This window comes from Arachis hypogaea, chromosome 7 (genome assembly GCF_003086295.3).
Source record: "Arachis hypogaea cultivar Tifrunner chromosome 7, arahy.Tifrunner.gnm2.J5K5, whole genome shotgun sequence".
Lineage (NCBI taxonomy): Eukaryota > Viridiplantae > Streptophyta > Magnoliopsida > Fabales > Fabaceae > Arachis > Arachis hypogaea.
This window is the reverse complement of record NC_092042.1, coordinates 46,774,566-46,846,654: the sequence shown is the minus strand read 5'-3', so window position 1 is coordinate 46,846,654 and position 72,089 is coordinate 46,774,566. Positions and strand designations below refer to the sequence as shown.

At 37.1% G+C, this 72,089-nt stretch overlaps 1 long non-coding RNA gene and 2 other non-coding genes across 3 annotated transcripts in view; all 3 read right to left on the bottom strand.

Moving 5' to 3' along the window:
* LOC112704073 (uncharacterized) overlaps positions 1-981 on the bottom strand; it is a 1,185-nt gene extending 204 nt beyond the window's left edge. The window contains exons 1-2 of the long non-coding RNA XR_003154763.2: positions 399-981; positions 23-92 (exon numbers count right to left, since the gene is read on the bottom strand). This is a non-coding gene — a long non-coding RNA (uncharacterized lncRNA). The remainder of the gene's footprint in view (positions 1-22; positions 93-398) is intronic.
* A 16,749-nt stretch (positions 982-17,730) lies between these two features.
* LOC112704658 (small nucleolar RNA R71) lies at positions 17,731-17,838 on the bottom strand. The gene has a single exon (XR_003155272.1). It is a non-coding gene; the product is annotated as a small nucleolar RNA R71 (small nucleolar RNA).
* Positions 17,839-47,052: 29,214 nt separating this feature from the next.
* On the bottom strand, positions 47,053-47,156 carry LOC112704758 (small nucleolar RNA R71). The gene has a single exon (XR_003155366.1). It is a non-coding gene; the product is annotated as a small nucleolar RNA R71 (small nucleolar RNA).
* Between the last annotated feature and the right edge of the window lie 24,933 nt (positions 47,157-72,089).

The window sequence follows — 72,089 nt, the reverse complement described above, 5'->3', positions numbered from 1 at the left end:
AGGAAATATCAACATTAAGTACCTGTAAATCATCCAACTCTTCCCTCATTGAATTAGTGTCTTGCCACTGACCGCTGACTTGTGTGAAAGTTCTGAAAAGTAGAGAAGAAAAAATAAAAAGAACAAATGTAAAATTTCACCAAGTAGTTTTAAAATTTCTAAACTAATAAGAAAGGTGTTCGCATGATTATTACCCTAAAGATTACCATGTAGATCATATATAGTAGAAAGCTTGCCAATGTTTTGAGTGACTTTTATAGTTTCACAAATTACCAAAAGGTGAGTCCATATTTCTAAGATCAGATTCATTGAAAAACAGAGGCAAACTGAACTCAAAAGAAAATTTGAAGATCCTGAACTTGACGATAAAATGACACAGTCAGATATGAAATACTTACCTTTTATACCAAGAAAAGTCATTAGGTATGCTTGCCTTAGCATTTTTAAAATGATCAAGTTGCACCAAAACATCAAGTAACTTCAGCATAGACCTGTCAAGAATAAAAATATCATAAATATAACGACACAAATTGTGTGAAATGAAAGGAAGGAGTGGCCACAGCCCAGTGATATAATCCAATAGGATGTTGAAGATAAAAATGCCAATAAGGTTATCAATTAAAAGAAAATAAAATAAAAGGAAAAATAATAAATAAATAATAAATGATGAAGCACCATAACACACCACAAATGAGATATTGTAGGGCCATTAATGCGTCGCTCAGGCCTAAAAATGTTGTATATCAGCAGCTAACTGCATTCAAAATGGCATAGACAGATATACTAAACATGCTATGTTCTGTCAGTTTCTGAAAAGGAAAGAAACAATTAAAAAAAGGTCCATACAACAAGTGACCAACATCTCATACCTTTGATGAAGCTGATGCTTGCCATCGCTGAATTTCACGCAAACGACTCATTTCCAAGTCCAGAACTTGATATGTTTCCAAATATAAATCAGCTTGACTTTGCTTCATCAAATCAGGAAGCTGCCCCATTTGTGGCAAAATGTATAAATTATAAAAGACAGTATACATGTATGAAAATCAAAAACTTTAAAATGTACCTCCCCTCCAGAAGCTTAATAGTGTATGTTATCAATAAACAAAAAGTGATATAGAAAATAGATGTGTGTAAAACATCATGCTGCATTATGTAAAGCTATCAATTAAGTAGTGCGAATTTTTTTCACTTGCAAAATAACAACTAGATGTAACTAAAGAGAAAATTCACCTGCGGAAGGGCTTTGACACAACTGCGATATGTGTAAAGCACCGATGCCATTTCCTTCCCCTCTTGGGTAAGGATGTTCTACATTGTTTTCGTATTAGTAGTAAGAAATTTATAATTAAAAAGAAAATAAAAATCATCTAACAAACAGATCTAAGTGTTAGCCCAAAAGCAGAATACCAGCTGATTGAGAGCTTTCGTATCCTCTGATAGAGATAATCGGTATGCAGAAACATCGCTATACTCTACAAAAGGAGGCCAGTACATGATAATTACTAGGCAGCCATGCATTGCATATTTGTAATTCAAAAAAAGGCTGAAATGCATGAAGTGTTTAAGAACAATAACAACACAAGTTCATAACATATCCATAAAAGAACAATGGAAGCATAAACAACAGCACCTTATTGGACTATCTGTTGCACCTCTCTCAGTTGACACCCACACTCCAGGTCCTTGCACCTCTGGTTACTCGTCCTACAAAATTAGGGCGAAAAAAAGGGAGTCGAATATAATTAAACAAAAACCTCAAGTTCCTATAAATAGGTTACTTTGGAACTTCAACACCAAATTGCATTCCACGCAAATCTAATAGTCATGGATCAGTAGTTTGTTTCAGTCGTGATTTGACCATTAAACATTTCGGATAGGACGTCTAAAACAAGCTTGTGCAACTTATACAAATCAAATTGAAAGTTTCTACAATTAGAATCAGCTCGGATTAAGTAAATTACAGAAGAATCAGAGTATGAACAATGCAAAGAACTATCCATAAGCGAACTTCAAGTTAAGCAACAAAATTAAGTAGGAAAATGAGGCAGAAATAAAATTGAAAAGGAAGAGAAAAATGAAGTGTTGTTACATCAAGAGAGAATGTAATTCAAGTGGATCATTCTAAAGCTAAAATCCCCAATTCCTAGTGGCATATCCAGTAGCTAAAACCCCCAAATAAAAATCCTAAATCAAAACCCCAAACCTCTCAAATTCCATAGAACCAACTGTGAAAAAGTACCATTCCAATCTCCAAATCTCTAGTATTCAGCTTCGACAATTAATATAAAAAACACACATACAACAATAACCACCACCGCCATAAAATTCTAATTTCACTATGAAACCATAAGATACATCAAAATTGACATAAAGAATAGGGACGAAGGAAACTCACCCAAGACCGATGGTGAAGAAAGTTGACCAACTGAACTACTGGCCGAAGCAAGAAGACAAAGACCACCACTACCCGAGGTGAGCGCAGTGAGCGCAGTGAAGGCGGCGACTGAGTGCGTGATGGTGACGACACAAATGGCAACGATGAGCTTAAGTCTGAGACGTGAGTGCGAGACTGAGAGAGAAGTGAGCTAGAGATCGGAGATGAGAGGTGAGAGCGACGAGGCGAGGTGGGAAAGTGACGAGAGAATAGAAAAGAGAGTGATGAGATAGAACAGAGAAGAGAGACAAAGGGGGTTCATCAGATTAGGGGTTGGGGGATACGACGCCTTCTGAGATTTGGTGAAAGGGTGAAAAAAATTTCACTAAGTGTTTGTATTTAGTCTTAGATACATTAGGAGAAGTTTTTGAAGCGCACCCAAAACTTAACAAATGAGTTACTTTTTAAAAGCGCTTCCTTTGGTCAATAAAGTGTATCCATAGCATTTTAGATTTGGCTACGCTTTTTAAGTGATATTTAAAATATCTAAGGAGACGCTTTTGAAGGAATGCTTCAATAGTGTTTCCTTTTCTCTTATAAAAGGGTACCATGCAAAAAAGTATAGCCTATTCAAATGTAGCTTAAAAAAAGTGTAGCTGAATAGGTTACGCTTTTTAAATGTAGCTTAAAAAAAGTGTAGATGAATGTGTATTTTTCTTGTAGTGAATGTTGTCTTTAAGGTGATAATCTATAAAGAGACTTTCATTATAACATCCGAATGAAATTAAAAAATAAATTAAATTAAAAAATAATAATAGGAAGAAAGAGGAGGACAACATACCTAGAAGGAGAAAGAAGACAGCTTCGACGACATAGGGAGCAGTGCCCTACAGCGATCGCAGCAGTGGCGGGAGCGACAAAAACGTCGGCAATAGAGCCACCAACGCAACGTAAGGAGTCTACACAGTCTTTAAACGCTGTTGGTGGTGGCCGACGCTGGTGGAGGGGCTGCCGGATGTGGTTTGTGGGAGAGAGAAAAAAAAAGAAGGTTAGAGAGAGAGTAGTTCAAAAATGAGGCGGAAAAAGAGTTCGTGACTCGAATTTAGGGTAAGATTACCATCGGATTTATCGGCGATTAAATCCGACGATAATCCTTTGTTAATGATCAAAACATATCGTTGTACTAATCCATATTATTACTGACAAACAGTAAATCTGACAGTAATAATCGCACTAATTTTTTTCTCTCTAATTATTTCTGATAAATTTATGGTATGAAAACTAAATCTGACGATAATTTTTTTTATTTAACGAATTTATTATTAAATTGTCGATAAATCTATTAGTAAACTTAGCACTAGTATTCGATACTAAATCTTATAATAAATCTGACGATATTCAGCATTTTTCCTGTACCATGAAGTTTGACCTCTTTTGATTTCCTTCTAGTGTTTCCGTTAAATTGTTTCCCATATTATGGCTTTTAGCTGGTGTAGTGTAGCATTGAAACACTCGAATGTCAAGAAATCAAAATAATGGATTTCTAATAATTTGTTGAATATCTTTAGTCGTTTATTATTGAAGACGTCGTACTTAACCTAATTTAAACACGTAGTACTTTTGATATTAAATATTGTGTCATAATAAAAGTATACATTAGATCATGACATCGATATATATAGACGGTTATCATTTCTTGCTTCCGATGGTAAAATACCATATATTTTATGTACAAAGAAGTAATTAATATAAAAGTTATAAAATGCCAAAAAAGATTATTCCCTTATCCTTTCCAATTCTCTTATTTGTGTCACAAAAAATGGTTATTTATTGAATAAGAAAGAAACCTCAAGTGAATTTATTTAAAGGTAGAAGACAAGGACATCATTCTCTATGATTAAGCAAGACCCAACATATTATGAAAGTTCATAACTCATGCAAGGCATGCGTTCGTTTGCTCAAAAATATTAATAATGCTCATCCTATAGTTAGTGATTTAATCAGAGAAAATATGTGTGTGTATATGTTTTGGAGTAAAAATTATGACTACATATTATCATTTTTTAATTTAGCTTTTAATTAGTATAAATTATAATAAAAGTATTGTAATTGTTCTTGAAATATGGATTAAATGTACCTAACATACATGGAAGAATTTTTCGTTAAAGAATGAAAAATGGTGTTGACATGTACATAGATACATATATATAGAGAGAGACCCAGCACATCGCATGCAAAAGTAAAGCTTATGATTAAAATATGCAACCGACCACGGACCCATTCACATCTTCATTGGGAACTCTTGAGGCAGAAAGAAAAAGGAGGGAGATAAAATAATGAAGACGTGACCTAATCACGAAAATGGAAAGTTCAACAACCATTATTGTATGTCACCCAATGATTTGTGTTATGTTTGTGGCTTATTTCACTCATGATTTCACAACCCACTTTTTGAATATAAAGAATTATTTTTAGTCAAAATTTTATTTTCTCAATTTCTGATTACCTTGTGAGTTGTGACAGGAAAATCAATACCAATATTTAAATATAAAGATTGCATCCACTTTTGAAATTATATAAAGAAAACTCATCATAATTTTTGCCTGAATCACGCTCGTAGAACTCCATATGCAGCCAATTTAATTTATTAATACAGCAATCTATTTTGTAAAAAAAAAATTTATTTTAAAATAATAAAAATTAATTTTATGTTAAAAAAATACACGTTCTCCCGTTCTCTTTTACTTTTCTTTCTCTCTTTTTTTTTTTTCATCTTCTTCGAAGCAGCTTCTGCACTCTTTTTTTTTTTTTTTTTATCTCGTGTAGCTCTTTAAATTACCGCCTCTTTCACCTCTCTAAAGTCAAGAAGCGAAAGAATGCTAACAGAGACGTTGAAAAGCTCCGTCCTTCCTTTTGAATGCGGTATTTTTCTTAATAACTTTAGATATTTTTTCTTATTCAAATTTAAATAATTATTTTTAATAGTACTGAAATTTTCTTCTTTTTAGATTTTACATAATTATTTTTCTTAATAGTTTTGAATGTTTTTTTATGTTTTAGATGTATCTTTTTTTTATAGGCTTTTGATTTTTTTTATGTTTTAGATATTTTTTTTAAGGTTTTGATCTTTTTAATAGTTAATGTTTATTTTCTTAGTTTACAAATGTTTTTTTTTTTATGTTTTGAATATTTTTTTGTTATATTTTGGATATTCTTTTTTAGATTCACTAGTTTTGGATATTTTGTTTTGTTAGGTTTTGGATATTTTTAAAATAATTTTAAATATTTAGTTTTTGTTAGACTTTATTGGATATTTCTTTTTATTATGTTTCAGATGTTCGTTCTTCAATAATTTTAATTTTTTTTATTTTGTTTAGCTTTTGAATTTTTTAATATTTTAGATGTTTCTTTTTATTAAGTTTTAGAATTTTTTTGGATGTTTTTTTATTTTTAGGTTTTAAAGGATTCTTTTTAATAGTTTTAGATGTATCTTTTTCTTATGTTTTGGATATTTTCTTTTGTTATGTTTTGTCGATAACTTTTTATATCTCGATTTGTTAGGTTTTGGATGTTTTTAAAATGATATTGAATATTTTTTTTGTTAGGCTTTAAATATTTTTTTTTTGTTAAGTTTTGGCTGTTAATAATTTTAAATTTTTTTTGTTTGTCTTTGTTTTCTTTTTAATATTTTAGATAGTTCCTTTTATTATGCTTCAGATGTATATTTTTTTATTATATTTTAAATGTTCCTTCCTAATAATGAGAGAGGAAAGGAAAGAGAGGCTTTCAGCGTATTTTTCGCCGTGAGTAGAATGTCAAAAAGTGATTTTAGATGATGAATTTCAAATAATTTTTTAATTTTTAATCAATTTTTCTAAGCCCAAGTAATAGTTGACCGTAGTATGCTACCTTAATTGGTTACCTAGCCTAATTGTAAATTTTCTATGATGCAATATGCAATGCCTTCAACTGGACATAAGGCACATGCTCGGCCAAAAATTTACCCCTTAGGGCATTATTGGCCCACGAGATATTCAATCAAGATCTTCTCCTATTAAATTTAAAAAGAATTGGATACAAATTTTACCTATATTCATAGTTATTAGAATCGGACTAGATTGGTCGGTTCGACCGAATTAAAAAATAAGTGAATTGATGGTCTGGTCAGTTTAGTTAATAGATTGGATTGGACATGTATTTAAATCAGTTAACAGTGATTAAATCTGTTAAAATTAACTGGTTTGTGTTTCAATTGCAGGTCATAATGCATCTGTAGGCCGCCAAATCATCGTAGGAGCTGCTTCCACTACAACTCCAAAAATAAACACAGGACCGCGTGAATACACAGCCTTCCCTTGCCACTGTGCCAAACTTGTTCCTTACTAATGTAGATGACAAAAAATATATATATATAACAAACGTGAATGAATTTTTATTTTCTTTTATTCTTTTAAACTATGGATTCACATGAATATCAAGTAAATTGTCACATAGTATATAAATATATTGATATATTGATATTGATTTAGTTATCTTTTATTTTTTTTTCATTTAAATTGAAAAATATTTTGTTCTAGTGATTAATTTATTATCTTTTTTTGTAGTATAAATTATATCTAAGAATTAATGTTTAATTGTTATTAATATATTTTTAAAAATATGCATTTATATATAATTATATATTTTTAATGTTTAATTATATATTTTTATTTAATTATGACTGTGTCAACCGGGTAAATTAATGATTTACCGGTTAAATTAGTGACCCAATTGTATGACGGATCAATCACCGGTTCGATTTTGATAACTATGTCTATATCCACTGAAATACATGACGTATATATACAAGGCGGAATTGACAAGTAGAAAGTATAATATTTATCCTAATCCTAATGTCTCTTAGATAATAACTAATTTGATCCGCAGCGTTTCTTACAAGTGCCACCTCCATCCGATTCGAAGATTGTGATCGATTAAAATCAACCCAAGTAATTATTACTAGACATTGGTGCCTTTTGTATGGACTTCCACTTAATAAAATCTACAACCCAAATTATCTTATCTATATCGCCAAGTATGGTTGGTAACCCTTAGAATCAAGTATTGAATCTTTTAGAAGGCAAGGTAGAAAGCTTGCATCCTGTAGACAACACGTTGAGAAAATGGGTAGAAAAGAAAGAGAGAATTAGCAAGTTGGAATAGGTCCTTATAATTTTCTTTCAAAAATAGCAGTATAAATTTTAAATTCAATCAGAAGTCATTTTTAAGGTGGAGAAAAATATCTGAAAGCTAAAAAATTTAAAGGTTTAAACTAAATTAAAAGGTTCAGTAAATTGAAAGAAAAAGTTTAATTTTGTTTTGATTTACTAATGCATAGTGAAAAAATTGGATGTCAAGCAAAGGAGATGCTATATGCTAGTGCCAGATCACAGAGGAGCAGACAACATCGAAGGAAAAGCAAATAACATAGGAGTAAGAGTAGGCGACGTCAGATTGGAGAGTGATGTAACGATCTAACTTCTAGCACGTCATAATTGTACTAAAAGCAAGGTGCTACCGATTTACTTTCTTTAAACTGTAACTCTTATCTAATTTAACATATGAGCTTGATTCGTCGCTAGAGACTATCGCTTTTTCAGGTAAATTTTTTATTTTTTTTAAAACAACATATAGAACATAAATAGCCATACACAAAGAAAATCACGTAGCATGGAACATGAAAATAACCATAACACCAGGATAGTCAAACCTCACGTATAAGTCAAATGTGTACAGTCATCCACCACCTCAATATACAGACCTAAATTAGTACCTCTATCATAACTACAATACAGCTATTAACATATATGTACATACGACATTCCAGAGCTTGGCTAATGAAGAAAACCACTAAGCTAGCATCCAAACTCTAAGTGTTCAAACTCTGATTAAGATGGATGTCCATAAAATATAGGGTATTAACTTATAATAACCCTAGTTTTTAAAAATTAAATAATTAGTTATTTGTGATTTATTATATTTGTTGATAATTTTATTTTAAAAAAATTATTTTACTAAAAGTAATTAAATAGAGTTTTATCATAATTGAAGTTTAAATTAATTATAATTTTATTATAATATTTATTATAGTTGAATATTTTATATAATTTTATTAATTAAAAAAATAAGAAAAAATTGTATAATTTAATTTCAATAATTTCTATTATGAATAAATTATGATTTCTTTTATTAATTTGAACTTTTAGAGATTAATTTATTAAAAATGATTAGATTGATATTTATAAATACTTTAAGTTTAAGTCAATTAATATTTTTGTATAATTTTTATCATAATTAGTTATTTTATAAATTGAAATTAAAGTTCCGGTGATTGAAAAATAATGAACAGTTATAGTATTTAATTTGAATAATTAATATTTTAAGTTTAAACTATATTTTATAAAATGTTATTCATATGTTCATCTTATAATTTAAATTATAAATAATTAATTAACTTATTAATATGTTGATAAATAATGTTCCTAAATATTTTTAATAGAGTATATTTTGTTTTAAAATTATTCTACCCTCCAATTTTATCAAAATATCTATTCATATTTATCATTATTCCTTTATAAAATCTTTAATTTCTAACCTTAAATTCCAAAATTCTGAAATTGAAAATCAGAAACCTTAATTCCCAAATTAGAATCCTAACCCTAACTCCCTCACCATACTCAGCCGCACCTTCACCCCCTTTCCTTTCCTAAACGTAAAAATCATACACAGAACTGAGAAACGCAGAGAGAAAGGGAAAACAGAGAAGACGGAGTGGGCAAGAGAGGAGGGGCAACACCGGCTGGGGCCTCATCGCCGAAGGAGGAGGGGAGAGAGAGGAACGCCATCGCACATCAGAGGGTAGAAATGAGAGATAGAGATCGAGAGAGCTGAGAGGGGAAAGAGAGCATGCTGCGCCACTGCCATTGATGATTGGATTTTTGACGGTTTAGAATTTCTCAAATAAAATCTCGTCGAAGTATAGTTTCTAAACCAAGCAATAATCCTTTCATACAAAAAGTTGTTTGTCACTAAAACAAACCTCTAAATTTATAAACCGAAATATTCAAACCTCGGGTCGTTCTCCCTAGGAATTGTAATGAAGTGTTTTGTTATTGATTGAGTTATTTTTTGGGGTTTTGACAAGAGGCATGAAAGATAAATGGCAAGAAAGTAAACTAACAACTATAAAAGGCTCTTGGCAAGGTATGAAAATTAGAAGTCCTATCCTAGTTATCCTCCTCAATTGTGATGAGAATTGTTCATTGCTACCACTTAGTTAACCCTTACTAAATAAAGGAAAGTCAAGTGGATGAATTGACTTGAGCCACAAGTCCTAGCCAACTCCCAAGGAAAGACTAGCTTTAGTGCACTCCAAACCAATTAGCAATCTTTCCAATTATCAATCAACAAAGGAATTAGATAACTCAAGTGTCACTAATTACTCTACCTAGGCCAAGAGGAGCAAAATCTATACTATATCTAGAAGAGGCATTTCAACAAACACATAAAAGGCAATAAAAGTAAACAACATAAATTGCAAGAATTAAAGAGTGATCTAACTACAAAGGCAAGAGATCAACAATAGAAAAGCAAAGAAGAACAATTATTATGAATTACCTCTTATTGAATTGAAAGAATATAGAAGGAACAATACTAGATCTACAACAAAATATAAGAATAACATAAAAGAAATTACAATAAAAGAATAGAAGAAGATGAATGTAGTAACAAAGAATTGAAAAGTAAAAGTAGAAGAAAGCAAAGATTAAAACCTAGATCTAAGAACTAATCCTAATCCTAATCCTAATTCTAGAGAGAAGTGAGAGCTTCTCTCTCTAGAAACTACTTCTAAACTAATCCTAATGAGTGTGAAATGAACTAATCTCCTTTTGCTCTTCAATCCTTGGCTTTAAATAGCAGTTTAGGCGCCAAAGTTGGTTGGAATTGGGCCCCACAACCCTTGAGAATCCGCTGGTCACGTTTTCATTAAAAAATCATAAACCAGCACCGACGCGTACGCGCACAGCACGCGTACGCGTCCATGGGGTATTTCACAGGTGCGCGCAAGCGCCAGGTGCGCGCGCGCGTCCATGGGCGAGTTCAACTTCTTTGACTTTTCATGATTTCTCCACTTTGCATGCTTTCCCTCTTCACTCCTTTGATCCATTCCTAGCCTTTTCAATCTGAAATCACTAACAAACATATCAAGGCATCTAGTGGAATCAAAGGGAGATTAAAACCATCAAATTAAGGGTTGAAAAGCATGTTTTCACATCTAAGCACAAATAAGGAGACAATCACAAAACCATGCTATTTCATTGAATAAAGGTGGGTAAAAGGTGATAAAAGCTCTTAAAATCAATACAAGATAAACCGTCAAAACGGGGTTTATCAACCTCCCCACCGTCAAACCAAGCATGTCCTCATGCTTAAACCAAGAATGAAGTAAAGGGTATGGCATTTATTCAATGGAACTAACTAAATGCAATCTACCTATATGCAACTATCTAAATGAATGCAATTGCTTGGTCAAAATAAATCAATTCCCAAGAAACATATATGCACAAGGGCTAAGGACTAGCAAGTCTACTCCACAATTGAATTGAGCTATTAAATATTTTTGCAAACTTGCATGAGAAGATATGATCGTAGGTGGAAACATATAATTGAGCAATCGAACCCTCACCGGATGTGTTTGCACTCTATTCGCTCAAGTGTTTAGGGTTGATTTTCTCAATTCTCTCCTAATCACGCTTTCTAAGATTTGTTTTTTTCTTCTAACAATCAACAAATATTTCATGCATGCATATATGGTTAAGTGAACTCGAAATTTGAATCTTTGATAAGCTTAAACTTCCTACCTAACCTATGACATCCTATACAATTAAGTTCTAACCTAACTACCCATTTTTCACTTTTTCACATACTCATGTATTCCTTTTTCATTTCACAACACTTATGCATTGATCTTATTGAGCTTCACTTTGGGGCATTTTGTCCCCTTTTTATTTCTTTCTTTTTCTTCTTTTTTCTTTCTTTTTCTATTTTTTTCTTTTCCATATTATTTTTCTTTTCTTTTTCTTTTGTTTTTTCTCATTTTTCTTTCTATATACAAGAATCTCAATGAATAAGGTTTTACTTAATTATATTGATAGAATCTCAATGCATAAGGTTTTATGATAATGATAAGTGGTTTGATTATTTTACTTAATTCTAATTAGTTGGGCTAGCTGTGAATACGTGATGTTTATGCTTTGATTATATTAATGTATGAATTGAGGATTGCTTGGTGAACGTATGCTGGAGATTCTGATTTTGCTTGTTGGCAGTACATTGGATGTTGAATTGATTTTTGATAAGCTAGGTTTAAACTTGTGAATTGTAAAGAGATCATAAATCGATTGTTAAGTTAATTTCTTAACATCTAAATTGTAAACTAATGCAGTTATTTTAAAAGTATAAAGATAATTTGTAATAATTGGAAACTATATGAAGCTGAATTTTTGGGTGAACATAATAGTTGATTATAGGAGAACCATGATTTTGTGAATAATACATATTTTTGTGTGTTTTGGTGTCAATGTTGCTAAAATTCTAGTTAAGTTGGTGGTGGACGAAATTGTGATCATCAATAATGGCTCCAAAGGCTTGGTGCTCTCAAACATGAACACACTTTATCACAACTCCGCACAACTAACCAGCAAGTGTACTGGGTCGTCCAAGTAATACCTTACGTGAGTAAGGGTCGATCCCACAGAGATTGTTGGTATTGAAGCAAGCTATGGTCATCTTGTAAATTCCAGTCAGGCGAATTTAAATGGATTACGAGATTATTGGTTTAAATAATGATAATAAAATAAATAGAAAATAAAGATAAAGTTACTCATGTAATTCAATGGTGGAAATTTCAGATAGGTGTATGGAGGTGCTGTGTTCCTTCTGAATCTTTGCTTTTCTACTTTTTCCTTCCAATTTTTTATCACTCCTTTCTATGGCAAGCTGTATGTAGGGAATCACCATTGTCAATGGCTACATCCCATCCTCTCAGTAAAAATGGTCCAAATGCCTTGTCACAGCACGGCTAATCATCTGTCGGTTCTCAATCAAGTTGGAATAGAATCCCGTGATTCTTTTACGTCTATCACTAACGCCCAGCCTTCAGGTGTTTGAAGCTCGTCACAGTCATTCAATCCCGGAATCCTACTCGGAATACAACAGACAAGGTTAGACTTTCCGGATTCCCATGAATGCCGCCATCAATTCTAGCTTATACCACGAAGATTCTGATCAAGGAATCCAAGAGATATGCGCCCGGTCTAAGGTAGAACGGAAGTGGTTGTCAATCACGCGCGTTCATAGGTGAGAATGATGATGAGTATCACGGATCATCACATTCATCAAGTTGAAGTGCAACGAATATCTTAGAACAGGAATAAATCGAATTGGATAGAAAATAGTAGTAATTGCATTAAAACTTGAGGTACAGCAGAGCTCCACACCCTTAATCTATGGTGTGTAGAAACTCCACCGTTGAAAATACATAAGTGAAAGGTTCAGGCATGGCCGAATGGCCAGCCCCCAGATCTAAGAACTAAACGTCCAAAGATTTCTAATACACTAGTAAAAAGTTCTATTTATACTAAACTAGCTACTAGGGTTTACAAGAGTAAGTAATTGATGCATAAATCCACTTCCGGGGCCCACTTGGTGTACGTTTGGGCTGAGCTTAATCTATCCACGAGCTGAGGCTTATCTTGGAGTTGAACGCCAAGTTGTAACGTATTTTGGGCGGTCAACTCTGGTTCGTGACGTGTTTCTGGCGTTTGACTCTAGAATGCAGCATGGAACTGGCGTTGAACGCCTGTTTATGTCGTCAAATCTCGAACAAAGTATGAACTATTATATATTGCTGGAAAGCTCTGGATGTCTACTTTCCAAAGCCGTTGAGAGCACGCCATTTTGAGTTCTGTAGCTCCAGAAAATTCATTTCGTGTGTAGGGAGGTCAGAATCCAACAGCATCAGCAGTCCTTTGTCAGCCTTTAATCAGAGTTTTGCTCAGGTCCCTCAATTTCAGCCAAAAATTACCTGAAACCACAAAAAAACACACAAACTTATAGTAAAGTCCAGAAATATAAATTTAGCATAAAAACTAAAGAAGACATCCCTAAAAGTAGCTAGATCCTACTAAAAACTACCTAAAAATAATGCCAAGAAGCGTATAAATTATCTGCTCATCACAACACCAAACTTAAATTGTTGCTTGTCCCCAAGCAACTGAAAATCAAATAGGATAAAAAGAAGAGAACATACTATAAATTTCAGAATATCAATGAATATTAGTTCTAATTAGATGAGCGGGACTTGTAACTTTTTGCTTCTGAACAGTTTTGGCATCTCACTTTATCCTTTGAAGTTTAGAATGATTGGCTTCTATAGGAACTTAGAATTTTAGATAGTGTTATTGATTCTCCTAGTTAATTTTGTTGATTCTTGAACACAGCTACTTTTATGAGTCTTGGCCATGGCCCTAAGCACTTTGTTTTCTAGTATTACCACTAGATACATAAATGCCACAGACACATGACTGGGTGAACCTTTTCAGATTGTGACTCAGCTTTGCTAAAGTCCCTGATGATCGGTTAATTCATACGCTTTTGCATTTTTTTAGTATGTTTTTAGTATGTTTTAGTTAGTTTTTATTATATTTTTATTAGTTTTTACTTAAAATTCACTTTTCTGGACTTTACTATGAGTTTGTGTGTTTTTCTGTGATTTCAGGTACTTTCTGGCTGAAATTGAGGGACCTGAGCAAAAATCTGATTCAGAGGCTGAAAAGGACTGCAGATGTTGTTGGATTCTGACCTCCCTGCACTCGAAGTGGATTTTCTGGAGCTACAAAAGCCCAATTGGCGCGCCCTCAATTACGTTGGAAAGTAGACATTCTGGGCTTTCCAGCAATATATAATAGTCCATACTTTGCCCGAGATTTGATCATCAAACCGGCGTTCCAAATCAGCTCAAGACTGCCCGGCGTTTAACGCCGGAACTGGCACAGAAGTGGGAGTTAAACGCCCAAACTGGCACAAAAGCTGGCGTTTAACTCCAAGAAAAGTCTCTACACATAGAAGCTTCAATGCTCAGTCCAAGCACACACCAAGTGGGCCCGGAAGTGGATTTTTACGTCATTTACTCATATTTGTAAACCCTAAGCTACTAGTTCTCTATAAATAGGACCTTTTGCTATTGTATTTTCATCTTTGGATCAATTTAGATCTTAGGATCATCTTGGGACGTCTAGTTCTTAGATCATGGGGGCTGGCCTCTCGGCCGTGCTTAGACCTTGTTCTTATGTATTTTCAACGGTGGAGTTTCTACACACCATAGATTAAGGTGTGGAGCTCTGCTGTACCTCGAGTATTAATGCAATTACTATTGTTCTTCTATTCAATTCAGCTTATTCTTGTTTTAAGATATTTATTTGCACCCAAGAACATGATGAATGTGATGATTATGTGACGCTCATCATCATTCTCACTTATGAACGCGTGCCTGACAACCACTTCTGTTCTACATGCAAACAAGGCTTGAGTGGATATCTCTTGGATTCCTTAATCAGAATCTTCGCGGTATAAGCTAGAATTCATGGCGGCATTCTTGAGAATCCGGAAGGTATAAACTTTGTCTGTGGTATTCTGAGAAGGATTCAAGGATTGAATGACTGTGATGAGCTTCAAACTCGTGATTGTGGGGCGTTAGTGACAGACGCAAAAGAATCACTGGATTCTATTCCGACATGATCGAGAACCAACAGATGAATAGCCGTGCCGTGACAGAGCGCGTTGAACATTTTCACTGAGAGGACGGGACTGTAGCCATTGACAACGGTGATGCCCAACATACAGCTTGCCATGGAAAGGAGTAAGAAGGATTGGATGAAGACAGTAGGAAAGCAGAGAGACGGAAGGGACAAAGCATCTCCATACGCTTATCTGAAATTCTCACCAATGAATTACATAAGTATCTCTATCTTTATTTTATGTTTTATTCATCTTTTAATTATCTATCCTCCATAACCATTTGAATCCGCCTGACTGAGATTTACAAGATGACCATAGCTTGCTTCATACCAACAATCTCCGTGGGATCGACCCTTACTCGCGTAAGGTTTATTACTTGGACGACCCAGTGCACTTGCTGGTTAGTTGTGCGAAGTTGTGATAAAGAGTTGAGATTGCAATTGAGCGTACCATGTTGATGGCGCCATTGATGATCACAATTTCGTGCTCCAAGTTTTTGGCACCGTTGCCGGGGATTGTTTGGACAACTGACGGTTCATCTTGTTGCTTAGATTAGGTATTTTTCTTCAGAATTTTTAAGAATGAATTCTAGAGTTTTAAGGTGATGTTCTTATCATCACCAAAGCTGATTAATTTTCATCAATTTAGCTCTTGAATGTAATATCCTGCTGATGCTTGGCTAGCCATGTCTAATCTTTTTAGACTAAAGCTTTATACTAACATTGCATGATTCCTGGAATTTCTTATTAAAAATTTTGGATCTCTTTATTTTCTTTTCCATATAATTTTCGAAAAAGCACAAAAAAATTATAAAATATTAAAACCAAAAATAATTTTATGTTTCTTGTTTGAGTCTAGTGTCTAATTTTAAGTTTGGTGTCAATTGCATGTCTTTAGTCATCTAATTTTTAAAAATCACATGCATTATGTTCTTCATTGATCTTCAAGTTGTTCTTGATGATTTCCTTGCTCTGATCTTTAAATTCTCTTGTCTTGAGTGTTTTGTTGTTTCTCATATGCATTCTCAATTTGTTAGTGTCAATAGTATACAAACTTCTAAGTTTGGTGTCTTGCATGCATTGCTTGTTTGATTTTAGTTTTCCATGTTTAGTTGCATTTTGATTGTTCATTAAAAATCCAAAAAAAAATTTAAAGTGTGTCTTTCCAAGTCAATAATACAGAGAATTGAAGATTCAGAACATACAGCAGAGGAATTACACAGAAAAAGCTGGGCGTTCAAAACGCCCAGTAAAGAAGGAAAACTGGCGTTTAAACGCCAGCCAGGGTACCTGGCTGGGCGTTTAACGCCCAAAAGGGTAGCATTTTCGGCGTTAAACGCCAGAATGGATACCATTCTGGGCGTTTAACGCCAGGATGGCACAAGAGGGAAGATTTTGTTTTTAATTCAAATTTTTTTCAAGTTTCCATAATTTTTCAAAATCAAATCTTTTTCAAATCATATCTTTCAATCATATATTTTCAAAATCAATTTCTTTCATTTTTCAAAAATACTTGCTAACAATTAATGATTTGGTTCAACATTTCAAGTATGTTGCCTTTTCTGTTGAGAAAGGTTTAATGTCTGAATCATATCTTTTAAATTTCTTGTTAGCCAAGTCATTAATTTTAAAAATCAAATCTTTTTTTTTAAAATTGTTTTTCAATCATATCTTTTTAATCACATATTTTTCAAAATAGTTTTCAATCATATCTTTTTTATTTCTAATTTCAAAATCTTTTTCAAAATCACTTTATTTCTTTCCCAACTTTAATTTTCGAAAATCATCAATCAAATTTTCAAAATTTCTTTTAAAATCTTTTTAATTTATTTTCGAAAATTCTTCCCCTCTTCTCACATCCCTCTATTTAAGGACTAACACTTCTCCATTATCAACAATTCGAATTTTATCTCTCTTGATAAGTTCGAATTCTTCTCTTTCTACCCCATCCTTCTATTTTTCTTTTCCTCTGACACCTCAAGGAATCTCTATACTGTGACATAGAGGATTCCATATTTTCTTATTCTCTTCTCTTTCATATGAGCAGGAGCAAAGACAAAAGCATTCTTGTTGAGGCTGACCCTAAACCTAAAAGGACCTTAAAGCGAAAGCTAAGAGAAGCTAAAGCGCTACTCTCTGTAGAGGACCTAACAGAAATCTTCAAACTAGAAGAAGATATGGCAGCCGAAAATAACAACAATGCCAATAATGCAAGGAAGGTGCTGGGTGACTTTACTGCACCTACTTCCGACTTCTATGGGAGAAGCATCTCTATCCCCGCCATTGGAGCAAACAACTTTGAGTTTAAGCCTCAATTAGTTTCTCTAATGCAACAGAACTGCAAGTTTCATGACCAATGGGGTTGACCCTGAGGTCTACAGACTTATGCTATTCCCTTTTGCTGTAAGAGACAGAGCTAGGATATGGTTGGACTCACAACCTAAAGAAAGCCTGAACTCTTGGGAAAAGCTAGTCAATGCCTTCTTGGCAAAGTTCTTTCCACCTCAAAAATTGAGTAAGCTTAGAGTGGAAGTCCAAACCTTCAGACAGAAGGAAGGTGAATCCCTCTATGAAGCTTGGGAAAGATACAAACAATTAATCAGAAAGTGTCCTTCTGACATGCTTTCTGAATGGAGCATCATAAGTATCTTCTATGATGGTCTGTCTGAACTGTCCAAGATGTCATTGGATAGCTCTGTTGGAGGATCTCTTCATCTGAAGAAGACGCCTGCAGAAGCTCAAGAACTCATTGAAATGGTTGCAAATAACCAATTCATGTACACTTCTGAAAGGAATCCTGTGAACAATGGGACGAATCAAAAGAAAGGAGTTCTTGAGATTGATACTCTGAATGCCATATTGGCTCAGAACAAAATATTGACTCAGCAAGTCAATATGATTTCTCAAAGTCTGTCTGGAATGCAAGCTGCACCAGGCAGTACTAAGGACGCTTCATCTGAAGAAGAAGCTTATGATCCTGAGAACCCATCAATGGAAGAGGTGAATTACATGGGAGAACCCTATGGAAACACCTATAATCCTTCATGGAGAAATCATCCAAATCTCTCATGGAAGGATCAAGAGAGACCTCAACAAGGTTTCAACAACAATAATGGTGGAAGAAACAGGTTTAGCAATGGCAAGCCTTTTCCATCATCTTCTCAGAAATAGACAGAGAATTCTAAGCAGAGCCACTCTGACTTAGCAACCATTGTCTCTGATCTAATCAAAACCACTCAAAGTTTCATGACTGAAACAAGGTCCTCCATTAGAAACTTGGAGGCACAAGTGGGTCAGCTGAGTAAGAAAGTTACTGAACTCCCTCCTAGTACTCTTCCAAGCAATACAGAAGAGAATCCAAAAGGAGAGTGTAAGGCCATCAACATGGCCGAATTTGGAGAGGAGGAAGAGGCAGTGATCGCCACTGAGGAAGACCTCAATGGACGTCCACTGGCCTCCAATGAGTTCCCTAATGAGGAACCATGGGAATCCGAGGCTCACACTGAGACCATAGAGATTCCATTCGATTTACTTCTGCCATTCATGAGCTCTGATGAGTATTCTTCCTCTTAAGAGGATGAAGATGTCACTGAAGAGCAAGTTGCTAAGTACCTTGGAGTAATCATGAAGCTAAATGACAAGTTATTTGATAATGAGACTTGGGAGGACGAACCCCCTTTGCTCACCAAAAAACTGGATGACTTGACTAGGCAGAGATTACCTCAAAAGAGACAGGACCCTGGAAAGTTCTCAATACCTTGCATAGTAGGCACCATGACCTTCAAGAAGGCTCTGTGTGACCTAGGGTCAAGCATAAACCTCATGCCTCTCTCTGTAATGGAGAAGCTAGGATCTTTGAGGTACAAGCTGCAAGAATCTCACTAGAGATGGCAGGCAATTCAAGAAAACAAGCTTATGGACTTGTAGAGGATGTTCTGGTAAAGATTGAAGACCATTACATCCTTGCTAATTTCATAGTCCTAGAGACTGGGAAGTGCATGGATGAACCCATCATCCTTGGCAGACCCTTCCTAGGCACAGCAAAGGCTGTGATTGATGTTGACAGAGGAGAATTGATCATTCAAGTGAATGAAGAATTCTTTGTGTTTAAGGCTCAAGGATATCCCTCTATAACCATGGAGAGGAAGCATGAAGAGCTTCTCTCAAAACAAAGTCAAACAGAGCCCCCACAGTCAAACTCTAAGTTTGGTGTTGGGAGGCCACAACCAAATTCTAAGTTTGGTGTTGAACCTCCACATTCAAACTCTAAGTTTGGTGTTGGGAGGTTCCAACATTACTCTGAACATCTGTGAGGCTCCACGAGGGCCCACTGTCAAGCTACTGACATTAAAGAAGCGCTTGTTGGGAGGTAACCCAATGTTATATTTATCTATTTCCTTTTGTTATTTTATGTTTTCTGTAGGTTGATGATCATGTGAAGTCACAAAATCAATTGAAAAAGAAAAAATAGAATGAAAAACAGAAAAAAATAGCACACCCTGGAGGAAAACTTGCTGGCGTTTAAACGGCAGTGAAGACAGCAAAATGGGCGTTTAACGCCCAATCTGGTACCATTCTGGGCATTTAACGCCAGAAAGGGGCACCAGACTGGCGTTTAACACCAGGAATGGGCAAGAAGCTGGCGTTAAACGCTAGAAAGGGGTAGCGGCCCGGCGTTTAACGCCAGGATTGGCAGAAAGGGCGTTTCTACAAGCAACTTGGTGCAGGGATGAGCTATCCTTGACACCTTAGGATCTGTGGACCCTATAGGATCCCCACCTACCTCACCACTCTCTCTCTTCTTCACCTATTCACCAATCACCTCAATACCTCTTCCCCAAAAACCCCTCACCTATCAAATCCCACCATTCTCTTCACCACTCACATCCATCCTTCATAAAACCCCACCTATCTCACCATCCAAATTCAAACCACTTTTCCTCCCAAACCCACCCATAATGGCCGAACCCTACCCCCATCTCCACCCCTATATAAACCCTTCTTCACTCCTTCATTTTCACACAACCTAAACAATACTTCTCCCCCTTGGCCGAACCACAAAGCCCCCTCCATCTCCTCAATTTTCTTCTTCTTCTACTCCTTTCTTTCTTCTTTTGCTCGAGGACGAGCAAACCTTCTAAGTTTGGTGTGGTAAAAGCGTTGCTTTTTGTTAACCATTTATGGCACCTAAGGCCGGAGAAACCTCTAGAAAGAGGAAAAGGGAAGGAAAAAGCTTCCACCTCCGAGTCATGGGAGATGGAGAGATTCATCTCAAGGGTGTATCAAGGCCATTTCTATGACGTTGTGGCCATGAAGAAGGTGATCCCCGAGGTCCCTTTCAAACTCAAAAAGAGTGAATATCCGGAGATCCGACATGAGATCCAAAGAAGAGGTTGGGAAGTTCTTACCAACCCCATTCAACAAGTCAGAATCTTAATGGTTCAAGAGTTCTATGCCAATGCATGGATCACCAAGAACCATGATCAAAGTGTGAACCCGGACCCAAAGAATTGGCTTACAACGGTTCGGGGGAAATGCTTAGATTTTAGTCCGAAAAATGTAAGGTTGGTATTCAACTTGCCCATGATGCAAGGAGATGAACACCCCTACACTAGAAGGGTCAACTTTGATTAAAGGTTGGACCAAGTCCTCATAGACATTTGTGAAGAGGGCGCTCAATGGAAGAGAGATTCAAGATGGAAGTCAGTTCAACTGAGAAGGCATGACCTCAACCCCGTGGCTAGGGGATGGTTGGAGTTTATCCAACGCTCAATCATTCCGACTAGCAACCGGTCCGAAGTTACTATAGACCGGGCTATCATGATTCATAGCATCATGATTGGAGAGGAAGTAGAAGTTCATGAGGTTATATCCTAAGAACTTTATAAGGTGGCGGATAAGTCCTCTACCTTGGCAAGGTTAGCCTTCCCTCATCTCATTTGTCACCTCTGTAATTCAGTTGGAATTAACATAGAGGGAGACATCCTCATTGATGAGGACAAGCCCATCACTAAGAAGATGATGGAGCAAACAAGAGACCCCACTCATGGACATGAGGAGATCCCTCATCATGAAATCACGGAGATGCCTCAAGGGATGCACTTTCCTCCATAAAACTATTGGGAGCAAATCAACACCTCCCTAGGAGAATTGAGTTCCAACATGGGACAACTAAGGGTGGAGCACCAAGAACATTCCATCCTCCTCCATGAGATTAAAGAAGATCAAAGAATCATGAGAGAGGAGCAACAAAGACAAGGAAGAGACACTGAGGAGCTCAAGCACTCCATAAGATCTTCAAGAGGAAGAACAAGCTGCCATCACTAAGGTGGATCCATTCTTTAATCTCCTTGTTCTTTATTTTCCTGTTTTTCGAAAATTATGCTTTATGTTTATCTATGTTTGTGTCTTATTACATGATCATTAGTGTCTTATTGTCTATGCCTTAAAGTTATGAATGTCCTATGAATCCATCACCTTTCTTAAATGAAAAATGTTCTTAATTGAAAAAAAGAAGAATTGCATGAATTTCAAATTTTATAACAGATTAATTATTTTGATGTGGTGGCAATAATTTTGATTTCTGAATGTATGCTTGAACAGTGCATATGTCTTTTGAATTTGTTGTTCATGAATGTTAAAATTGTTGGCTCTTGAAAGAGTGATGGAAAAGGAGAAATGTTACTGAGGATATGAAAAATCATCAAATTGATTCTTGAAGCAAGAAAAAGCAGTGAAAAGCTTGCAAAAAAAAGGGAGTATATGCGAAAAAAAAAGAGAGAAAGAAAAAGAAAGAGCAAGCAGAAAAAGCCAATAGACCTTTAAACCAAAAGGCAAGGGTAAAAATAAAAAGGATCCAAGGCTTTGAGCATCAGTGGATAGGAGGGCCCACAGGAATAATATCCTGGCCTAAGCGGCTAAACCAAGCTGTCCCTAACCATGTGCTTGTGGCGTGAAGGTGTCAAGTGAAAACTTGAGACTGAGCGGTTAAAGTCATGATCCGAAGCAAAAAGAGTGTGCTTAAGAACCCTGGACACCTCTAATTGGGACTCTAGCAAAGCTGAGTCACAATCTAAAAAGGTTCACCCAGTTATGTGTCTGTGGCATGGATGTATCCGGTGGTAATACTGAAAAACAGAGTGTTTTGGGCCACGGCCAAGACTCATAAAAGAACTATGTTCAAGAATCATCATACTTAACTAGGAGAATCAATAATACTATCTGGATTCTAAGTTCCTATAGAAGCCAATCATTCTGAACTTCAAAGGATAAAGTGAGATGCCAAAACTGTTCAGAGGCAAAAAGCTAAAAGCCCCGCTCATCTAATTAATACTGATCTTCATAGATGTTTTTGGAATTCATTTTATATTCTCTTCTTTTTATCCTATCTGATTTTCAGTTGCTTGGGGACAAGCAACAATTTAAGTTTGGTGTTGTGTTGAGCGGATAATTTATACGCTTTTTGGCATTGTTTTTAGTATGTTTTTAGTATGTTTTAGTTAGTTTTTATTATATTTTTATTAGTTTTTATTTAAAATTCACTTTTCTGGACTTTACTATGAGTTTGTGTGTTTTTATGTGATTTCAGGTACTTTCTGGCTGAAATTGAGGGACCTGAGCAAAAATCTGATTCAAAGGCTAAAAAGGACTACAGATGTTGTTGGATTCTGACCTCCCTGCACTCGAAGTGAATTTTCTGGAGCTACAAAGGCCCAATTGGCGCGTTCTCAATTGAGTTGGAAAGTAGACATTCTGGGCTTTCCAGCAATATATAATAGTCCATACTTTGACCGAGATTTGATGGCCCAAACCGGCGTTCCAAATCAGCTCAAGACTGCCCGGCATTTAACGCCGGAACTGGCACAGAAGTGGGAGTTAAATGACCAAACTGGCACAAAAGCTGGTGTTTAACTCCAAGAAAAGTCTCTACATATAGAAGCTTCAATGCTCAGTCCAAGCACACACCAAGTGGGCCCGGAAGTGGATTTTTACGTCATTTACTCATATTTGTAAACCCTAAGCTACTAGTTCTCTATAAATAGGACCTTTTGCTATTGTATTTTCATCTTTGGATCAATTTAGATCTTAGGATCATCTTGGGACGTCTAGTTCTTAGATCATGGGGGCTGGCCTCTCGGCCGTGCCTAGACCTTGTTCTTATGTATTTTCAACGGTGGAGTTTCTACACACCATAGATTAAGGTGTGGAGCTCTGCTGTACCTCGAGTATTAATGCAATTACTATTGTTCTTCTATTCAATTCAGCTTATTCTTGTTCTAAGATATTTATTTGCACCCAAGAACATGATGAATGTGATGATTATGTGACGCTCATCATCATTCTCACTTATGAATGCGTGCCTGACAACCACTTCCGTTCTACATGCAAACAAGGATTGAGTGGATATCTCTTGGATTCCTTAATCAGAATTTTCGTGGTATAAGCTAGAATTAATGGCGGCATTCTTGAGAATCCGGAAGGTCTAAACCTTGTCTGTGGTATTCTGAGAAGGATTCAAGGATTGAATGACTGTGACGAGCTTCAAACTCGCGATTGTGGGGCGTTAGTGACAGACGCAAAAGAATCACTGGATTCTATTCCGACATGATCGAGAACCGACAGATGAATAGCCGTGCTGTGACAGAGCGCGTTGAACATTTTCACTGAGAGGACGGGACTGTAGCCATTGACAACGGTGATGCCCAACATACAGTTTGCCATGGAAAGGAATAAGAAGGATTGGATGAAGACAATAGGAAAGCAGAGAGACGGAAGGGACAAGGCATCTCCATACGCTTATCTGAAATTCTCACCAATGAATTACATAAGTATCTCTATCATTATTTTATGTTTTATTCATCTTTTAATTATCTATCCTCCATAACCATTTGAATCCGCCTGACTGAGATTTACAAGATGACCATAGCTTGCTTCATACCAACAATCTCCGTGGGATCGACCCTTACTCGCGTAAGGTTTATTACTTGGACGACCCAGTGCACTTGCTGGTTAGTTGTGTGAAGTTGTGATAAAGAGTTGAGATTGCAATTGAGCGTACCATGTTGATGGCGCCATTGATGATCACAATTTCGTGCACCAGTCCCCAGTTAGAGGTGTCCAGAGTTCTTAAAGCACACTCTTTTTGCTTTGGATCACGACTTGAACCACTCAGTCTCAAGCTTTTCACTTGGACCTGCATGCCACAAGCACATGGTTAGGGACAACTTGAATTAGCCGCTTAGGCCTGGATTTTATTTCCTTGGGCCCTCCTATCCATTGATGCTCAAAGCCTTGGATCCTTTTTACCCTTGCCTTTTGGTTTTAAGGGCTATTGGCTTTTTCTGCTTGCTTTTCTTTTCCTTTATATTTTTTTTCGCCACTCTTCTTTTTTTTCAAGCTTTTGCTTTTTCACTGCTTTTTCTTGCTTCAAGAATCAATCTCATGATTTTTCAGATTGTCAATAACATTTCTCTTTGTTCATCATTCTTTCAAGAGCCAACAATTTTAACATTCATACACAACAAGATAAAAAATATGCACTATTCAAGCATTCATTCAAAAAACAAAAAGTATTGTCACCACATCAATATAATTAAACTAAATTCAAGGATAATTTTGAAACTCATGTACTTCTTGTTCTTTTGAATTAGAAACATTTTTCATTTAAGATAGGTGAAGGATTCATGGAATTATTCATAGCCTTAAGACATAGTTACTAACTACTAATGATCATGTAATAAAGACACAAACATAGATAAACATATAACATAAAAAACGAAAAGCAGAAAAAAATTTAAGAACAAGGAATGAGTCCACCTTAGTGAGGGTGGCGCCTTCTTGAAGGATCATTGATGTCCTAGAGCTCTTCTATGTCTCTTCCTTGTCTTTGTTGCTCCTCCCTAGTGATTTTGGTGCTCCTAATAATTATGTGGAGGAAAATGTATCCCCTGAGGTATCTCAGGGATTTCTTGATGAGGGAATTCCTCATGTTCTCTTGATGTGCAGTCAAATGCTCTTCTACTGAGCTATGGACCCTTGAGATGAATCTCTCCATCTCCCATGACTTGGAGGTGGAAGCTTTTTGTCTTCCCTTTTCTCTTTTTTTTCTTTTTTTTTTTAGGTTTCTTTGGCCTTAGGTGTAGTATAATCACCAAGCATCCTCCTTGCATTGTTATTATTTTTGGCTGCCATTTCCTCTTCTTTTTCAAAAATTTCTGTAAAGTTTTCTCTGAATTATTGAATTTTAGTTTCTCTTGACTTCCTCTTCAGAGTCCTTTCAGGTTCAGGATCTGCTTCAATAAGAATGTTCTTGTCCTTGCTCTTGCTCATATGAAAAAGAAGGGAACAGAAAATAATAATAGGGATCCTCTTTGTCCAGATATAGAGGTTCCTTTATGTGAGTAGAAAAGAAGAAGAATAGGAAGGAGAAGAGGAAAATTCGAACTCAAATTTTAGGATGAAGAGAAGTATTAATAAATAAATAAAATAAATAGAAAGAGGTGAGAGGGATAGATATTCGAAAAATAAATTTTGAAAAAGGGATAGTAATTTTCGAAAATTAAAATGAAATAAAATTAAAATTAAAATTTGAAATAATTAGTTAATTAGAAGAATTTTGAAAAAGAGGAAAGTACTTTTCAAAAATTAGAGAGAGAAAATTAGTTAGGTGATTTTGAAAAAGATAAAAGATAAAACAAACAAATAAATCAATTAGTTAGTTGAAAAAGATTTGAAAATTAATTTTGAAAAGATAAGAAGTTAGAAAAGATTTTTGAAATTAAAGTTTGAAAAAGATATGATATGAAAAGATATCATTAAAAAGATATGATTTTGAAAAGATAAAATTGAAAAGATATTTTTGAAAAGATATGATTTTAAAAGATATGGTTTTAAAAAGATATGATTGAAATTAGTTTTGAAAAAGATTTGAATTTTAAAATCACAATTAATGACTTGACTCACAAGAAATCACAAGATATGATTCTAGAACTTAAAGTTTGAATCTTTCTTAACAAGAAAGTAACAAACTTGAAATTTTTGAATCAAAACATTAATTGTTGATGATATTTTCGAAAATATGATGTAGAGATAAGAAAAAGATTTTGAAAAAGATTTTTGAAATTTTGGAATATGATAAAAAAATGGAAAAGATATGATTTTTGAAAAATATTTTAAAAAGAGAAGATTTAAAAAGATAAGATATTTTTTTAATTTTTGAATTTTTTATGATAAGAGAGAAAAACACTAAAAATACTCAATGCATGAAAATTTTGGATCAAAACACATGATGCATGAAAGAACACTATGAATGTCAAGATGAACACCACGAACACTTTGAAGATCATGATGAATATCAAGAACATATTTTTGAAAAATTTTCAATGTAAAGAAAACATGCAAGACACCAAACTTAGAAATCTTTCATGTTTAGACACTATGAATGCAAAAATGCACATGAAAAACACCATACAACACAAAACAAGAAAATATGAATATCAAATAAGAAAGTTCATCAAGAACAACTTGAAGATCATGATGAATGCAATTTTCAAAAAATGCATGATGAATATGCAATTGACACCAAACTTAAAACTTGACACAAGACTCTAACAAGAAACATAAAATATTTTTTATTTTTATGATTTTCTAATTTTTTTGTATTTTATTTTTATATTTTTTTGAAAACATATAGGAAAAATAAAATAAAAAATTCTAAATTTTTAATATGAATTCCAGGAATCATACAATGTTTGTCTAAAGCTCCGGTCCAAGAATTAGACATGGCTTAATAGCCAGCCAAGCTTTATGTGAAAGCTCCGGTCCAAAACACTAGACATGGCCAATAGCCAGCCAAGCTTTAGCATACAACTAATATTCCAATTAACTTGCCTCTATGAAGATGGTTTTAAAGCCTCAGTCCAAAAGAATTTAGACATGGCTTTACAGCCAGCCAGGCTTCAACATGCTTCATGAAACTCTAGAATTCATTCTTAAAAATTTTGAAGAACATGATAAGTAATATATTTTTTTTTTCGAAAATTAAGAACAATAAAACAAAATAAAATAAAATAAAATTACCCAATCTGAGCAACAAGATGAGGCGTCAGTTGTCCATACTCGAACAATCCCCGGCAACGGCGCCAAAAACTTGGTGCACGAAATTGTAATGCCAATATCAAAATCAAGATTTCTTACAACTTCGCACAACTAACCAGCAAGTGCACTGGGTCGTCCAAGTAATACCTTACGTGAGTAAGGGTCGAATCCCACGGAGATTGTTGGCTTGAAGCAAGCTATGATTATTTTATTATTCTTAGTCAGGATATCAATTATAATTATCAGTTTGAATTACGAAAAATAAAAGAGCATAAAATAAATAATTGTTACTTAATAATGGAGAATATGTTGGAGTTTTGGAGATGCTTTGTCCTTTGAATCTCTGCAACATACTGCTTTCTTACTTTCAAAATTTGCAAGGCTCCTTCCATGGCAAGCTATATGTAGGGTGTCACCGTTGTCAAAGGCTACTTTCTATCCTCTCAGTGAAAACGGTCCAAATGCTCTGTCACAGCACGGCTAATCAGCTGTTGGTTCTCGATCATGTCGGAATAGAATCCATTGATTCTTTTACGTTTGTCATCACGCCCAACACTCGCGAGTTTGAAGCTCGTCACAGTCATCCAATCCCAGAATCCTACTCGGAATACCACAGACAAGGTTTAGACTTTCCGGATTCTCATGAATGCCGCCATCAATTCCAGCTTATACCACGAAGATTCTGATTAAGGAATCTAAGAGATACTCATTCAATTTGATGTAGAATGGAAGTGGTTGTCAGGCATACGTTCATGGGGTGAGGAAGGTGATGAATGTCACGGATCATCACCTCCTTCATAGTGAAGCGCGAATGAACATCTTAGATAGGAACAAGCATATTTGAATGAGAAACAGAAATAATTGCATTAATTCATCGAGACGCTGCAGAGCTCTTCACTCCCAACAATGGGGTTTAGAGACTCATGCCATCAAAGAGTATAAAATTCAGATCTAAAAATTTCATGAGATACAAAATAAGTCTCTAAAAGTTGTTTAAATACTAAACTAGTAACCTAGGTTTACAGAGAATGAGTAAACTAAGATGGATAGTGCAGAAATCCACTTCTGGGGCCCACTTGGTGTGTGCTGCGCTGAGACTTAAGCTTCTCACGTGCCTGGACTATTTTTGGAGTTGAACGCCAAGTTGTAACGTGTTTCTGGCGTTCAACTCTGGTTCGTGATGTGTTTTTGGCGCTGGACGCCAGACTGCAACATGGAACTGGCGTTAAACGCCAGTTTACGTCATCTATCTTCGCGCAAAATATGGACTATTATATATTGCTGGAAAGCCCTGGATGTTTACTTTCCAATCCAATTGAGAGTGCGCCAATTATACTTCTGTAGCTCCAAAAAATTCATTCCGAGTGCAGGGAGGTCAGAATCCAACATCATCAGCAGTCCTTTTTCAGCCTAAATCAGATTTTTGCTCAGCTCCCTCAATTTAAGCCAGAAAATACCTAAAATCATAGAAAAACACACAAACTCATAGTAAAGTCTAGAAATATGATTTTTGCTTAAAAACTAATAAAATTTTATTAAAAACTAATAAAAACATGCTAAAATCTACATGAAATTACCCCCAAAAAGCGTATAAAATATCCGCTCATCAGTTGGGTGATAATGTGTTTGAATATTTGGGAATGAGGAACTATTAGTCTTTTGGTTAACATAATTTATGAATTGATGAGTTTGAAGTTGGATTGATGGATTATGTGGGAATTGCGAATTGTGGATTTTTTGATTGTTTGAGAACCTTTTATTTGATACTTGTTGAGAAAAGGTAGATGAATTGTTGAGAAAGAAGGAACTCGTAAGGGTGGCTAAGTCTGAGTTTTAGGGGAGGTGCTGCTGAAATTTTTATAAAATTGAGGTTTTGTTTGAAAATTTTTGGATTTGGGAAACTGTGTTATTTGATTTATTAAGAACAGAATAAATTATATTTCGATTTTGATTTATTTAAGAAAAAGGATTTTGTTATAAAGTTGATTTGAAGATGAAAAGAGTTATGGTTTGGGCTTGAAATAAAGGATTACCTTTTAAGAGATTGGTGAATTTATAACATTTGAGTTGGAATAGTAAAGAGAAAAATGATTTTTGAGTCTTTGGGAATTTAGCGAACTTGAGAAAGAGTTACTGAACAAGAGTGTGAAACTGATAATTGGTTAAATTTGGAAAGTTTCCACGAACTGAATGATCATTGATCTTGGGGAAACCTGTAAATTGTTATTTGTTTTATATGCGGGAAAACCCACGAACTGATAATCATTGATTACGGGAATAACCCACGAAATGTTGTATGTTGATCTCGGGTATAACCCAAGAACTGAGGATCGTTGTTTGCTGTGTATTGATCTCGGGTGTAACCCATGAACTGAGGATCTCTATTTTGTTGTGTATTGATCTCGGGGAAACCCACGAACTGAGGATCTCTGTTTTGTTGTATGTTGATCTCGGGGAAACCCACTAACTGAGGATCTCTGTTTTGTTTGTGTGTTGATCCCAGGGACACCCACGAACTGAGGATCATTGTTTCCCCTTGTGCGTATATTATGGGGTCGAGCTTTGCGCCGACTGCTGGTAGTCACGAAGGAGTGGTATTCTTACCACCGACATGTATGCATTAAGAACACAAAGGGAAACCATATCTGGGACTTGTTCCTAGGTAATGTCGGGTTGCAGGGTGTAAACCGACACTTGAGCTCATGGTCTACTTAGGACAGACATGCATCATAATGTTTGCGCATTTGCATTTGGTTGTGTTTGCTTGTATTGGCTCTCTGTGATTGTGTTGTTTGTCTTATTGTGACCTGTTTGTGTGTTGAATTGAGTCCCTTACTTGTGCTAGTAGTTTGTGAATGTATTGAGATGATGAATAACTGTTCTTGTGGCTGAGAATGAATTTTGTGGCTGAGAGATATTTAATATGACAAGTTTTGTGGTTGAGATCTATTTTGGCTTTAGAAATTTAAAGAAAGTAATTAACTATCTAAAATAAGATTAAAAAGTATTTGCAAGTGTTTGACAAAAATGGTCTTATTAAGTAAATTATTTGCATGTTAACCATTACTTTTACAGTATTACCATTTCCTACTGAGAACGTGTGGTTTGTTCTCACCCCAAAATCTTCCACTCTTTCAGTGACACAGGTTCGAAGACTTAGTTTGAAGCTACGGACAATTGTTGGACTATATTTATGAGTTAAGTTATTTTCATAGAGTTCCCTCGCCCTTGTTACTTTAGTTTTTACAGAGGGATAGGAGTTGTACCTGAGTTTCATTTGAATTTTTTTGTATAATATTTATTATTATTAATAACTATGTGATTATTATTGCTTGTTGATCTTTGACATGATTTTAATAAACAAAAACAAAATTTTCTGATTTTTTATTAAAAACTGAAACGCGATATCGAACTAAAGGCTCAATATTAAATAGTTAATAAAGAAAACAGGTTAATGACGCCTTACTTTTAGTACGATCATGACGTACTGGAAGTTGGGTCGTTACATGACTTGTCCTGCTCTGCCTGATCAAATAGCACCATTGGGTAAGCCAACTAGCGTTCCTTCCTTTGGTCCCCATCAGGGTGTTGCTCCTCCTCGTTTGAGAACTACGCCTCCTAATTCAGATCTTCCTCTGAATCCTCTTCCTCCTCTTGAACCTCCGTTGAACTATTAACATTCTCATTCTCAATAATGGGTCTATTAGCATATATCAGTGCAAGAGCTTCACCTAATGGTCTATACTGGGTGAGCAACTGATCCACAGGGTGTTGGTGCGAAATTTACAACCACAAACTAACCGTCAAGTGCACCGGATCATACCAAGTAGTACCTCAAGTGAATGAGGGTCGATCCCACGAGGATTGATAGACTAAGCAACAATGGTTAAGTGATTTACTTAGTTAGACAAACAAAAAATGGTGTTTGAGAGTTCAAAAAAGCATTAAACAGGAAACTCAGAATATCAGAAGACATGCAATAAATAAGTTGGGAATAAAATATGGAGAAAGCAGTTAAAGCTTCAAAGTTGTTTGACTTTTCTTATTAATTTATTTTAATCATGCAAGATTTAATTCCTGGCAAACTATATATGACTAAACCCTAATTCCTAAGACCTTTTTAGTCTCCTCTAAAATTCATCAACCGCCAATTCCTTGGTCAATTAATTCCAATTAGAGGGTGAAATTCAATTCTAGTTATATGCCAAAGAAATCCTAATTACCCAAATATAAGAGGATTATATGTCACGTATCCCGTTAAATATAGATAATTAGAAATTTAGGAGAATATGTTTTCAAGTTGTTGTTCAAGTAAAGAGCTTTTCCAAGTTATACAAGAACTCAATTAGAAAGAGGGTCATACTTCCGTTCCACCCAATTTCATAAAATAACGAAAGAAAACAATTCTTGAAATATAAATCAGTACATAAATTAAAATAGAAAAAACAAGCAACAGAATCAATCCATACAATAGACAGAACTCCTAACCTTAACAGTGGAGGTTTTGTTGCTCATGAAAAAGAGTGAAAACTAGGATTCTAGTAAACTCTAAATTTTGAATGAGGTGGAATCATCCCCAGAAGAAAAGTTTCTTCTCTTTATATATAATCCTCATTAATTTAAAATAATCTATTTTTTAAATTAAAATAATATCTTTTCCTATTTTAAAATAAAATAAAATTTAAATTAGAATTAATTAAATAATCCGTGCGAGCCTTGTACGTGTGGGGGACCACTTCTTTTTAATCATGGTTGGCGCCTAACTTGAGGAGAGCTGCGCCTTACTTGAGGTGGGCAGCAAGGAGTGGCATGGAGTGCTTGAGTGCTGCGCCTTACTTGAGGAAAGCTGTGCCTAAACTTGAAGAATCTAGACCAATGTTGTGTGTTATTGTTGTGCCTTGCGCCTAACTTGAAATTTCTCAAGTTAGGCGCAGCCTTGGCAGACTTGGTGGAGAAGAAGTATAGACTATTATATGTTGTTGAAAAGCTTTGGAAGTTATCTTTCCAACGCCACTAAAATCACGTCCATTAGACATCTGTAGGTCGCGATATTTAGGTTTGAGTGCAGAGAGGTTAGGGTTAATAGCATTATTCGCCTTCTTCTCTTTTTCTGCAAAAACTCCATCAAATCCAAACGAATGCTACCTAAAATAAATAGAATTGCACACGACTCAAAGTAGCATCCATAGTCGCTAAAAGATAATTAATTCTTGATTAAACTCAACAAATTAAATGCAAATTCACTAGGAAAAAATAGGAAAGATTCTCACGCATCAGGTGTATTGGAGGCTCTGGCTCCAGTGGAACATCCAAAATGGGTGGAGGCTCAAGAACATACATGTCATCCAGATCAGGTTCAGGAACTACCTGATTAAGTGATTGTGAAAAAAAGGGTGCATTGTTCGTCCTAGATATAACCAAGTCAAAGAGAACTCATATGACATGTCAGGGTCAAAATTCAAGCTAAGTAGGTGGTGCTTGAATGGCCTGTCGTGCAGTATGTACAACTTAAAATGAGGCTCGCCTAAAATCAAATAACTCTCCAGATCTGGATCCTCATACACAAAAGTATCAGGTAGCTCATAGAACAGAACTCCTGTCTCCATTTGCGAGGAAAGGAAAGGAAGGGGTGAGAACTTGAGGTTCCTAGCAGGGTTTCATACGTACGAGGTTGCATCGTTCGATAAGAAAAATTCGTAGTTAGACACATTAATTACTCATTTTCCTTTTTAGTCTTCTTTCATTCCATTATTCCGTTACTCTAATCAATTACTAATCACATACACTCATGATCACAAAAATCAACATCAATATATTCAAAGACATGCATATATTTCATAAGCAAGGAATATACGCTGCAAACAAGTTTGATGCATGTTGATAAGCGGATAATTTATACGCTTTTTAGCATTATTTTTAGATAGTTTTTAGTATAATCTAGCTACTTTTAGGGATGTTTTCATTAGTTTTTATGCTAAATTCACATTTTTAGACTTTACTATGAGTTTGTGTGTTTTTCTGTGATTTCAGGTAATTTCTGGCTGAAATTGAGGGATCTGAGTAAAACTCTGATAAAAGGCTGACAAAGGACTGCTGATGCTGTTGGATTCTGACCTCCTTGTACTCGAAATGGATTTTCTGGAGCTACAGAACTCCAAATGGTGCGCTCTCAATGGCGTTGAAAAGTAGGCATCCAGAGCTTTCCAGCATTATATAATACTCCATACTTTATTCGTGATTAGATGACGTAAACTGGCGTTCAACGCCAGTTCCATGCTGCATTCTGGAGTCAAACGCCAGAAACACGTCATGAATCAAAGTTGAACGCCAAAAACATGTTACAACATGGTGTTCAACTCCAAGTTAAGCCTCAGCTCGTGTAAAGATCAAACTCAGCCCAAGCACACACCAAGTGGGCCCCGGAAGTGGATTTATGCATCAATTACTTACTTTTGTAAACCCTAGTAGCTAGTTTAGTATAAATAGAACTTTTTACTAGTGTATTAGATGTCTTTGATTGTATTCTTTGATCTTTTGATCACGTTTGGGGGCTGGCCATTCGGCCATGCCTGGACCTTCATCACTTATGTATTTTTAATGGTGGAGTTTCTACACACCATAGATTAAGGGTGTGGAGCTCTGCTGTACCTCAAGTTTTAATGCAATTACTACTATTTTCTATTCAATTCAGCTATTCCTGTTCTAAGATATTCGTTGCACTTCAACATGATGAATGTGATGATCCGTGACACTCATCATCATTCTCACCTATGAACGCGTGACTGATAACCACTTTCGTTCTACCTCAGACCGGGCGCATATCTCTTGGATTCCTTAATCAGAATCTTCGTGGTATAAGCTAGATTGATGGCGGCATTCATGAGAATCCAGAAAGTCTAAACCTTGTCTGTGGTATTCCGAGTAGGATTCAGGGATTGAATGACTGTGATGAGATTCCAACTCGCGATTGTTGGGCGTGATGACAAACGCAAAAGAATCAAGGGATTCTATTCCAACATGATCGAGAACCGACAGATGATTAGCCGTGCCGTGACAGAGCATTTGGACCTTTTTCACTGAGAGGATGGGATGTAGCCATTGACAACGGTGATGCCCTACATACAGCTTGCCATGGAAAGGAATAAGAAGGATTGAAGGAAGGCAGTAGGAAAGCAGAGATCCAACAGGGACAAACATCTCCATACACTTATCTGAAATTTCCACCATTGAATTACATGAGTAACGCTATCTTTATTTTCTGCTTTATTTACTATTCGAAAACTCCATAACATTTACTATCCGCCTAACTGAGATTTACAAGATGACTATAGCTTGCTTCGTACCAACAATCTTCGTGGGATCGACCCTTACTCATGTAAGGTATTACTTGGATGACCCAGTGCACTTGCTGGTTAGTTGTGCGGAGTTGTGACTAAGTGTGATTCATATTTGAGAGCGCTACCAAGTTATTGGAGCCATTGTTGATGATCACAATTTCGTGCATCAAGTTTTTGGCGCCGTAGCCGGGGATTGTTCGAGTTTGGACAACTGACGGTTCATCTTGTTGCTCAGATTAGGTAATTTTTTTTATTTTCTTTTCAAAAAGTTTTGAAAAATATTTTTCAAAATTCTCCCTCTATTTTCGAAAAATCCTTCAGAGTTTTTAAGAATAAATTCTAGAGTTTCAAAATGGTATGCTGAATCTTGGCTGGCCATCAAGCTTTAGACTAACCTGGTATGATTCCTGGAATCTTGATTGAGGACTTTGGATTCATTAATTCCTTTTTTTCCTGTATGTTTTCGAAAAATATATACAAAACTCCAAAAAAATCATAAAATCATAAAAATAAAAAATTATTCTATGTTTCTTGTTTGAGTCTTGAGTCAATTTTTAAGTTTGGTGTCAATTGCATATTTTTATTTTTCTAAAAATTTTTCGAAAAATCCATGCATTCATAGTGTTCTTCATGATCTTCAAGTTGTTCTTGGTAAAGTCCTCTTGTTTGATCTTTAAATTTTCTTGTTTTGTGTTGTACGATGTTTTTCATATACATTTTTGCATTCATAGTGTCTAAGCATTAAAGATTTCTAAGTTTGGTGTCTTGCATGTTTTCTTTGCATCAAAATTTTTTCAAAAATATGTTCTGATGTTCATCATGATCTTTGGTGGACAAAATTGTGATCACTACAACTCCAATAATCCCCGGTAATGAATCCAAAAACTTGGTGTTAAATACCATGGCATAAACACAACTTCGCACAACTAACCAGCAAGTGTACTGGGTCGTCCAAGAAATAAACCTTACGCGAGTAAGGGTCGATCCCACAGAGATTGTTGGTATGAAGCAAGCTATGGTCACCTTGTAAATCTTAGTCAGGCAAACTCAAATAGTTATGGATGATGAATAAAACATAAAGATAAAGATAGAGATACTTATGCAATTCATTGGTGGGAATTTCAGATAAGCGTATGGAGATGCTGTGTTCCTTCCGTCTCTCTGCTTTCCTACTGTCTTCATCCAATCCTTCTTACTCCTTTCCATGGCAAGCTGTATGCAAGGGTTTCACCGTTGTCAGTGGCTACCTCCCATCCTCTCAGTGAAAATGTTCAACGCACCCTGTCACGGCACGGCTATTCATCTGTCGGTTCTCAATCAGGTTGGAATAGAATCCAGTGATTCTTTTGCGTCTATCACTAACGCCCAGCCTTCAGGAGTTTGAAGCTCGTCACAGTCATTCAATCATTGAATCCTACTGAGAATACCACAGACAAGGTTTAGACCTTCCGGATTCTCTTGAATGCCGCCATCAATTCTAGCTTATACCACGAAGATTCCGGTTAAAGAATCCAAGAGATATCCACCCAATCTAAGGTAGAACGGAGGTGGTTGTCAGGCACACGTTCATAGGTGAGAATGATGATGAGTGTCACGGATCATCACATTCATCAATTTGAAGAACAAGTGATATCTTAGAACAAGAACAAGCGGAATTGAATAAAAGAACAATAGTAATTGCATTAATACTCGAGGTACAGCAGAGCTCCACATCTTAATCTATGGTGTGTAGAAACTCCACCGTTGAAAATACATAAGAACAAGGTCTAGGCATGGCCGAATGGCCAGCCTCCCAATGATCTAAGATAGCATAAGAGTAAAGATAGCTACCAAGATGAAAATACAATAGCAAAAGGTCTTATTTATAAAGAACTAGTAGCCTAAGGTTTACAGAAATGAGTAAATGACAGAAAAATCCACTTCCGGGCCCACTTGGTGTGTGCTTGGGCTGAGCATTGAAGCATTTCGTGTAGAGACTCTTCTTGGAGTTAAACGCCAGCTTTTGTGCCAGTTTGGGCGTTTAACTCCCATTCTTGTGCCAGTTCCAGCGTTTAACGCTGGGAATTCTTGAGCTGATTTGGAACGCCGGTTTGGGCCATCAAATCTCGGGCAAAGTATTGACTATTATATATTGCTGGAAAGCCCAGGATGTCGACTTTCCAACGCCGTTGAGAGCGCGCCAATTGGGCTTCTGTAGCTCCAGAAAATCCACTTCGAGTGCAGGGAGGTCAGAATCCAACAGCATCTGCAGTCCTTTTTAGTCTCTGAATCAGATTTTTGCTCAGGTCCCTCAATTTCAGCCAGAAAATACCTGAAATCATAGAAAAACACACAAACTCATAGTAAAGTCCAGAAAAGTGAATTTTAACTAAAAACTAATAAAAATATACTAAAAACTAACTAGAACATACTAAAAACATACTAAAAACAATGCCAAAAAGCGTATAAATTATCCGCTCATCACAACACCAAACTTAAATTGTTGCTTGTCCTCAAGCAACTGAGAATCAAATAAGATAAAAAGAAGAGAATATACAATGAATTCCAAAAACATCTATGAAGATCAGTATTAATTAGATGAGCGGGGCTTTTAGCTTTTTGCCTCTGAACAGTTTTGGCATCTCACTCTATCCTTTGAAATTCAGAATGATTGGCTTCTTTAGGAACTCAGAATCCAGATAGTGTTATTGATTCTCCTAGTTGAGTATGATGATTCTTGAACACAGCTACTTATTGAGTCTTGGCCGTGGCCCAAAGCACTCTGTCTTCCAGTATTACCACCGGATACATACATGCCACTGACACATAATTGGGTGAACCTTTTCAGATTGTGACTCAGCTTTGCTAGAGTCCCCAATTAGAGGTGTCCAGGGTTCTTAAGCACACTCCTTTTTGCCTTGGATCAAACCTTTATTTTTTTTCTTTTCTCTTTTTTTTCTTTTTATTTTCTTTTCTTCCCTTTTTTTTCGTTTTTCTTCTTCTCTCTTTCTTTTTTTTTTGTATTCACTGCTTTTTCTTGCTTCAAGAATCATTTTTATGATTTTTCAGATCCTCAGTAACATGTCTCCTTTTTCATCATTCTTTCAAGAGCCAACATTCATGAACCACAAATTCAAAAGACATATGCACTGTTTAAGCATACATTCAGAAAACAAAAGTATTGCCACCACATCAAAATAATTAAACTGTTATAAAATTCAAAATTCATGCAATTCTTCTCTTTTTCAATTAAGAACATTTTTCAATCAAGAAAGGTGATGGATTCATAGGACATTCATAACTTTAAGGCATAGACACTAAGACACTAATGATCACAAGACACAAACATAGATAAACATAAGCATAATTTTCGAAAAACAGGAAAATAAAGAACAAGGAAATTAAAGAACGGGTCCACCTTAGTGATGGCGGCTTGTTCTTCCTCTTGAAGATCCTATGGAGTGCTTGAGCTCCTCAATGTCTCTTCCTTGTCTTTGTTGCTCCTCTCTCATGATTCTTTGATCTTCTCTAATTTCATGGAGGAGGATTGAATGTTCTTGGTGCTCCACCCTTAGTTGTCCCATGTTGGAACTCAATTCTCCTAGGGAGGTGTTTAGTTGCTCCCAATAGTTTTGTGGAGGAAAGTGCATCCCTTGAGGCATCTCAGGGATTTGATGATGAGAGGGGTCTCTTGTTTGCTCCATCCTCTTCTTAGTAATGTGCTTGTCCTCATCAATGGGGATGTCTCCCTCTATGTCAACTCCAACTGAATAACAGAGGTGACAAATGAGATGAGGAAAGGCTAACCTTGCCAAGGTAGAGGACTTGTCCGCCACCTTATAAAGTTCTTGGGATATAACCTCATGAACTTCTATTTCTTCTCCAATCATGATGCTATGAATCATGATAGCCCGGTCTATGGTAACTTCGGACCGGTTGCTAGTGGGAATGATTGAGCGTTGGATAAACTCCAACCATCCCCTAGCCACAGGCTTGAGGTCGTGCCTTCTCAGTTGAACCGGCTTCCCTCTTGAATCTCTCTTCCATTGGGCGCCCTCTTCACAAATGACTGTGAGGACTTGGTCCAACCTTTGATCAAAGTTGACCCTTCTAGTGTAAGGATGTTCATCTCCTTGCATCATGGGCAAGTTGAATGCCAACCTTACATTTTCCGGACTAAAATCCAAGTATTTCCCCCGAACCATAGTAAGCCAATTCTTTGGGTTCGGGTTCACACTTTGATCATGGTTCTTGGTGATCCATGCATTGGCATAGAACTCTTGAACCATTAAGATTCTGACTTGTTGAATGGGGTTGGTAAGAACTTCCCAACCTCTTCTTCGGATCTCATGTCGGATCTCCGGATATTCACTCTTTTTGAGTTTGAAAGGGACCTCGGGGATCACCTTCTTCAAGGCCACAACTTCATAGAAGTGGTCTTGATGCACCCTTGAGATGAATCTCTCCATCTCCCATGACTCGGAGGTGAAAGCTTTTGCCTTCCCTTTCCTCTTTCTAGAGGTTTCTCCGGCCTTGGATGCCATAAATGGTTATGGAAAAACAAAAAGCAATGCTTTTACCACACCAAACTTAAAAGGTTTGCTCGTCCTCGAGCAAAAGAGAAAAGAAGAGAGTAGAAGAAGAAGAAATGAAGGAGATGGAAATGGCTTTGTGGTTCGGCCAAAGGGGGAGAAGTAGTGTTTAGGTTGTGTGAAAATGAAGGAGTGAAGATGGGTTTATATAGGGGTGGGGGAGGGTTAGGTTTCGGTTATGGGAGGGTGGGTTTGGGAGGGAAAGTGTTTTGAATTTGAATGGTGAGGTAGGTGGGGTTTTATGAAGGATGGATGTGAGTGGTGAAGAGAAAGATGGGATTTGATAGGTGAAGGGTTTTTTGGGGAAGAGGTGTTGAGGTGATTGGTGAATGGGTGAAGAAGAGAGAGAGTGGTGGGGTAGGTGGGGATCCTGTGGGGTCCACAGATCCTGAGGTGTCAAGGAAAAGTCATCCCTGCACCAAGTGGCGAGCAAAAAATGCCCTTTGTGCCAATTCTGGCGTTAAACACCGGGCTGGTGCCCATTTCTGGCGTTAAACGCCCAAAATGGTGCTAAACTGGGCGTTAAACGCCCATCTGCTAGCCTTACTGGCGTTTAAACGCCAGCAGGTTCTTTCTCCAGGGTGTGCTGTTTTTCTTTCTATTTTTGCTTTTTCAATTGATTTTGTGACTTCTCATGATCATCAACCTATAGAAAACATAAAATAACAAAGGAAAATAGATAAAATATAACATTGGGTTGCCTCCCAACAAGCGCTTCTTTAATGTCAGTAGCTTGACAGAGGGCTCTCATGGAGCCTCAGGGATGTCCAGAGCAATGTTGGAACCTCCCAACACCAAACTTAGAGTTTGAATGTGGGGGTTCAACACCAAACTTAGAATTTGGTTGTGGCCTCCCAACACCAAACTTAGAGTTTGACTGTGGGGGCTCTGTTGGCTCTGTTTTGAGAGAAGCTCTTCATGCTTCCTCTCCATGATGACAGAGGGATATCCTTGAGCCTCAAACACAAAGGATTCTTCATTCACTTGAATGATCAATTCTCCTCTATCAACATCAATCACAGCCTTTGCTGTGGCTAGGAAGGGTCTGCCAAGGATGATGGATTCATCCATGCACTTCCCAGTCTCTAGGACTATGAAATCAGTAGGGATGTAATGGTCTTCAACTTTTACCAGAACATCCTCTACAAGTCCATAAGCTTGTTTTCTTGAATTGTCTGCCATCTCTAGTGAGATTTTTGTAGCTTGCACCTCAAAGATCCCTAGCTTCTCCATTACAGAGAGAGGCATGAGGTTTACACTTGACCCTAGGTCACACAAGGCCTTTTTGAAGGTCATTGTGCCTATGGTACAAGGTATTGAAAACTTCCCAGGATCCTGTCTCTTTTGAGGTAATTTCTGCCTAAACAAGTCATCTAGTTCTTTGGTGAGCAGAGGGGGTTCATCCTCCCAAGTCTCATTTCCAAATAACTTGTCATTTAACTTCATGATTGCTCCAAGGTATTTAGCAACTCGATCTTCAGTGACATACTCATCCTCTTCAGAGGAAGAATACTCATCAGAGCTCATGAATAGCAGAAGTAAATCCAATGGGATCTCTATGGCCTCAGTGTGAGCCTTAGATTCCCATGGTTCCTCATTGGGGAGGCCAGTGCACGTCCATGGAGGTCTTCCTCAGTGGCGTTCACTGCCTCTCCCTCCCCTCCAAATTCGGCCATGTTGATGGCCTTGCACTCTTCTTTTGGATTTTCTTCTGTATTGCTTGGAAGAGTACTAGGAGGGAGTTCAGTAATTTTCTTACTCAGCTGACCCACTTGTGCCTCCAAATTTTTAATGGAGGACCTTGTTTCAGTCATGAAACTTTGAGTGGTTTTGATTAGATCAGAGACCATGGTTGCTAAGTCAGAGGTGTTCTGCTTAGAACTCTCTGTCTGTTGCTGAGAAGATGATGGAAAAGGCTTGCCATTGCTAAACCTGTTTCTTCCACCATTATTATTGTTGAAACCGAGGTCTCTGTTGATCCTTCCATGAGAGATTTGGATGATTTATCCATGAAGGATTATAGGTGTTTCCATAGGGTTCTCCCATGTAATTCACCTCTTCCATTGAAGGGTTCTCAGGATCATAAGCTTCTTCTTCAGATGAAGCCTCCTTAGTACTACCTGGTGCATTTTGCATTCCAGACAGACTTTGAGAAATCAAATTGACTTGCTGAGTCAATATCTTGTTCTGAGCCAATATGGCATTCAGAGTGTCAATCTCAAGAACTCCTTTCTTCTGATTAGTCCCATTGTTCACAGGATTCCTTTCAGAAGTGTACATGAATTGGTTATTTGCAACCATTTCAATTAGTTCTTGAGCTTCTGTAGGCGTCTTCTTCAGATGAAGAGATCCTCCAGCAGAGCTATCCAAAGACATCTTGGATAGTTCAGACAGACCATCATAGAAAATACCTATGATGCTCCATTCAGAAAGCATATCAGAGGGACACTTTCTGATTAATTGTTTGTATCTTTCCGAAGCTTCATAGAGGGATTCTCCTTCCTTCTGTCTGAAGGTTTGGACTTCCACTCTAAGCTTACTCAATTTTTGAGGTGGAAAGAACTTTGCCAAGAAGGCATTGACTAGCTTTTCCCAAGAGTTCAGGCTTTCTTTAGGTTGTGAGTCCAACCATATCCTAGCTCTGTCTCTTACAGCAAAAGGGAATAGCATAAGTCTGTAGACCTCAGGGTCAACCCCATTAGTCTTGACAGTGTCACAGATTTGCAAGAATTCAGCTAAAAACTGATGAGGATCTTCCAATGGAAGTCCATGAAACTTGCAATTCTGTTGCATTAGAGAAACTAATTGAGGCTTAAGCTCAAAGTTGTTTGCTCCAATGGCAGGGATAGAGATGCTTCTCCCATAGAAGTCGGGAGTAGGTGCAGTAAAGTCACCCAGCACCTTCCTTGCATTGTTGGCATTGTTGTTGTTTTCAGCTGCCATGGGTTCTTCTTCTTTGAAGATTTCTGTTAGGTCCTCTACAGAGAGTTGTGCCTTAGCTTCTCTTAGTTTTCGCTTCAAGGTCCTTTCAGGTTCAGGGTCAGCCTCAACAAGAATGCTTTTGTCTTTGCTCCTTCTCATATGAAAGAGAAGAAAACAAGAAAATATGGAATCCTCTATGTCACAGTATAGAGATTCCTTGAGGTGTCAGAGGAAAAGAAAAATAGAAGGCAGAAGTAGAAAATTTGAACTTATCAAAGAAGATGGAGTTCGAATTGTGCATTAAGGAATAATGTTAGTCCATAAATAGAAGGATGTAAGAAGAGGGGAAGAAATTTTCGAAAATTAAGTAAAAGATTTTGAAAACATTTTGAAAAACACTAATTGATTTTTGAAAATAAGAGTGGAAAACAAATTAAGTGATTTTTGAAAAAGATTTTGAAATTAGAAAATAAAAAAAGATATGATTGAAAACTATTTTTGAAAAAGATGTGATTAAAAAGATATGATTGAAAAGACATAGTTTTAAAAAGATATGATTTGAAAACAAATTAAAAAGATTTGGTTTTCAAAATTAATGACTTGGCTAACAAGAAAAGATATGATTCAGACATTAAACCTTTCTCAATAGAAAAGGCAACATACTTGAAATGTTGAATCAAATCATTAATTGATAGCAAGTATGAAAAGAAATTGATTTTGAAAAAGATTTGATTGAAAAGATTTGATTTGAAAAAGATTTGATTTTGAAAAATTTTGAAAACCTGAAAAAAATTGGCATTAAAAACAGAATCTTCCCTCTTGTGCCATCCTGGCGTTAAACGCCCAGAATGGTGCACATTCTGGCGTTTAACGCCCAAACTACTACCCTTTTGGGCGTTAAACGCCCAGCCAGGCACCCTGGCTGGCGTTTAAACGCCAGTTTGCCTTCCTCACTGGGCGTTTTGACCGCCCAGCTTTTTCTGTATAATTCCTCTGCTGTATGTTCTGAATCTTCAATTCTCTGTATTATTGACTTGAAAAGACACAAATTAAAAATATTTTTGGATTTTTAATAATGAGGAATAATCAAAATGCAACTAAAATCAAATAACAATGCATGCAAGACACCAAACTTAGCAGTTTGTATACTACTGACACTAACAAGTTGAGAATGCATATGAGACACATAAACACTCAAGTCAAGAGAATTTAAAAAATCAGAGCAATGAAACCATCAAGAACAACTTGAAGATTAATGAGGACACATGCATGAATGCAAAAAGAACAGAAACATGCAATTGACACCAAACTTAAAATGAAACACTAGACTCAAAAAGAAACATAAAATATTTTTGGTTTTTATGATTTTGTAAATTTTTTTTTGGATTTTTCGAAAATTAAGTGGAAAAAGAAAATAAAGGTATCAAAATTCTTAATGAGAATTCCAGGAATCATGCAATGTTAGTCTAAAGCTTCAGTCTAAAGAAATTAGACATGGCTGAACAAGCTTCAGCAAGACATTGCATTCAAGAGCTAAATTGATGAAAATCAATCAGCTTTGGTGATGATAAGAACATCACCTTGAAACACTAGAATTCATTCTTAAGAATTCTGAAAAATACCTAATCTAAGCAACAAGATGAACCGTCAGTTGTCCAAACTCAACAATCCCCGGCAACGGCGCCAAAAACTTGGTGGACGAAATTGTGATCACTACAACTCCAATAATCCCCGGTAATGAATCCAAAAACTTGGTGTTCAATACCATGGCATAAACACAACTTCGCACAACTAACCAGCAAGTGTACTAGGTCGTCCAAGTAATAAACCTTACGCGAGTAAGGGTCGATCCCACAGAGATTGTTGGTATGAAGCAAGCTATGGTCACCTTGTAAATCTTAGTCAGGCAAACTCAAATAGTTATGGATGATGAATAAAACATAAAGATAAAGATAGAGATACTTATGCAATTCATTGGTGGGAATTTCAGATAAGCGTATGGAGATGCTGTGTTCCTTCCGTCTCTCTGCTTTCCTACTGTCTTCATCCAATCCTTCTTACTCCTTTCCATGGCAAGCTGTATGCAAGGGTTTCACCGTTGTCAGTGGCTACCTCCCATCCTCTCAGTGAAAATGTTCAACGCACCCTGTCACGGCACGGCTATTCATCTGTCGGTTCTCAATCAGGTTGGAATAGAATCCAGTGATTCTTTTGCGTCTGTCACTAATGCCCAGCCTTCAAGAGTTTGAAGCTCGTCACAGTCATTCAATCATTGAATCCTACTCAGAATACCACAGACAAGGTTTAGACCTTCTAGATTCTCTTGAATGCCGGCATCAATTCTAGCTTATACCACGAAGATTCCGGTTAAAGAATCCAAGAGATATCCACCCAATCTAAGGTAGAACGGAGGTGGTTGTCAGGCACACGTTCATAGGTGAGAATGATGATGAGTGTCACGGATCATCACATTCATCAATTTGAAGAACAAGAGATATCTTAGAACAAGAACAAGTGGAATTGAATAGAAGAACAATAGTAATTACATTAATACTCGAGGTACAGCAGAGCTCCACATCTTAATCTATGGTGTGTAGAAACTCCACCGTTGAAAATACATAAGAACAAGGTCTAGGCATGGCCGAATGGCCAGCCTCCCAATGATCTAAGATAGCATAAGAGTAAAGATAGCTACCAAGATGAAAATACAATAGCAAAAGGTCTTATTTATAAAGAACTAGTAGCCTAAAGTTTACAGAAATGAGTAAATGACAGAAAAATCCACTTCCGGGCCCACTTGGTGTGTGCTTGGGCTGAGCATTGAAGCCTTAAACGCCAGCTTTTGTGCCAGTTTGGGCGTTTAACTCCCATTCTTGTGCCAGTTCCGGCTTTTAACGCTGGGAATTCTTGAGCTGATTTGGAACGCCGGTTTGGGCCATCAAATCTTGGGCAAAGTATTGACTATCATATATTGCTGGAAAGCCCAGGATGGCTACTTTCCAACGCCGTCGAGAGCGCGCCAATTGGGCTTCTGTAGCTCCAGAAAATCCACTTCGAGTGCAGGGAGGTCAGAATCCAACAGCATCTGCAGTCCTTTTTAGTCTCTGAATCAGATTTTTGCTCAGGTCCCTCAATTTCAGCCAGAAAATACCTGAAATCACAGAAAAACACACAAACTCATAGTAAAGTCCAGAAAAGTGAATTTTAACTAAAAACTAATAAAAATATACTAAAAACTAACTAGAACATACTAAAAACATACTAAAAACAATGCCAAAAAGCGTATAAATTATCCGCTCATCAATCTTCAAAGTGTTCTTGGTGTTCATCTTGACATTCATAGTGTTCTTGCATGCATCATGTGTTTTGATTCATAATTTTTATGTTGTGAGTCATTTTTGTTGTTTTTCTCTCTCATAATTAAAAATTCAAAAAAATAAAAAATATCTTTTCCTTATTTTTCTCATAAATTTCAAAAATTTGGGTTGAGTTAGTTAAAAAATTTTTAAAATTAGTTGTTTCTTGTAAGTCAAGTCAAATTTTCAATTTTAAAAATCTTATCTTTTCAAAATCTTTTTCATAAGTCATATCTTTTTTCATTTTTACTATTTTTCAAAAATTTTGAAAATTATTTTTCAAAATCTCTTTTTCTTAACTTTATTTCATAATTTTCGAAAATTCACTAACAATTAATATAATTGATTCAAAAATTTGAAGTTTGTTACTTTCTTGTTAAGAAAGGTTCAATCTTTAGATTCTAGAATCATATCTTTTAGTTTCTTGTTAGTCAAAGTAATTAATTTTTATTTTAAAAATTAAATCTTTTCAATCATATCTTTTCTATCTTATCTTCTTATCATATCTTTTATATCATATCTTTTTATCTTTTTCAAAAATTTGATTTTAAAATATCTTTTCTAACTTCTTATCTTCTTATCTTTTCAAAATTGATTTTCAAAATCTTTTTCAATTAACTAACTAACTTTTTGTTTGTTTCTTATCTTTTTCAAAACAACTTAACTACTTTTCTCTCTTTCTAATTTTCGAAAATATCTCCTCCTTTTTCAAAATTCTTTTTAATTAATTAATTATTTTTAATTTTTAAATTTAATTTTATTTCTTATCTTAATTTTCGAAAAACATTAACCCCTTTTCAAAATTTATTTTCGAAATTCTCCATCTCTCATCTCTTTCTATTTAATTATTTATTTACTAACACTTCTCTTCACCTCAAATCACTGCCCCTACCTTTACCCTTTATTCAGACTATTCATTCTTCTTCACTCTTATTCCCTTTCTTCTTCTACTATCATAAAGGAATCTCTATACTGTGACATAGAGAATTCCTCTTCTTTTTCTATTCTCTTCTCTTTCATATGAGCAGGAACAAGGAAAAAGGCATTCTTGTTGAAGCTCATCCAGAACCTGAAATGATTCTGAAGAGGAAACTAAGAGAAGCTAAATTACAACAATCCAGAGACAATCTTGCTAAAATTTTTGAACAAGAAAAGGAGATGGCAGCCGAACCCAACAACAATAATGCAAGAAGGATGCTTGGTGATTATACTAAACCTACGTCCAAGTTTGATGGAAGAAGCATCTCAATTCCTGCCATTGGAGCAAACAATTTTGAGCTGAAACCTCAATTAGTTGCTCTAATGCAACAAAACTGCAAGTTTCATGGACTTCCATCAGAAGATCCCTACCAGTTCTTAACTGAGTTCTTGCAGATCTGTGAGACTGTTAAGACTAATGGAGTAGATCCTGAAGTCTATAGGCTCATGCTTTTCCCTTTTGCTGTAAGAGACAGAGCTAGAGCATGGTTGGACTCTCAACCTAAAGATAGCCTGGACTCCTGGGATAAGCTGGTCATGGCCTTCTTGGCTAAGTTCTTTCCTCCTCAAAAGCTGAGCAAGCTTAGAATAGATGTTCAGACCTTCAAACAAAAAGATGGTGAATCCCTCTATGAAGCTTGTGAAAGATACAAACAGATGACCAAAAGATGTCCTTCTGACATGTTTTCAGAATGGACCATGATAGATATAGTCTACTATGGTCTATCTGAGTTCTCTAAGATGTCATTGGACCATTCTGCAGGTGGATCCATTCACCTAAAGAAAATGCCTACAGAAGCTCAAGAACTTATTGACATGGTTGCAAATAACCAGTTCATGTACACTTCTGAGAGGAATTTCGTGAATAATGGGATGCCTCAAAGGAAGGGAGTTCTTGAAATTGATGCTCTGAATGCCATGTTGGCTCAGAACAAAATGTTGACTCAGCAAGTCAACATGATTTCTCAAAGTCTGAATCGATGGCAAAATGCATCCAACAATACTAAAGAGGCATCTTCTGAAGAAGAAACTTATGATCCTGAGAACCTTGCAATAGCAGAGGTAAATTATATGGGTGAACCTTCTGGAAACACCTATAATTCATCATGGAGAAATCATCCAAATTTCTCATGGAAGGATCAACAAAAGCCTCAACAAGGCTTTAATAATGGTGGAAGAAATAGGCTCAGCAATATCAAGCCTTATCCATCATCTTCTCAGCAATAGACAGAGAATTATGAACAGAGTACCTCTAACTTAGCAAATTTAGTCTCTAATCTGTCTAAGGCCACTTTAAGTTTCATGAGTGAAACAAGGTCCTCCATCAGAAATCTAGAGGCACAAGTGGGCCAGCTGAGTAAGAAAATCACTGAAACTCCTCCTAGTATTCTCCCAAGCAATACTAAAGAGAATCCAAAAAGAGAGTGCAAGGCCATTGATATAATCAACATGGCCGAACCTAGAGAGGAAGGAAAGGACATGAATCCCAATGATGAATACCTCATGGGACGTCTCTCAAGCAAGAAGGAGTTCCCTATTGAGGACCCAAGGGAATCTGAGGCTCATATAGAGACCATAGAGATCCCATTAAAGCTCCTTCTACCATTCATGAGCTCTGAAGATTATTCTTCCTTTGAAGAGGATGAAGATGTAACTGGAGAGCAAGTTGCTCAATATCTAGGAGCTATCATGAAGTTGAATGCCAAGTTATTTGGTAATGAGACTTGGGAATGTGAACCTCCCTTGCTCATCAGTGAACTAGATACATGGGTTCAGCAAACCTTACCTCAAAAGAGACAAGATCCTGGAAAATTCTTAATACCCTGTACCATAGGCACCATGACCTTTGAAAAGGCTCTATGTGACCTAAGGTCAAGCATAAATCTTATGCACTCTCTGTAATGGAGAAGCTGGGGATCATTGAGGTACAGCCTGCCATATTTTCATTACAATTGGCAGACAAGTCAGTATGACAAGCTTATGGATTGGTAGAGGACGTGTTGGTAAAGATTGAAGGCCTTTACATCCCTGCTGATTTCATAATCTTAGACACTAGGAAGGAGGAGGATGAATGCATCATCCTTGGAAGACCTTTCCTAGCCACAACAGGAGCTGTGATAGATGTTAACAGAGGAGAATTAGTCCTTCAATTGAATGACGACTACCTTGTGTTTAAGGCTCAAGGATCTTCTTCTTTAACAATGGAGAAGAAGCATGAAAAGCTTCTCTCAGTACAGAGTCAAACAAAGCCCCCACAATCAAACTCTAAGTTTGGTGTTGAGAGGCCTCAGCCAAACTCTAAGTTTGGTGTTGAATTCCTACATCTAAACTCTAAGTTTGGTGTTGGGAGTCTACAACATTGACCTGATCACCTGTGTGGCTCCATGAGAGCCCACTGTCAAGCTATTGACATTAAATAAGCGCTTATTGGGAGGTAACCCAATTTTTATTTATCTAATTTTATTTTATTTTTATTGTTCTTTTATGTTTTATTAGGTTTATGATCATGTGGATTCACGAAAAAAAAATACTAAAATTAAAAACAGAATCAAAAATAGCAGAAGAAAAATCACACCTTGGAGGAAGGACTTACTGGCGTTTAAACACCAGTAAGGAGCATCTGGCTGGCGTTCAACGCCAGAACAGAGCATAGATTTGGCGCTGAATGCCAGAAACATGTAGCAATCTGGCGTTTAAACGTCAGGATTGCATACTGAGGAAAGCTGGCGTTCATCACCAGAAACATGCTACAGATGGGCGTTGAATGCCCAGAACAAGCTTAGAGCTGGCGTTTAACGCCAAAAATAAGCACCAATCTGGCGTTAAACGCCATGATTGCATGCAGAGAGCATTTTACACGCCTCATTGGTGCAGGGATGAAAATCCTTGACACCTCAGGATCTGTGGACCCCACAGGATCCCCACCTACCTCAACTCACATTCTCTCTTCTTCACCAATCACCTTAATTTCTCTTCCCCATCACCTCTTCACCACTCACATCCATCCATCTCTTCCCCACCCAATCCCGCCCATATGGCCGAAACATACACATCTCTTCCTCTCCTCCATATTTTCTTCTCCTTCCATTCTTTCTTTTTTGGTCAAGGGCGAGCAACATTCTAAGTTTGGTGTGGTAAAAGCATAGCTTTTTTGTTTTTTCATAACCATTGATGGCACCTAAGGCCAAAGAAACCTCAAAAAAAAAAAGAAAAGAAAAAAGGGAAGACAAAAAATTTTTCCACCTCCGAGTCATGGGAGATGAAGAGATTCATCTCAAGGGTCCATAGCTCAGTAGAAGAGCATTTAACTGCACATCAAGAGAGCATGAGGAATTCCCTCATCAAGAAATTCCTGAGATACCTCAAGGGATGCACTTTCCTCCCAATAAAGGAGCAACTAAGGATAAGAGCACCAAAATCACTAGGGATCAAGCAACAGAGGCAAGGAAGAGACATAAAGGAGCTCAAAAAGCACCATTAGTCCTTCAAAAAGGCGCCACCCTCACTAAGGTGGACTCATTCCTTAACTTCCATGTTCTTATCTATGTTTTTCGATTTTTATGCTATATGTGTGTTCATGTTTTGTGTCTCTACCTCATGATCATTAGTATTGAGTAACTATGTCTTAAGGCTATAAATAATTCCATGAATCCTTCACCTCTCTTAAATGAAAAATGTTTCTAATTCAAAAGAACAAGAAGTACATGAATTTCGAAATTATCCTTGAATTTAGTCTAATTATATTGATGTGGTGACAATACTTTTTGTCTTCTGAATGAATGCTTGAACAGTGCATAATTTTGATCTTGTTGTTTACGAATGTTAAAATTGTTGGCTCTTGAAAGAATGATGAACAAAGAGAAATGCTATTGATAATCTGAAAAATCATGAAATTGATTCTTGAAGCAAGAAAAAGCAGTGAAAAAGTAAAAGCTTGCGAAAAAAAATAGAAAGAAAAAGAAAAAGCAAGCAGAAAAAGCTAATAGCCCTTAAAACCAAAAGGCAAGGGTAAAAAGGATCTAAGGCTTTGAGCATCAATGGATAGGAGGGCCTGAGGAAATAAAATCCAGGCCTAAGCGGCTAAATCAAGCTGTCCCTAACCATGTGCTTGTGGCATGCAGGTCCAAGTGAAAAGCTTGCGACTGAGTGGTTAAAGTCATGATCCAAAGCAAAAAGAGTGTGCTTAAGAGCTCTAGACACCTCTAACTGGGGACTTTAGCAAAGCTGAGTCACAATCTGAAAAGGTTCACCCAGCTATGTGTCTGTGGCATTTATGTATCTGGTGGTAATACTGGAAAACAAAGTGCTTAGGGCCACGACCAAGACTCATAGAAGTAGCTGGGTTCAAGAATCAACATAATTAACTAGGAGAATCAATAACACTATCTGAAGTTCTAAGTTCCTATAGATGCCAATCATTCTAAGCTTCAAAGGAGAAAGTGAGATGCCAAACTGTTCAGAAGCAAAAAGCTACAAGTCCGCTCATCTAATTAGGACTAATATTCATTGATATTCTGGAGTTTATAGTATATTCTCTTCTTTTTATCCTAATTGATTTTTAGTTGCTTGGGGACAAGCAACAATTTAAGTTTGGTATTGTGATGAGCGGATAATTTATACGCTTTTTGGCATTATTTTCAGATAGTTTTTAGTATAATCTAGCTACTTTTAGGGATGTTTTCATTAGTTTTTATGCTAAATTCACATTTCTGGACTTTACTATGAGTTTGTATTTTTTTCTGTGATTTCAGGTAATTTCTGGCTGAAATTGAGGGACCTGAGCAAAACTCTGATAAAAAGCTGACAAAGGACTGCTGATGTTGTTGGATTCTGACCTCCCGGCACTCAAAATGGATTTTATTGAGCTACAAAACTATAAATGGCTCACTCTCAACTGCGTTGGAAAGTAGACATCCAGAGCTTTCCAGCAATATATAATAGTTCATACTTTATTCGTGATTAGACGATGTAAACTGGCATTCAACTCCAGTTCCATGCTGCATTTTAGAGTCAAATGCCAGAAACACATCACGAACCAGAGTTGAACGCCAAAAACACGTTACAACTTGGCGTTCAACTCCAAGATAAGCCTCAGCTCGTGTAAAGATCAAACTCAGCCCAAGCACACACCAAGTGGGCCCCGGAAGTGGATTTATGCATCAATTACTTACTTCTGTAAACCCTAGTAGCTAGTTTAGTATAAATAGAACTTTTTACTAGTGTATTAGACGTCTTTGATTGTATTCTTTGATCTTTTGATCATGTTTGGGGGCTGGCCATTCGGCCATGCCTGGACATTCATCACTTATGTATTTTTAATGGTGGAGTTTTTACATACCATAGATTAAGGGTGTGGAGCTCTGCTGTACCTCAAATTTTAATGCAATTACTACTATTTTCTATTCAATTCAGCTATTCCTGTTCTAAGATATTCGTTGCACTTCAACATGATGAATGTGATGATCCGTGACACTTATCATCATTTTCACCTATGAACGCGTGACTGACAACCACTTCCGTTCTACCTCAGACTGGGCGCATATCTCTTGGATTGCTTAATCAGAATCTTCGTGGTATAAGCTAGATTGATGGTGGCATTCATGAGAATCCGGAAAGTCTAAACCTTGTCTGTGGTATTTCGAGTAGGATTCAAGGATTGAATGACTGTGATGAGCTTCAAACTCGCAATTGTTGGGCGTGATGACAAACGCAAAAGAATCACGGGATTCTATTCCAACATGATCGAGAACCGACAGATGATTAGCCGTGCCGTGACAGAGCATTTGGACCTTTTTCACTGAGAGGATGGGATGTAGCCATTGACAACGGTGATGCCCTACATACAGCTTGCCATGGAAAGGAATAAGAAGGATTGAAGGAAGGCAGTAGGAAAGCAGAGATCCAACAGGGACAAGCATCTCTATACACTTATCTGAAATTTCCACCATTGAATTACATGAGTAACTCTATCTTTATTTTCTACTTTATTTACTATTCGAAAACTCCATAACATTTACTATCCGCCTAACTGAGATTTACAAGATGACTATAGCTTGCTTCATACCAACAATCTCCGTGGGATCGACCCTTACTCACGTAAGGTATTACTTGGACGACCCAGTGCACTTGCTGGTTAGTTGTGCGGAGTTGTGACTAAGTGTGATTCACGTTTGAGAGCGCTACCAAGTTATTGGAGCCATTGTTGATGATCACAATTTCGTGCACCACATGTCTAGCCCTACGTAGGTCGTGAGCTCATGTGTCAGTTGACTACTCGCAACCCGATATTACCTGGGCACAAGTCTCAAATATGGCTTTCCAGATGCATCAGTTTGTGCATAAAAGTCATATAGTTGAAGCCATATCAGTTTGACTTTCAATGAGCGCAAAGAGGTGGGAGGGGGGAGGGTGATTGACTATGGGGAATGGGAAGAGAGAGAGATAGTGGGAGTGATAAAAGGTGACTGGGTGAAGTGAATATGGAAAAGTGGGATTTGGAAGATTGATGGGAGATGATAGGTTGATGGGGGTGTGGTTGGGAAATGAGGGCATGAATGTGGATGGGAAAATGGTAGAGGGTGAAAGGGTGTTGTGTTGAATGGTCAAAAGGGAGGCGTGGTAAAATAACCGTTGGAAACGGTTAAACCCTTTCTCCAATTTTGAATTCTACGTCGCTGGCGCTAAACGCCAGGTTTATTGTGTAGCGCCCCAACGCTGTATTTCTCATGCCATCGAGGGCATTAAACACCACTCCTAGTGATTAACGCCAGAATTGGATCTGTTTTTTTTGAAACTTGAGGAACGAGGCTTGGTGCTAAACCCCCAGCTGGCATTTAGCGCCCGACAAGGCATGAATTGCCTTGAGAATAATGCCCCTCATAGGTGTTTAACACCAGCTTCTTCATGCTATTCTATGCGTTAAACGCCCTCCCTATTGTTTAACGCGAACTTCTAGATGCCAATCCAAGTGCTACACGCCTAGCCTGGCGTTTAGCACCACCCTTCAGCGAGTTCTTTGAGAATTGTGCCATCTCTACCATTGAACACCTATGTCGGTGTTTAGCACCAAGGCACTTGAGTAAAATGCCCTCCAGGGTGTTCTGTTTCTCCTCCGGTGTCCTCCTGTTCCTATTCTACACACTTTGCATGATCATAAACATCATAAAACCAAGGAAAACTAAGAATAATAATAAAAAATAAAAAATTCAAAGATAAATGAAAACAAACTAAAAGGAAAACCAAAGGTTACTTAGGGTTGGGTTGCCTCTTAACAAGCACTTTTTTACCGTCACTAGCTTGACAGTCAGCTCTGCTAAAGAGAAGGATGGTCATATGGCCTTAGCTCCTGACCTCGCACTGTGAATCTTTTTCTTGTGCTCTCATGAATCAACTCAAGATGCTCAAGAGACAGGGATTGGATTGATGAGTTCACTCTTCATACAAGTGCCTCCTTCACCAGAGTGATGTGAAGGACTAAAAACCTTGAATACCAAGTAATCCTCACACATCCTCAAAAATAATTCACCTTGTTTCAAATCAATCATAGCTCTCCCAATGGCCAGGAATGGTCTTCCTTGGATGATAGAGTCATTCTCATCCTGTCCCATGTCAAGGATTACAAAATCTGCAAGGAGGAGTAGTTCTCCAACCTTGACCAAGACATTTTCCACTATTCCATGTGCCAATTTCAGAGATTTGTCTGCCATTTGTAATGCTATCCTTGTTGGCTGTGCCTCTTGGATTTGTAGCTTCTTCATAACAGACAAAGACAATAGATTGATACTTGCACCAAGATCACATAGGCCTTTGTCAAAGGTGATGTTCCAAATAATGCATGAAATTCGAAAGCTCCCTGGATCTGACATCTTCCTTGGCAACTTGGTCTAAATTATTGCTTGGTCAGAACCACTGTTTCATCTCCCTTTAAGGTCTTCTTCTTAGAAAGTAAGCTCTTCATGAACTTAACACATGGAGGCATTTGCTCTAGAACTTCAGCAAAATGAATATTGATTTGCGACTTTCTGAAAACATCCAAGAACTGTGAGAATTGCTCATCCTTGGTCTCTTTTTGGAGTTTTTGAGGATATGACATCTTCGGCTTGAGCTCAGGTGCACTGGGTGAGGCGTGTACTATGGTACCCTCGGGCTTTTCTGGAGCTTCTGTTTCCTTTGATCCCTTAGCGACTTGTACTTCCTCCACTGTCACTGGTTCACTTGCCAATGTGACGGCCTTGCACTCTTCTCTTGGATTAGGCACTATGTCACTAGGAAGAGTGTTAGGAGGTCTCTCAGGTATTTGCTTACTCAACTGACCCACTTGTATCTCCAAGTTTTGAAGTGAAGCTCTAGTCTCTTGCATAAAACTGTGAGTGTTCTTGGAGAGTTCTACAACTATAAAGGCTAAGTCAGGAGTATTTTTAGACCCTCCTGTAGAATTATTTAGAGACATCCTGGCGGTCATAGAGACTCTATCATAGAATATCTATACTTGAATCTAGTCTGAGAACATATTAGGAGGACACTTCCTGAGCATTTGCTTGTACCTTCCCCATGCTTCAAAAAGAGACTCACCCTTTCTCTGCCTAAAGGTCTGAACATTTGTCCTCAGCTTAATCAGCTTCTGAGGAGGAAGGAACTTAGTTTGAAACCTGTTAACTGCCTTATCCCAAGTGTCCAAGCTCTCTTTGGGTTGAGTGTTAAGCCACTGCTTTGCTCTATCCTTCACAGCAAATGGAAAGAGAAGTAGCTTATAGACATCAGAATTCACTCTATTAGTCTTCACAGTATCACAAATCTACAAGAAATTAGATATGAACAAATTGGGATCTTCCTACGAGAGCCTATAAAACTGGAAGTTTTGTTGTACTAGAGAGATCAACTGAGCCTTCAGATCAAAGTTATTTGTAGCAACAGGGGGTACAACAATGCTTTTCTCATAGAAATCCAGGCTAAGAGCAGTATATAAGCCAAGAGTCCTCCTAGGTTGCCTATTTGCATTCTAATTAATAACATTTTGCAATGATTGCATTGTTGTTGTTGTTACCCTCCATAGTGAACTCTTCAGCTTCTTTCTGAGAGTTATCCCTGAGACTTTCAGTAGCTCTGTAAGCTCTAGCCTGCTGTAAACGTCTTCTTGCAGTCCTCTCAATCTCAGGGTCAAAGTCTAGAAGGGGTTCTTTGTTTCTGTTCCTACTCATAAACAGATAGAAAATAAAGAAAGATGGGAATCTCTACATCAGAGTGCAAAGCATTCCCAATGAGGTATCATGTGTTAAAAAAATAAAATAAAATAAACTAAAAAAATAATACTCTAAAATTTTGAAAATCAGTAAAAAAAAAGCCATTAAATTTGAAAATAATGAAAAGAAAATTAATCAGGAAAAATAAAATAACTAAGGGAGACACCAAACTTAATTTCAGAAATTAAGAGAAAAATTTTAAGTAAAATAAAGCTAAAATTTTGAAATTCAAAGAACAAAACAAATAAAAACTAAAAGCTAAAAATGCCTAATTTAAGCAATCAGACAACAGTTAGTTATCAATCACAGTCAATCCCCGGCAATGGCGCCAAAAACTTGGTTGCAGAAATTTAGAATATCCACGACTGAATTGGCAAGTGCACTGGGTCGTACCAAGTAATACCTCATGTGAGTGAGGGTCGATCTCACGAGGATTGATGAACTGAGCAACAGTAGTCGAATGACTCATTTAGTCAGGCAAGCAGAAAGTGATGCTTTAGGCTTCAGAAGCATTAAACAATAGTTCAGAGAATTAGAAAGCAAACAGTGGGTTTTGGTGTGGAATATATGAGAGAAAACGGTTAAGGTATCTGAGATGTTTATTCTTTCTGGTTAAGTTATCTTACCAACTATTTTAATCATGCAAGATTCATTTCATAAAAAACTGTCAGTGACTAAACCCTAATGTCTTAGTGATTTAGTCTTCTCTAACCTAGTTAACTGCCGATGTCTTGGCCACTTAACTTCGATTACAGGGTTAGGTTCAATTCTAGTTTATTGGCCACAAAACCCTAATTACCTAGATATAAAAGGATTATATGTCACATATCCCATTAAGTCCAAGTAATTAGCAATTTAGGAGGAATTTATTTTCAAGCTAGTGTTCGAGTGAGATAACTCTTACAAGAATCACAAGAACGCATATAGAATAAGGGTTATTCTTCCGATCTACCTACATTCATAAGATGAAGAACAAAAGTAATTCTTGAAAATGAGTTAATACATTAATTAAAATAGAACAATAATAGTCTCAATCCATAGAAATAAACAGAGCTCCTAACGTTAACCAGGGAGGTTTAGTGGCTCATGCTCCAGAGAGAAAACTAGGGTTCAGAAAAGTGAAAGTGCGGAAGTCCAATGACCCCCCCAAAGGGTGAATCTTTTCTCTTTTATATCTAACAAAATTTGATTTCAAAACTAATTTTTTGTAATTAAAAATAACTAAAATAAAATGAATTAGAGTAATTAAAAGCTAAATCCAACTAAAGATGCTCCTTTGGTGAAGTGAGATCCAGCTCATTGGCACTAAACGCCAGCGTTTAGCGCCCTTGTGGGAAGAAATCTCCCTTTCGATTTTGAGTTCCTAGAGCTAAATGCCAAATGGGCAGAGGGATTCCACGCGGTTCTGAGCTTCTGGCGCTAAACGCCCAGGTCCACGTTTAGCGCCAGCTTGGCAGCTTCTAATTCTTCTCTTTTCTTGCACACAAACTTTGCCAAACTGATCCAAACTTCACCTAAAATAATTAAATCACCAAAACAACTCAAAGTAGCATCCAAAGAGGTTTCAAACATTAAAATTTAATTAAAACTCATTGAATTCTAACTTAAACAAAATATAGGGGAAAGATGCTCACGGATCAATATTTCAGTTGCAAGTATAGTTTCAAACCAGCAAATGATCCGAATCAAAGTTTAATTTGTTTGTCACAATGTAAACAATAAAAATTGAGAGTATTTAAACCTCGGGTCGTCTCTCAAAGGAATTGCAGTGAGGTGTTGGTGGACGAAATTGTGATCAATACTTTTCACAACTCAAATAATCCCCGGTGATGAATCCAAAAACTTGGTGTTCAATACCATGGCATAAACACAACTTCGCACAACTAACCAGCAAGTGTACTGGGTCGTCCAAGTAATAAACCTTACGCGAGAAAGGGTCGATCCCACAGAGATTGTTGGTATGAAGCAAGCTATGGTCACCTTGTAAATCTTAGTCAGGCAAACTCAAATGGTTATGAATGATGAATATTAAAGATAAAGATAGAGATACTTATGCAATTCATTAGTGGGAATTTCAGATAAGCGTATGGAGATGCTGTGTTCCTTCCGTCTCTCTACTTTCCTACTGTCTTCATCCAATCCTTCTTACTCCTTTCCATGGCAAGCTGTATGCAAGGGTTTCACCGTTGTCAGTGGCTACCTCCCATCCTCTCAGTGAAAATGTTCAACGCACCCTGTCACGGCACGGCTAATCATCTGTCGGTTCTCAATCAGGTTGGAATAGAATCCAGTGATTCTTTTGCGTCTGTCACTAACGCCCAGCCTTCAGAAGTTTGAAGCTCGTCACAGTCATTCAATCATTGAATCCTACTGAGAATACCACAGACAAGGTTTAGACCTTCCGGATTCTCTTGAATGCCGCCATCAGTTCTAGCTTATACCACGAAGATTCCGGTTAAAGAATCCAAGAGATATCCACCCAATCTAAGGTAGAACGGAGGTGGTTGTCAGGCACACGTTCATAGGTGAGAATGATGATGAGTGTCACGGATCATCACATTCATCAAGTTGAAGAACAAGTGATATCTTAGAACAAGAACAAGCGGAATTGAATAGAAGAACAATAGTAATTGCATTAATACTCGAGGTACAGCAGAGCTCCACACCTTAATCTATGGTGTGTAGAAACTCCACCATTGAAAATACATAAGAACAAGGTCTAGGCATGGCCGTGAGGCCAGCGTCCCAATGATCTAAGATAGCATAAGAATAAAGATAGCTACCAAGATGAAAATACAATAGTAAAAGGTCCTACTTATAGAGAACTAGTAGCCTAGGGTTTACACAGATGAGTAAATGACATAAAAATCCACTTCTGGGCCCACTTGGTATGTGCTTGGGCTGAGCATTGAAGCATTTTCGTGTAGAGACTCTTCATGGAGTTAAACGCCAGCTTTTGTGCCAGTTTGGGCGTTTAACTCCCATCCTTATGCCAGTTCCGGCGTTTAACGCTGGGAATTCTGATGGTGACTTTGAACGCCGGTTTGGGCCATCAAATCTTGGGCAAAGTATAGACTATTATATATTGCTGGAAAGCCCAGGATGTCTACTTTCCAACGCTGTTGAGAACGCGCGAATTGGGCTTCTGTAGCTCTAGAAAATCCACTTCGAGTGCAGGGAGGTCAGAATCCAATAGCATCTGCAGTCCTTTTTAGTCTCTGAATCAGATTTTTGCTCAGGTCCCTCAATTTCAGCCAGAAAATACCTGAAATCACAGAAAAATACACAAACTCATAGTAAAGTCCAGAAAAGTGAATTTTAACTAAAAACTAATAAAAATATACTAAAAACTAACTAGATCATACTAAAAACATACTAAAAACAATGCCAAAAAACGTACAAATTATCCGCTCATCACAACACCAAACTTAAATTGTTGCTTGTCCTCAAGCAACTGAAAATCAAATAAGATAAAAAGAAGAGAATATGCAATGAATTCCAAACACATCTATGAAGATCAGTATTAATTAGATGAGCGGGGCTTTTAGCTTTTTGCCTCTGAATAGTTCTGGCATCTCACTCTATCCTTTGAAATTCAGAATGATTGGCTTCTTTAGGAACTCAGAATCCAGATAGTGTCATTGATTCTCCTAGTTAAGTATGATGATTCTTGAACATAGCTACTTTATTGAGTCTTAGCCGTGGCCCAAAGCACTCTGTCTTCCAGTATTACCACTGGATACATACATGCCACAGACACATAATTGGGTGAACCTTTTCAGATTGTGACTCAGCTTTGCTAGAGTCCCCAATTAGAGGTGTCCAGGGTTCTTAAGCACACTCTTTTTGCCTTGGATCACAACTTTATTTCTTTCTTTTTTTTTCTTTTTCTTTTTCTCCCTTTTTTTTTTCGAAATTTTCTCTCTTTTTTTTTGTATTCACTGCCTTTTTTTTTCTTGCTTCAAGAATCATTTTTATGATTTTTCAGATCCTCAGTAACATGTCTCCTTTTTCATCATTCTTTCAAGAGCCAACATTCATGAACCACAAATTCAAAAGACACATGCACTGTTTAAGCATACATTCAGAAAGCAAAAGTATTGCCACCACATCAAAATAATTAAACTGTTATAAAATTCAAAATTCATGCAATTCTTCTCTTTTTCAATTAAGAACATTTTTCATTTAAGAGAGGTGATGGATTCATAGGACATTCATAACTTTAAGGCATAGACACTAAGACACTAATGATCACAAGACACAAACATAGATAAACATAAGCATAATTTTTCGAAAAAACAGAAAAATAAAGAACAAGGAAATTAAAGAACGGGTCCACCTTAGTGATGGCGGCTTGTTCTTCTTCTTGAAGATCCTATGGAGTGCTTGAGCTCCTCAATGTCTCTTCCTTGTCTTTGTTGCTCCTCTCTCATGATTCTTTGATCTTCTCTAATTTCATGGAGGATGATGGAGTGTTCTTGGTGCTCCACCCTTAGTTGTCCCATGTTGGAACTCAATTCTCCTAGGGAGGTGTTTAGTTGCTCCCAATAGTTTTGTGGAGGAAAGTGCATCCCTTGAGGCATCTTAGGGATTTGATGATGAGAGGGGTCTCTTGTTTGCTCCATCCTCTTCTTAGTGATGGGCTTGTCCTCATCAATGGGGATGTCTCCCTCTATGTCAACTCCAACTGAATAACAGAGGTGACAAATGAGATGAGGAAAGGCTAACCTTGCCAAGGTAGAGGACTTGTCCGCCACCTTATATAGTTCTTGGGATATAACCTCATGAACTTCTATTTCTTCTCCAATCATGATGCTATGAATCATGATAGCCCGGTCTATAGTAACTTCGGACCGGTTGCTAGTGGGAATGATTGAGCGTTGGATAAACTCTAACCATCCTCTAGCCACGGGTTTAAGGTCATGCCTTCTCAATTGAACCGGCTTTCCTCTTGAATCTCTCTTCCATTGGGCGCCCTCTTCACAAATGACTGTGAGGACTTGGTCCAACCTTTGATCAAAGTTGACCCTTCTAGTGTAAGGATGTTCATCTCCTTGCATCATGGGCAAGTTGAATGCCAACCTTACATTTTCCGGACTAAAATCCAAGTATTTCCCCCGAACCATAGTAAGCCAATTCTTTGGATCCGGGTTCACACTTTGGTCATGGTTCTTAGTGATCCATGCATTGGCATAGAATTCTTGAACCATTAAGATTCCAACTTGTTGAATGGGGTTGGTAAGAACTTCCCAACCTCTTCTTCGGATCTCATGTCGGATCTCCGGATATTCACTCTTTTTGAGTGAAAAAGGGACCTCGGGGATCACCTTCTTCAAGGCCACAACTTCATAAAAGTGGTCTTGATGCACCCTTGAGATGAATCTCTCCATCTCCCATGACTCGGAGGTGGAAGCTTTTGCCTTTCCTTTCCTCTTTCTAGAGGTTTCTCCGGCCTTGGATGCCATAAACGGTTATGGAAAAACAAAAAGCAATGCTTTTACCACACCAAACTTAAAAGGTTTGCTCGTCCTCGAGCAAAAGAAGAAAGAAGAGAGTAGAAGAAGAAGAAATGAGGAATAAGGGAATGGCTTTGTGTTCGGCCAAAAAGGGGGAGAAGTGGTGTTTAGGTTGTGTAAAAATGGAGGAGTGAAGAAGGGTTTATATAGGAGAGGGGAGGGTATGGTTCGGTCATGTGTGGGTGGGTTTGGGAGGGAAAGTGGTTTGAATTTGAATGGTGAGGTAGGTGGGGTTTTATGAAGGATGGATGTGAGTGGTGAAGAGAAAGATGGGATTTGATAGGTGAAGGGTTTTTTGGGGAAGAAGTGTTGAGGTGATTGGTGAATGGGTGAAGAAGAGAGAGAGAGTGGTGGGGTAGGTGGGGATCCTGTGGGGTCCACAGATCCTGAGGTGTCAAGGAAAAGTCATCCCTGCACCAAATGGCATGCAAAAATGCATTTTGAGCCAATTCTGGCGTTAAACGCCGGGCTGGTGCCCATTTCTGGCGTTTAACGCCAGCTTCTTGCCCTTTTCTGGCGTTTAACGCCAGTCTGGTGCCCCTTTCTGGCGTTAAACGCCCAGAATGGTGCCAGACTGGGCGTTAAACGCCCAACAGCTAGCCTTACTGGCGTTTAAACGCCAGCACGCTCTCCTCCAGGGTGTGCTGTTTTTCTTTCTATTTTTCATTCTGTTTTTGCTTTTTTCATTGATTTTGTGACTTCTCATGATCATGAACCTACAAAAAAAAATAAAATAACAAAGGAAAATAGATAAGATATAACATTGGGTTGCCTCCCAACAAGTGCTTCTTTAATGTCAGTAGCTTGACAGAGGGCTCTCATAGAGCCTCAGAAATGCTCAGAGCAATGTTGGAACCTCCCAACACCAAACTTAGAGTTTGACTGTGGGGGCTCTGTTTGGCTCTGTTTTGAGAGAAGCTCTTCATGCTTCCTCTCCATGGTGACAGAGGGATATCCTTGAGCCTGAAACACAAAGGATTCTTCATTCACTTGAATGATCAATTCTCCTCTATCAACATCAATCACAGCTTTTGCTGTGGCTAGGAAGGGTCTGCCAAGGATGATGGATTCATCCATGCACTTCCCAGTCTCTAGGACTATGAAATCAGCAGGGATGTAATGGTCTTCAACTTTTACCAGAACATCCTCTACAAGTCCATAGGCTTGTTTTCTTGAATTGTCTGCCATCTCTAGTGAGATTTTTGCAGCTTGCACCTCAAAGATCCCTAGCTTCTCCATTACAGAGAGAGGCATGAGGTTTACACTTGACCCTAAGTCACACAAGGCCTTCTTGAAGGTCATGGTGCCTATGGTACAAGGTATTGAAAACTTCCCAGGATCCTGTCTCTTTTGAGGTAATTTCTGCCTAGACAAGTCATCCAGTTCTTTGGTGAGCAAAGGGGGTTCATCCTCCCAAGTCTCATTTCTAAATAACTTGTCATTTAGCTTCATGATTGCTCCAAGGTATTTAGCAACTTGCTCTTCAGTGACATATTCATCCTCTTCAGAGGAAGAATACTCATCAGAGCTCATGAATGGCAGAAGTAAGTTCAATGGAATCTCTATGGTCTCATTTTGAGCCTCAGATTCCCATGGTTCCTCATTGGGGAACTCATTGGAGGCCAGTGGACGTCCATTGAGGTCTTCCTCAGTGGCGTTCACTGCCTCTCCTTCCTCTCCAAATTCGGCCATGTTGATGGCTTTGCACTCTCCTTTTGGATTTTCTTTTGTATTGCTTGGAAGAGTACTAGGAGGGAGTTCAGTAATTTTCTTGCTCAGCTGACCCACTTGTGCCTCCAAATTTCTAATGGAGGACCTTGTTTCAGTCATGAAACTTTGAGTGGTTTTGATTAGATCAGAGACCATGGTTGCTAAGTCAGAGGTATTCTGCTTAGAACTCTCTGTCTGTTGCTGAGAAGATGATGGAAAAGGCTTGCCATTGCTAAACCTGTTTCTTCCACCATTATTATTGTTGAAACCTTGTTGAGGTCTCTGTTGATCCTTCCATGAGAGATTTGGATGATTTCTCCATGAAGGATTGTAGGTGTTTCCATAGGGTTCTCCCATGTAATTCACCTCTTCCATTGAAGGGTTCTCAAGATCATAAGCTTCTTCCTCAGATGAAGCTTCCTTTGTACTACCTGGTGTATTTTGCATTCCAGATAGACTTTAAGAAATTATACTGACTTGTTGAGTCAATATTTTGTTTTGAGCCAATATGGCATTCAGAGTGTCAATCTCAAGAACTCCTTTCTTCTGACTAGTCCCATTGTTCACAGGATTCCTTTCAGAAGTGTACATGAATTGGTTATTTGCAACCATTTCAATTAGTTCTTGAGCTTCTGTAGGCATCTTCTTCAGATGAAGAGATCCTCCAGCAGAGCTATCCAAAGACATCTTGGATAGTTCAGAGAGACCATCATAGAAAATTCCTATGATGCTCCATTCAGAAAGCATATCAGAGGGACACTTTCTGATTAATTGTTTGTGTCTTTCCCAAGCTTCATAGAGGGATTCTCCTTCCTTCTGTCTGAAGGTTTGGACTTCCACTCTAAGCTTACTCAATTTTTGAGGTGGAAAGAATTTTGCCAAGAAGACATTGACTAGCTTTTCCCAAGAGTTCAGGCTTTCTTTAGGTTGTGAGTCCAACCATGTCCTAGCTCTGTCTCTTACAGTAAAAGGGAATAGCATAAGTCTGTAGACCTCAGGGTCAACCCCATTAGTCTTGACAGTGTCACAGATTTGCAAGAATTCAGCTAAAAACTGATGAGGATCTTCCAATGGAAGTTCATGGAACTTGCAATTCTGTTGCATTAGAGAAACTAATTGAGGCTTAAGCTCAAAGTTGTTTGCTCCAATGGCAGGGATAGAGATGCTTCTCCCATAGAAGTCGGGAGTAGGTGCAGTAAAGTCACCCAGCACCTTCCTTGCATTGTTGGCATTGTTGTTGTTTTCTGCTGCCATGTGTTCTTCTTCTTTGAAGATTTCTGTTAGGTCCTCTACAGAGAATTGTGCCTTAGCTTCTCTTAGCTTTCGCTTCAAGGTCCTTTTAGGTTCAGGATCAGCCTCAACAAGAATGCTTTTGTCTTTGCTCCTGCTCATATGAAAGAGAAGAAAACAAGAAAATATGGAATCCTCTATGTCACAGTATAGAGATTCCTTGAGGTGTCAGAGGAAAAGAAAAATGGAAGGCAGAAGTAGAAAATTCGAACTTATCAAAGAAGATGGAGTTCGAATTTTGCATTAAGGAATAGTGTTAGTCCATAAATAGAAGGATGTGAGAAGAAGGGAAGTAATTTTCGAAAATTAAGTAAATGATTTTGAAAACATTTTGAAAAAAACACTAATTGATTTTCGAAAATAAAAGTGGGAAAGAAATCAAGTGATTTTTGAAAAAGAATTTGAAATTAGAAATCAAAAAGATTTGATTGAAAGCTATTTTGAAAAAGATGTGGTTGAGAAGATATGATCAGTTTAAAAAATGTGATTGAGAAGATATGATTTGAAAGACATTTTATAAGGATTTGATTTTAAAAATTAATGACTTGGCTATCAAGAAAAGATATGATTCAAACATTAAACCTTTCTCAACAGAAAAGGCAACATACTTGAAATGTTGAATCAAATCATTAATTGATAGCAAGTATCTTTGAAAAAGGAAAGAAATTAATTTTGAAAACATATGATTGAAAAGATATGATTTGAAAAAGATTTGATTTTGAAAAACTTTGAAAACTTGAAAAAAAAATTGCATTAAAAACAGAATCTTCCCTCTTGTGCCATCCTGGCGTTAAACACCCAGAATGTTGCACATTCTGGCGTTTAACGCCCAAAACTCTACCCTTTTGGGCGTTAAACGCCCAGCCAGGCACCCTGGCTGGCGTTTAAACGCCAGTCTGTCCTTCTTCACTGGGCGTTTTGAACGCCCAGCTTTTTCTGTGTAATTCCTCTGCTGTATGTTCTGAATCTTCAATTCTCTGTATTATTGACTTGAAAAGACACAAATTAAAAATATTTTTGGATTTTTAAGGAATAATCAAAATGCAACTAAAATAAAATAACAATGCATGCAAGACACCAAACTTAGCAGTTTGTATACTACTGACACTAATGAGAATGCATATGAGACACATAAACACTCAAGTCAAGAGAATTCAAAGATCAGAGTAAGAAATCATCAAGAACAACTTGAAGATTAATGAAGACACATGCATGAGTGCAAGAAGAACAAAAACATGCAATTGACACCAAACTTAAAATGAGACACTAGACTCAAACAAGAAATTTTTGGATTTTATGATTTTGTAATTTTTTTGGAATTTTCGAAAATTAAGTGGAAAAGAAAATAAAGGTATCAAAATTCTTAATGAGAATTCCAGGAATCATGCAATGTTAGTATAAAGCTTCAGTCTAAAGAAATTAGACATGGCTAGCCAAGCTTCAGCAGAACATTGCATTCAAGAGCTAAATTGATGAAGATCAATCAGCTTTGGTGATGATAAGAACATCACCTTGAAACACTAGAATTCATTCTTAAGAACCCTGAAGAAAAATACCTAATCTAAGCAACAAGATGAACCGTCAGTTGTCCAAACTCAACAATCCCCGGCAACGGCGCCAAAAACTTGATAGCGCGAAGTTGTGATCAATACTTTTCACAACTCAAATAATCCCCGGTGATGAACCCAAAACCTTGGTGTTCAATACCATGGCATAAACACAACTTCGCACAACTAACCAGCAAGTGTACTGGGTCGTCCAAGTAATAAACCTTACGCGAGTAAGGGTCGATCCCACAGAGATTGTTGGTATGAAGCAAGCTATGGTCACCTTGTAAATCTTAGTCAGGCAAACTCAAATGGATATGGGTGATATACGAATAAATCATAAAGATAAAGATAGAGATACTTATGTAATTCATTGGTGGGAATTTCAGATAAGCGTATGAAGATGCTTGTCCCTTCCGTCTCTCTGCTTTCCTACTGTCTTCATCCAATCCTTCTTACTCCTTTCCATGGCAAGCTTATGCAAGGGTTTCACCGTTGTCAGTGGCTACCTCCCATCCTCTCAGTAGAAATGTTCAACGCACCCTGTCACGGCACGGCTATCCATCTGTCGGTTCTCAATCAGGCCGGAATAGAATCCAGTGATTCTTTTGCGTCTGTCACTAACGCCCTGCCTTCAGGAGTTTGAAGCACGTCACAGTCATTCAGTCATTGAATCCTACTCAGAATACCACAGACAAGGTTAGACCTTCCGGATTCTCTTGAATGCCGCCATTAGTTCTAGCCTATACCATGAAGACTCTGATCTCACGGAATGACTGGCTCGTTTGTCAGGCGAGCACTCGGTTGTCAGGCGATCAACCATGCGTCGTGTATCAGGAATCCAAGAGATATTCACCCAATCTAAGGTAGAACGGAGGTGGTTGTCAGTCACACGTTCATAGGTGAGAATGATGATGAGTGTCACGGATCATCACATTCATCAAGTTGAAGAACAAGTGATATCTTAGAACAAGAACAAGTGGAATTGAATAGAAGAACAATAGTAATTGCATTAATACTCGAGGTACAGCAGAGCTCCACACCTTAATCTATGGTGTGTAGAAACTCCACCGTTGAAAATACATAAGAACAAGGTCTAGGCATGGCCGAATGGCCAGCCTCCCAAAGAGGGTTCAATCATAAAAACATGATCAAAAGCTCTAAAATGATCCAAAGATTCAAAGATCTAAAGATGAAAATACAATAGTAAAAGGTCCTATATATAGAGAACTAGTAGCCTAGGGTTTACAGATATGAGTAAATGACATAAAAATCCACTTCCGGGCCCACTTGGTGTGTGCTTGGGCTGAGCATTGAAGAATTTTCGTGTAGAGACTCTTCTTGGAGTTAAACGCCAGCTTTTGTGCCAGTTTGGGCGTTTAACTCCCACTTTGGTGCCAGTTCCGGCGTTTAACGCTGGAAATCTTGAGGGTGACTTTGAACGCCGGTTTGGGCCATCAAATCTTGGGCAAAGTATGGACTATCATATATTGCTGGAAAGCCCAGGATGTCTACTTTCCAACGCCGTTAAGAGCGCGCCAATTGGGCTTCTGTAGCTCCAGAAAATTCACTTCGAGTGCAGGGAGGTCAGAATCCAACAGCATCTGCAGTCCTTTTTAGTCTCTGAATCAGATTTTTGCTCAGGTCCCTCAATTTCAGCCAGAAAATACCTGAAATCACAGAAAAACACACAAACTCATAGTAAAGTCCAGAAAAGTGAATTTTAACTAAAAACTAATAAAAATATACTAAAAACTAACTAGATCATACTAAAAACATACTAAAAACAATGCCAAAAAGCGTACAAATTATCCGCTCATCACTAAGCAACAAGATGAACCATCAGTTGTCCATACTCGAACAATCCCCGGCAACGGCGCCAAAAACTTGATGGACAAAATTGTGATCAATACTTTTCACAACTCAAATAATCCCCGGTGATGAATCCAAAAGCTTGGTGTTCAATACCATGGCATAAACACAACTTCACACAACTAACCAGCAAGTGTACTGGGTCGTCCAAGTAATAAACCTTACGCGAGTAAGGGTCGATCCCACAGAGATTGTTGGTATGAAGCAAGCTATGGTCACCTTGTAAATCTTAGTCAGGCAAATTCAAATGGTTATGAATGATGAATAAAACATAAAGATAAAGATAGAGATACTTATGCAATTCATTAGTTGGAATTTCAGATAAGCGTATGGAGATGCTGTGTTCCTTCCGTCTCTCTGCTTTCCTACTGTCTTCATCCAATCCTTCTTACTCCTTTCCATGGCAAGCTGTATGCAAGGGTTTCACCGTTGTCAGTGGCTACCTCCCATCCTCTCAGTGAAAATGTTCAACGCACCCTGTCACGGCACGGCTAATCATCTGTCGGTTCTCAATCAGGTTGGAATAGAATTCAGTGATTCTTTTGCATCTGTCACTAAAGCCTAGCCTTCAGGTGTGCGTATTATGGTTTTGAGTATAATGGGAGATTTGCGGATGAGAATCAAGGATGGAGAAAGTCATGGATTGAGAATCAAGGCTTTCTTTTAAAGTCATTGATCACAAACATGGTGATTATCTAGAGTTAATCCCATCTAGTCATCTCCATCATCGGGAGAAAGTCAATTAGGCATAGTCAGTCTTAATCCATAGGTCTCACTCATCAATGGAAACAAGAACAACTAACAATCCTAAATCACCAATAAATATTGGACATCAACGCCTTTTGCGTCACTAAACACGACATGACAATTATAAGAGCAAACCTAATTAGTCAACCTCTAATGGTGAGATAAGTCAACCATGCTTAATCAATCTCAATCTATAAGTCTTACTTGTTAATGGAAATGAGATTAATTAAAATCTCCTAATTTGTCACTCAATTTGGACATTAATGACATTAAGGTCACCTAAATTGCTCAATTTCTAATTTCTAGATTCAGTTCAGAAACCATTCCTAATAGTTTATAATAACCTCTAGTTATTTTGTTCCAAGTGATAAGCGAAAAGTGAAGCTCACAGATACTGACAAGTGCACCAGACCATTCAAGTAATACCACGATGAGTGGATACCGTTCCTACGAGGATTAAAAGATTGAGCTCACAAATATCGAGTTAAATAACTAATAAGATCAATGAAACATGGAGGTTACTTAGTTTTTGAAGTTTGTTTTTGTTTCTTGCAGAAAACCTTGGGTTTCTTGAGCAAACTTAGCAATGGCTTGGGATAATCTTTCTATTTTATTCTCAAGAGAAAACTCAGCCACGGTCTGAGCTAGTTCTTCTACAGCAAGCACAAGAGGCTTTAGGAATTGCATTTGGCTTTCTTGTAGATGGTATGCAACACTAGAGAAGGCTTGTCCTTGATTCCACCAGTTATCATTAGGATACTCCCTCCATTCAGGGAAGTAGGTTATTCTCTGGCCTTGAGAATTGTCCCATGTATGCTCTTCCATAGAAATCATAGCCAGGGGCTTGTGAAGCTTGCAATTGTTGTAATTGTTCTACTTGTACTGTAAGGAAACTTGTTGAAACATGCACTTGTTAAGTGTGAAGATTGTGTTCATGAGATCCATTGCTTCCTTATACGCAAACACCAAAGTTGATTAAAAGCAATGTGTAGAATAAAGAAAATAAAGACGAAAGAAATAAAAAGAATAGAGAGGAAAATATATATTTTTAAAAAAAATTAAAAACATTTATGAAAAGAAAAGAAAAAATAACAATAAAAGAAAATAAAATAATAAACTAAAGGATCTAATTTAGTAATTCAACCCAACGTATGTTGTCAAGCTCAGTTAATCCCTGACAACGGCACCAAAAACTTGATGAGCAAAAAGTAAAGCTCATGGATACTGGCAGGTGGACTAAATTGTTCAGGTAATACCACGGTGAGTGGATATCGTTCTCACAGGAATTAAAGGATTGAGCATGCAAATATCAAGTTAAATAACTAATTAGATCATTAAAACCTAGAATGATTAGGGTTGAAAACTTGTCTTGTTGTAGTCTAGGAAATTTAATGCTTCTGAGGTAGGGAATAATGATGAATTGAGAGAAATCAATAATGGATAATGTCAAGGGTTTCAGAGATATTTAAGCCCTAGGAAGATTAAACCTTGTTTCCCTATTCTAAAGCATGCTAAGATCTTTTCACGCGAATCTTAATTAACCGATTTCCAATATCTTAGGTTCTCGGTTTCTCTTCAATTAACCAACCACCAACGTCTTGGTCAATCAATTAATTGAAGAGGTTAAGTACAAATCCAATTCAGTTCCTCATTGGATTAAAAAAAAGTAGTCCTTAGGTCGGATTATATGTCACGTATCCAAGGTCGAATTATATGCCACTTTAAAAACCACTATGTCTATTCAATTCAAAAAGTCATGTGAAAGAGTTTTCAAGCATAATTCAAATATTAGTTCTATCGAAGCAATAAACAAATTCAAGGCGGGATTATCATACCTTTCGATACTACTAATCCTTTAAGGATGAAGAACGAATAACTCAATCATGAAATAGATCAATGCAACACTTCAAAATAAAAGAAAAATTAGATTAATCAATAAAAACATAAATAGAGCTCCCCTTTGACAAAGGGATTAGTGACCAATGGTGATTTGAAAAACAAAGCAAAAGAAAAGAAGAAGAAGAAGAGAGATACGTGAGGGATCCGAATATCTCCCTTGGATTCCCTTCCTTGTGAATAATGTTCACTTATTTATATCCTAGGTCTACCTAAAATCCAAATCCAAATTTAAAAACTAAATCTCATCTTAATCAAAATAAGATAACTCTTAATAATTCAAATCCCAGAATAAAACAGAATTAAATCAAATTCAAATTTAATTATAACAAAATCTTCTTCAGTCTTCAAACAGGAATCAAATATCTGAGGTTGGACCTTGTTAAAATCCTTATTAAAGTTGCACGTGGGCTCACTGGCATGTAACTTGAGCTTAATCTTGGGTCTGGGCGTTGCACACTGGTGCGAAATTTATAACCCACACTTACTAAGCGGCAAGTGCACCGGGTCGTACCAAGTAATATCTTACGTGAGTAAGGGTCGATCCCACGAGGATTGATGGATTAAGCAACAGTTATTGAGTGATAAGCTTAGTTAGGCAAGCAGAAATTGGTTTTGAGATGTTCAAAAGGTTTAAGTTTGAATTCAAAATATCAAAAGTATAGACAATTAAATAAATTGGGAATAAAATATGGATAAACAGTTAAGGTTTCAGAGTTATCTATTTTTCCAGATTAACTTTTCTTATTAACTATTTTAATTATGTAGGATTTAATTTATGACAAACTATATGTGACTAGACCCTAATTCCTTAGACCTTTCTAGTCTCCTCTAAAATTCATCAACTGCCAATTCTTTGGTCAATTAATTCCAATTAGAGGGTAAAAATCAATTTTCAGTTTATATGCCACAAAAATTCTAATTACCCAAAAATAAGGAGATTATATGTCACGTATCCCATTAAATCTAAATAATTAAAATTTAGGAGAATATGTTTTCAAGCTGTTGTTCAAGTAAAGAGCTTTTCCAAGTTTTACAGGAACTCAAATAGAAAGAGGGTCATACTTCCGTTCCACCCAAATTCATAAGATAAAGAGCGAAAACAATTCTTAAATATAAATCCAAAACATAAACTAAAATAGAAAAAGTAATAAAATCAATCCATACAAATAGACAGAGCTCCTAACCTTAACAGTGGAGATTTAGTTGCTCATGGAATGTAGAATGTAAATTTGTATAGAATTCCTTAATGGAATCCCCCTAATGTAATGTAATGTCCCTAATAGAAGAGAAGTCTTCCCTTTTTATAACTAATCCTAATTAATTTAAAATCTAATTATCTAAAAATAAAAATAATATCTTTTCCTAAAAGAAAAGATTTGAATTTAAATTCAAATTAATTAACAGATTTTCAGTTGATGGGTGGAGACCACTTGCTTTGTCCATTCTACAGCTTCTAATATGTGTTTTCTGGGCTGGAAACTGGGTCAAAAACAGCCCCGAAATCGTAACCAGCGTTTTCTGTATTATTGCAGATCGCGCATGTGACGCATCCGCGTCGTCCACGCGCTTGCGTCATTTGTGTAGATTCCAGTCCATGCATTCGCGTCAAGCACGCGATCACATCATTGTGATTTCTCCATTCCACGCGGTCGCGTGAGCCATGCGTCCGCGTCGGTCTTCGCTGGTCATCTCTTTGGTTTCTTCTTTTTCTCTACAGAAACTTCATCAAATCCCTCCGAATGCTACCTAAAATAAATAAAATTGCACAAAACTCAAAATAGCATCCATAGTGGCTA